A 72,089-nucleotide genomic window follows, 5' to 3' on the forward strand; every position below is an offset into this window, starting at 1 on the left:
TATTCAGGAAGTTTTTCCTGTATTTTAGTTGTAATACCAGTTTGTTCCTGGGAGCATGTCTGTGCAACATCCACTTATTCTGCTGCCATTTTCAATCCTCTACTTATCTCTTTATAAGGTCTCTGTATTGTATGTATCAAGTCCTCTGCGATTGCATCAGTCATTTCTGTTTAGAAATACCAGTAAACTCTGTTTTTTTTTTCCTTTGACCTTTCAATAATACTAGTGGTATCCTGTCACCATTAAGAAAATGGTAAGATATGTATATACTGACAGAAAGGCAAGTATGCAACCATATAGAATCTTAATTTATGATGCACATATAAATATATACTCATATGAATATAACTGAAGGGAAAAATCACTTGTTGAGCAAACATTAACATTGGTTGGCCCAGTGTATAGAATTTTACCTCTGTTTTTCTGTGTTTTTAGTGTGTGTGTGTGTGTGTGTGTGTGTGTGTGTGAGTGTGAGCACACTGTATCTATTTCCTTCCCACAATAATCCAGTTTGTGGGCAATTACTTACATTATTTTATTAGAAATGAAGTACATTTTTTAAAATGTTTGGTGAATCTCTTTATTTCATAGTTGTCATTCTACCAGCCTCCTATAAGCCAACAACATAGGAGACAAAGTCAGTTCAGCAGTCTATAGAAGGGATCCAGCTGAGGCCATTAAACTAGAAAAAGCTTCTTTAAAAATGCCATCACATCATTCAGTCTGGAATGTTGAAGTCTGATAACATATCATGTGGATAGTATTTTAGATTATCTACGTGATAATCAATCATCCTTCAACAACGTCCATTACTGAAGAGCCACAGGTGCTTTTCCCCTTCATTTTTAGTCCTGCTTCTTTTCTAACACACACACACACACACACACACACACACACACACACACACACACACACACACACACTTATGTGTATACATACATATATGCATTTCATTTCACAGTGAACAGCATCAATCTTCTGAGGCCTGAAGTCTTCCTGGCTTATTTACAGACTTATTTCTTGTTCATTCTACCTTCTATGTCTGTTTCCTTTTGCCTTTTCCTTTCATTTCCACTTTTGCTCTTGAAATGCCCATTGCATGCCCTTTCCTGCTCTTAGAGCCCCACATCTTTTTCCAGTATTTTTTCTCTCAGCAGATGTTCCCAGCTTAGTTCTTTCATTTCCCCTTTTGTTGATTGCAACATAACCTAACATTATATTATAACATATTACATGCTCTTAGTGAATATATAAAGACAATATTCTTCCCCAGCACAACTATATACAAATATTCATTTTCTTTTCTTTTATTTTATTTTATTTCTACTAACTATGGACATCAACTTTATCCTCCATCCCTGGATCACTTTTCCATATTTACTGAACACTGATTTCATGACTCCGTAGGTCTATCTTTGGCACATCTCTGAGGATCTCCATGCTGGTAATAATCTTTGTCTCTAAATAAAAAGCACTGGATTGGTAGAGAAGTTTGGCTTCCCCTTGCCTCGCTGTTCACACATACATCTTTCCACTCCAATCCCTTACCAGTCTGCCATTTTCATTTTAGCATCCGCTACTTTGGGGATGCTACTCTCTCATAGCACCTTGCTAAAATAAACTATAATGTATCCTAGAGCCAAAATGTCATGCCTGAGAAGAATGAACAGAGCTTTCAGCCATGACTGGTTAATGCAATCACCACCACGAAGAGGTTCCAGCCTTGCTTTCCATTTTCTCCTGAGGCACTCTTAATCGAAACCAAATTCAACTTCTCTGCTGCTCTGAAGCTCATGTCAACTCCTTGTTTCCAGAGACTCAAATTACAGTGAATATGTCCCTTAAGCTCCTCCCAAATGAATTAATAATTAGAGTTCTTGTGGCACTTACCATGCCTTGGGCTGGTTTCCATAATGGAATCAGAATCTCTTAAGTTACTAGTATCTATGATTGAACAAAGACTTCCATTTTTCTAGTAGAAATGCAGAGTCTCTTTCTTTCTTTCCTTCTTTCTTTCTTTCTTTCTTTCTTTCTTTCTTACTATCTTATTACTGTCTTTCATACTTTTCCTCCTTACACCATTAGCAAAGACAAAAATAGAAGAGACAACAGTATTTTTCTGCCTCTTGTTTTCTTAGTCAATTCATTCTGCTCAGCTCTTCCATTTGCTCTGCAGATCTCCACTTGGGTACTCTCATTGGTAGTTGACTCTCACCATCTTCTCTGCCACAACAGTAAGCTCCTAGGGCCTGCTCTCACCAATCTTGGAGCACTGATTACTCCACCAAGCTCTGCATGGCTCCACCAGGCTCTCCACAGGCATGGTCCTCTAGCCTCCAGACTTTGGACTTGCCTGTTACAATTGCATTTCCTAAAACCCCTCTCTTACTCCTCTCTCTTCCCCTACCCATCAATCATATCTATACTCACATTACATTCTACACTGGAGATAACTGTTCTATTAGTTGATCACATCCTCCCTGAACCCATATTACCTCCTAAGAGAAGTAGCCCACCTCTTTCTCTCTCTCTCTCCCTCTCTCTCTCTCTCTCTCTCTCTCTCTCTCTCTCTCTCTCCAGTCTGTCACTCAGCCCTGGAAGAAGGTTCTGATTGCTCAACCCTTCCCTTTCTCCTGAAGGCCAAAGTGAACTGGATCATGTCAATCCAGATTCTTTCTTTAGCAATTTATTGTTGGAAATAATACTAAGCTGTGAGCGGCCATGCTGAGTCATATCCACATAGAAAGAGAGAAAAGTCATAAGCAGAGAGATGGAAAGGAAAAGGAGAAAGAAAGGGAGGTAAAGAAGAAGAGAGGGAAAGAAAAGTATGTGGTTAAATAGAAAAAGACAGAGAACAGAAACCCCCTGATTTTTTAGTTTCTTTGTCCACTTCCTGTGAAGCACACACTCCTGTACCCTTCTAATAATGGCTTTGGTTTCTTCTATGCAAATGTCCCTTTATCAAGGTAAAAACAATGACAGTATTTTAAATGATAACGATGACAATGACCATAGCAATAATAGCTACCATATATTGTTCACTAACTATGTAGTAGTCACAATCCTAAGCACTTTACATGATCACATCCTCACAGCTATCTTGTGATGTAGGGGTGATTTGATAAGAACATTGACACAGGGCAGGTTTGGCAATGTGACTAGTTATGTAGCTGTTAATAACCCTAACTGAACATTGAACCCAGTTCTGTCTTCTCCAAAATCATGTGCTATGAGGTAATACATAAAAAGCATTCCAAATAGCGCATGACACAGGTAGGCCACAGTTCAAGATTCCTAAACTTTTAAGGCATTTTAGTCACTGGATTGGAACAGCTACATTAGTTTTAAGTTGACCTAGCAAAGCAATGTCAGGCAAGATCATATAAAATCTTGCTACTCAGAGAGTGTACTGATTGGATGAGGAGCTTGCACAGCAAATGGAACTTGTTAGACATGTAAATCTTGGGTTCCACCCCACATCTACAACTGCCTTTCAGTGAGATCTCCCAAATGATCTGTGTGCTGATTCAATTTTGAGACACTGTGTTAATAGACTCAAAGTAGTTGTTGCCAGAGAGTGAAGAGAGTATTTTACTTACTAGTTATAGTGACTACGATGCAGTCTCTAAGATAAATATTTAGCTAAAGTACCAGGTGTCTAGAACTAAAACTGAGAAATGAAGATCAGAATGGCAGATGCTAAAATTCTGCTGAACCCTATCATTGAAAACAGAAGAATTTATCAAGGATTAACCAATTACTTCCCCAATTTGAAGCATTATCTAGTCTCTATTTTGGTTCTTTGTCAACTACAAGTAACTGTTTCTATATTGGGTTCTTTTTATTTCATTTTGTTGTTTTCATAGACAAGAAATTGGAATACTTCCTCTTAGTAGGTTAACTGATTGAGTGCTTTCTTTGGTCACCCAGGTATCTTTCCAGAATGGTGTCCAAAGTTTGGCTCATTGTAAGAAGGCTCTCTGGGTTAGCCCATCCTGCCAGCCTTTCTACAAGAATCTAACCTAAAAAGATTATAAAATGGACACAATTTTTAAAGCTGGTTCACATTTTGAGTGCTACTGGTGAACACTTGTTATCAACATTTCAGAGAGCCAAATTTCAAAATCTGAAATATGAGTGACAACACAGCTATCAACTTTAATATTGAAAAACGCGAAACACTCAGGACACGATTGAAATCCCAGGAGTAAGCTAATGGAAGATGTGACTTAACATAAGAAAACAAGTATCTCTTAATTTTTACACATGATTTTCATTTGCCTATTTGGAATTTAGCTCATATATTCGAAATATGGATGTACCACAAATTAACAATTTATTTATGGTGGATATAATAATGGTGAAAAATAACGTAAATAGTTTTATATTCTTACTAGCGTTCCCGTTGCAGGAAAAATCCTGCAATAGGATTTCCTGCTGCACTCTACCCCACCTCCGTTCCTCCCTTGTCCCCCACCCCACCTTCTCCTCCAGCCCACCTGCGTTTCCCTTCGCCCCCGGCCCCGCCTCCGCTCCGCCCTTGTCGCCCGCCCCGCCTTCTTGGCCAGCCCGCCTGCATTTCCCTTCGCCCCCGGCCCTGACTTCGCTCCTCCCTTCGCCTCCCCCCCCTCCCGGCTTGCTTGCTTCTTCGAAGCTTTACTCCCTTCTGCAGCTCTTGGCTTCTTTCGATGCTGTCTTGATATGCAAATTAGCCACCATCTTTGTTGGGGTAATTTGAATACTCGTCCTGATTGGTTGATGGGCGTGGCTTAGGTGTAGCGAAGGTGCGGTCAATTTGCATATTTGTCTATTATTAGATTAGATCCTTTCTGCTACTATGGAAACCTTATATGTGTCCACGGTTATGGTGTAAGACCTCAGATATAGGTATCTTGCTCTAAAGATATTTGTGCACCCACAGGCTTTATGAACATTTATATCCCTGTCTTCTTAAAAAGCTAAGTGTATAAAGACACTGTAGAACTGGCATATAATATAGCATTTCTAATCTGGCACCAGTTAATGTTGGCAGACATGCCTTAGTGAACCCAGAGAGCTCAGAGACAAAGAGAGAAGGGGATATTTACTGATAAGGATGATGTGAGAAAGACTGAGGCTACAAAGCCAGGACTGGAGACTTTTATTCTGGATTTTAAAAAGTTCTTTTGAAAATATTAAAAAGTGCCTCACACTAGGGACTAAAGGCTTCACATGGATGGGGATAAGAGAAGTAAATATTAAAAGGGGAACACAGGGAAGCAACTTCCTGAGCACTCTGGGAGTGAGAAACTTTCTGAAGGATGGAAGGTCTAAATGGCCTTGGACTTTGCAGGTTCCTGCCAGTGACAGGGCGCAGATGGAAAACCTAGCCCAGTGTTATCTGCCAAGGAGCAAACACTCAATAGGGACATTACTCTGACCACAGGAACATGTAGCCTGTATCATCTCACCACCTCCCATATGCCTCCCCGGACACCCACCCAGATTTAAAGCTAAATCATGGAAAAGCAATGCTTAGTGAGCTTTCCGAAGATCTCTCTACCTGTTTATGAGCAGGTACCTGGCTTTCTCCTTCTTCCCCTCTTGCACTTTCCTCCTCGGCCTCCACCACCCACTTTCTGTCTCCCCTTCTCTCTCTTTCCCAGGGCCTTCCTGCTCTCTTGGTCTCCTCTCCTCCTTTCAACCTTGGAGTAACCCAGCTGTCTCCTATTCTGTGTCCTCCACCCTGCTGTGATTCTTAATGAAATAAATTTCAGGAAGTCTACTTATTGGATCCATGACAAGTGCATAATTTATAGGAGCAGCTGGGCCCTTCACAGCACAGGACAATCCTCTCATTCTTCCTCCGTATGCGCCTCGTCCACTTCCCTTCCACCTTGGCCTTCTCCTACTTCACTGGGGGACACGGGCTGTGATTCCTTAGACCCTTTCTTCCATATGTTTCTCCTATTTTCTTTCGGGGTAATAAAAGAGTCTCCCTTTCCTAAGGTATATCTCAGAAGTTATCACATCTTACTTATTACACTTGGAGGGACCTCTCAAAGGATGCTCTTAACTCCTAAGTCAGGGTCTCAAGTGCTTCTCATCTGCAAAATCATACTAGGTGTCCTGCCCAATGGCACTCTCTTCTTTCACACTGCCACCCAAACCAGGGTTAGCATTCGTAGTGGTATGTTTACTTAATCGCGTATTTCTTAGTCTCAACTTTAAAGTTAAGAGACTTTATATTTTAAGTTTATCAGAAGTTTTCTTTTTCTTCTTATGCTTGTGGCCTTGATTAGAATTTTTGCAATGATTCTCAATGACTGCTGGATTTTCTGTGACTTAAAGGAAGGAGAAAGGAGTGATTTCCTAACAATGGTTATGGGAATCTTTGTCAACACAAGAAGGGCAGCATTTTTGTTTATGAGTCTGAGGCTAGACAGATCTGACTTCCCCATGATTATGTGTCCTTCTCAGATCATATATAAATTGTTGGCTATTTTTAACAGCCTAAGTAGAGAGGTAGAACATTTGGGAAGCATCTGAAAGACTCTTTGACCGTCAGTACCTTTCAAGGCTTCCAGGAATAACCCTTTCTATGCTCAACTATAGTGGTCACTAAAAGTTAATTTTCCTATCAGTGCGCTGTACTTGTGTGTATTACATCATAGAATAGTGGTTAAATGTGTGGGCTTTGGGGGTAGATGGCTTAGGCTTAAATCCCAGTTTTACTGTGTGACTATGGATACATTACTTAACCTCTCTGCGCCTTAGTTTCACCACTTATAAAATAGGAATACAATTGTCAATTATCATCATAGGATTTTTTTTAAGGATTAAAGATGATAATCTTTGTATGATGTGCACAGTGCTAAGTATATAAGAAGTTATGTGTTATTATCATGGTTAGCTATATATGTTCTTCGCATTTCCAACTAAATTGGAGAACTGGAAGTCAAGCATTTACATCATTAATCAAATACAAAACAAATGCATACAAAGAGTTTGGGGAAAGTTGCTTAAATTTATACACCATGTTCTTTTCATACCTTTAAGGCATTTATAATTGGTATTCAAATATCAATAAATACCGACATGTTATTGGGTCTTAGATAGAGTTTATTTTTTTTTCATTAAATCTACAGTGTTTTACAAATAAAAAGTTATCAACAAATGATAAGTAAATGTAAATGTAAATTATTTCCATAAGGCACAATTTTGATTTAAAATATAACAAACATAAATATGTAGTTAAATATGCTGAATGTAAAACGGTGGTTACAAAATTTACTTTTTAAAAAATACATATGCTTATATTGAATTTAGAGAGAGAGGAAGGGAGAGGGAGAGAGATATAGAAACATACATCAGCTGCCTCTTGCAGGCCCCCTACTGGGGATGGAGCCCAAGTGCCTTGACCAGGACTCGAACCCGTGACCTCTTGGTGCATGGGACAGTGCTCAACCAACTGAGACACACCAAAATTTACCTCCTTAATATCATTAAAAAGAAGACCTTGGTACACTCAAGACAACTGTCTCCTCCAAATTCCTAATGAAGTGTCAAGTTTTCTGAATGTACTTAATGGTATTTGCACTAAGTGTACATTTCAAAACACTCACATTATGAGTTAATGCATTTGCAAAAGAGTTCTGAGTGAGGTTACATATTGCTTATGTTGCAAATGAAAAATGCAAAGCAGAGAGGAGTTCAAACCTACTGAGTACCAATGGAACTCTTCTTAATGGTTTCCCTTGCTTCCTCCTCTCTCTTAATGGAATATCATCCCAGTCAAACAATACGAAAATGTTAGGGATCAGAATTACAGAATCACTTCATTTGGAGACTGGAAGGAAAAATAAAAAGATAATCAAATCCAACTCTCTTATGTTATAGATGAGAAAATTGAGGCCAGTAGCACTGAACTCGATTAAGACTTGTTTTCAAAACAACAGCATGCATGCCCTTTACTTAAGTTATTCATTCTAGTTTTATCATTTATTTTCATGCTGTTCAACTGACCACAATTCAAAATACCGTTGCGCTCCCAACACCACGTGTGTGGATGCAGTCCTTTCTATATGGGTTCTTCTAAAGGACCATCGGGGTCTTGTCGGGAATTTTCCTCTGTGGTATCAAAGCCAGGGGCTTGTGGTTCTCCTTTGAGCATTTTTAAAGAGAATTTATCATGTAACATCTAGGGCCAGAAAGCAATCTTTATGGTCTATATTGTACAGATATTTTCTTTTCAGATTTTATTCTCATCTAAGAGAAAAGCCTTTGTAAATATTTCACATAAAATATTCCACTAATTAGTTCATGTCAGGAAGTGTTAGGTAATATTCCTGTTTGGGTCCCTTGAAATAGTTCCCTGAACAGCTAATAACTCATTTATTTTCCAATTAAACTTAAATACAATTTTGAAAGGTATTGGTTAAATGTTTGATGCATTCAAGCTATGAAAACAAGTTTTTCAATAAAGGTAGTATTTAAGAAAGTCCCAACCGATATACTTAAGGTACTTACTAGAGATGTTTGTGACTAATCATTGTAACCTAAAGACATAAGATTGGTAATAAAAACCCCAAACCATACCTTAATCACTTTGGAGTTTTAAGTGTCATTTACATCTCTCCTACATAAAGCTGTATTTAATATTCAACTTACTTCCAAAACAATATATTTTGAACTATTTGTAGTGCAGCCTCTGATCTTTAATGAAATGTGCTGGACTGGAGAATTTGGGGAGCTTGGGCTGTGGTAGGTGATAGGTATCAAGTTAAATTGTGCTGAAGCAACGTGAAGTATAAACCAATCATTTTACTAGTCCCTTTTAGAAATTCTCACGTTGATGTTACCAATGACGCCGCTTTATTAAAATTTGATTGATTAATTAATAAAATCAATATGGACATAAGGAAAAAGCAGACTGGAAGGGCAGAAAGAGACTCCCCCCCCCCCCGCCCCCCATCCCCTCCCAGCCCTCCCTCCTTTAAAAGCCTGGGCTCTCTTGGAGTAGCAGGTTCCTGCCTGTGCAAGGAATCTGGTCTCGGTGCAGAAGCACCGGGCAAAGCCAGGGCGTTCCCAGCGGGGACTGCTGGCTGCTTGGAACCTGCCAACACCTGGCTTGGTTCTTGGGGGCCCTAGAGGCAGACTTTTGCCTCGGACGGGTGGGCCCTAGGGCTGCAGGCAGGAGGCTCTGAGCGGTCAGAAGGGTTTCCTGTGTGTCAGCAACTTCACTTCGCCGAGATAGCTGGCGGAAGAGCGCAGGGAGCGCTCGCGGGCCAATCGCTCCCCAGCAGCCAACCCCGGCCGGGCGCGCCCTCGTCCTCGCGGCCGACTCGGGTGGCAGCGGCGGGGCAGCAGCGGAGCGCCCCGGCCACGGCGGACCCCGGCTCCTAGAAGACCCCTCGGACCGGAGGGCGAAAGCCCTGCAGATCGCGGGAGGGTAGCCGGGCGGGCTCCGTGGAGGCACGCCCCTCGCCTCCGGCGGAGCGCCCGGGAGCCTAAACTCCGCCCACCCTCGCGGGGAGCCGGCTCTCCCGCCAGCCCCCTGCACTCGGGACCTGGCAGGGCCTGGAGAAGGGTCCGGGAGCAGTACCGACCGACGGCGAACGGCCGCGATCCAAAAGCGCACGGGTCTGCAGCCACGCGGGAGCGGCGCGGGCCCCGGAGCCGAGCTGCCTGCTTGCAAGGTGGGGAGGAGGAAGATGCCCAAACGAAGTTGATCTTTCGGGGCAGGAGGCTGGGGAACGCCCTCCCCACGCCGGAGCGCGACACCGTGAGTTTGGCTGGGGCTCGCTGAGCCCCCCGGCGGGCGCAGACCGGCGGCCCCTCGGGAAAGCGCAGTCCGGAAAGTTGTCGGCGGCGGTGCCCCGCGCGCCCTGTTGTGTAACCTCGGCGCTGCCAGCCGGACGGGGAAGTTGTTGGCCCGCCCGCCAGCCCGGTTCGGTCCCAGCCTCTGGCGGATTTCATGGCCCGCGGCGGACGCGGGGCCGGAGCCGGCGTGGGCGAACCCCCGCGCGCCCCCTCCCGCGGGGATCCCCGGTGCCCGCTGCCTTCCGCCCGCCCGCTTTTCCGATGCGCGCTGCGCCCCTCGCCGCCGTCGCCGCCGCCGCCGCCGCCGCCGCCGCCCTCCTCTCGCCGCCTTTCGCCCCTCGGAGCCTCCGCCTAAGTCCGGGACCAGAGAATGGCCGAGGTGCTGTGTTCGGCGGTCCCCAACGGGACGGACGCCGCCTTTCTGGCCGGCCCGGGCTCCCCCTGGGGGGGGAACAGCACGATCGCCTCCACCGCCGCGGTCGCCGCCTCGTTCCGGTGTTCGCTGACCAAGACGGGCTTCCAGTTCTTCTACCTGCCGATCGTGTACATCGTGGTCTTCATCATCGGCTTCCTGGGCAACAGCGTGGCCATCTGGATGTTCGTCTTCCACATGAAGCCGTGGAGCGGCATCTCCGTGTACATGTTCAACTTGGCCTTGGCCGACTTCTTGTACGTGCTGACTCTGCCCGCGCTCATCTTCTACTACTTTAACAAGACCGACTGGATCTTCGGGGACGCCATGTGCAAGCTGCAGAGGTTCATCTTCCACGTGAACCTCTACGGCAGCATCCTGTTCCTCACCTGCATCAGCGCGCACCGCTACAGCGGCGTGGTGTACCCGCTCAAGTCGCTGGGCCGCCTCAAGAAGAAGAACGCCGTGTACATCAGCGTGCTGGTGTGGCTCATCGTGGTCCTGGGCATCTCCCCCATCCTCTTCTACTCGGGCACCGGCGTCCGCAAGAACAGAACCGTCACCTGCTACGACACCACCTCGGACGAGTACCTGCGAAGCTATTTCATCTACAGCATGTGCACCACCGTGGCCATGTTCTGTGTCCCCCTGGTGCTGATCCTGGGCTGTTACGGCTTAATTGTGAGAGCTCTGATTTACAAAGACCTGGACAACTCGCCCCTGAGGAGGAAGTCCATTTACCTGGTGATCATTGTACTGACGGTGTTTGGTGTGTCTTACATCCCTTTCCACGTCATGAAAACGATGAACCTGCGGGCCCGGCTGGATTTTCAGACCCCAGAAATGTGTGCTTTCAATGACAGGGTGTATGCCACTTACCAGGTGACAAGAGGTCTCGCCAGCCTCAACAGCTGTGTGGACCCCATTCTCTATTTCTTGGCAGGGGACACTTTCCGAAGGAGGCTCTCCCGGGCCACCAGGAAAGCTTCCCGAAGAAGCGAGGCGAATTTGCAGTCCAAGAGTGAAGACATGACCCTCAATATTTTATCCGAGTTCAAGCAGAATGGAGATACAAGCTTGTGAAGACGCGAGAATCCCCAAGCACCCGCTGTTGTAACATGGTAGGATGCTTGCTAGAGCCATGCGCTTTGTCCTCCCGCCTTTAAGTTTCTAAAAGTTTAGGGGAAAAATCAAACCCAGAAATTAGTGAGTTAAAAAAACAACAACTGGAAATGTCCACACTCACACTTAGCTTGTTTGGGTTTGCTTTCAAGGCCTCCCTTCTGTCTCACCAGAAGTATGCATAATAAAAAGTTACTACCCCAGTTAAGCATTTTCCTGCTCTTCTGCCTTCAGCATTTACAAGCTTTCCTGTTTAAAGTGCACTTGAGTACTGGAGCTATTTTGCTATTAATAATTTCTCCAGGAAAACTGATGACCTGAAACTTGAGTTGGTGATGCATCCAGTCTTTAATGTTTTTAATAATCCATGGTGGCAACAAGTTGAAGCTCCACATTCTTAAGGTTAGCCTGGTATATAGCAAAACACTAAATTCGGTTCATTCAATATCAAATGAACAGAGGTCTCAGCTGGGTGTCATTTCCGGGCCTATCAGCACAGGTGGTAGCTAAGTTTCTTAGGGACTTCAATGGAAAAGTAAAGCCAATGAATTTAAAAGCCTAAAAAGTCATTTCCCAATTTTTTTCCAGAAAACTGCTTACTATATGTTGGGTGCTAAGTGTTTGATGATGGAAGCCTGCATAAATATACAGGATGACCCAAAAACAATGCATACACACTTTAACACCTGAGAGCTATACATTCTATTACATTTTGAAATTGAAGTGTATTTTAATAAACACTGCCTTCAAAGTGTGTATACATTTTGGGGGAGGAGACTCTGTATTATCTTATGGGGGGAAATGCATCCAAAATAATCAAAGTGTTTGTACTTTCCTTGTAAACACCACGAACTCTGTTAGACTTCCTGTGATAAAGACATTGACTTGCATCACTGCTGTGCAATGCCTCAGGAGTTTGTTTATGTTCCAGTACAAATGCTCCCTCACATCTGTAAAAACAATTTTGAAAAAAATCACAGAAAGATTGCAGACCAAAGCTGAATAACTGTGAGCAAGTTGAGGGTTGTTGAGCAGGAGGATGGTATTATCAGAGGGACAGTGGTTGACAGTCGATCACAATGCATAGCCTACAAGTATGTTCTCAAATGTATGAGGCAGCAAGGGAATGGGGAGGAGACATTTTTAGATTAAGAATTTTAATTAAAAATCATGGTTTAAAGGTGGTTTTTTTTTTTTTGCTTCTTTGAAATGTTGGGAAACATTAAATGCAATATGAAAAGAAGGCGGAATTCATGTGGGTTGTGTTGATAGAATGAGAAGTTACAATCCTTTATTAGATCTTATATCCTCCTATTTAAAGGAAAAAAAACTTGAAATATATGAGAAAGGGAAGTTAGGAGAATAAAATGTAAGTACCTAAGGTACCACAGCAGTGAGAAGTAAGTTGTAGAAACGACTAATCATACTACTAATAGTTTGTAAGAGAATACCACTGTTTTACATTTTTTTCTCTGCCAAGCATTAATGAGAAATCTGTAAACTACTTCGATAATTTTAATAGCAATTTTCAATGAATATTGAATCGCTGCATTTCTAGCCCTTAAAAAGCCTTAACATTCTATATAATGTAGAATAATGGGGTGAGGTAACACAATTTATAGCTCCAAACAAATAAATCCAGAAGCAAAGGAATGTTTAATTGTGAAAACTAGTCCCAATAAAGCCAACAGCAGAAGCAGAGTCTGCAGCTCATGGTGGAATAACTTGTTTGAAATCACTGTGTAAGTAAATAATTGGGTTTGTGTCTTAAGGCAAGCACCTGTGAGACACAGTGACAGGTAAGTCGGGGATTGCTTTCAGTTTGTGCAATGCCTGGGTGGGTTGCAAATTTATGAGACCTTCAGTTTCTTCTTAGGAGTTACTTCAGTTTATCCAGTCTCAGGCCCCTAAGACCACTGAAGAAAAGCTGCATTTAGCTTCCTAAGAAGTGGTTCTTTTTTGCACGTTCAGTGTTAATGCACAGAATTATTGTAGAAGAAACCTTTTAGATATCTTACCTGCACCTCCTCATTTTGAGGAAGGAGAAGGTTAGCTGGGTTCTCACTTGGTTAGGGTCCTGCAGCGTTGTCTTGAGCCCTCCAAAAGGAAGCCTAACCTATGTTATTACTGTGCTGTCCCTTTCAAACATCATGTTCAGTGAGGCAAGATTAGTATCACGAAACTGAGCAAAATGGAAATTTCAAAGCCTGTACCATCTTTAAACTCAAAGGCTGCTGGCACACATTTCTGTAGTATTTCCTCTTCATTTACTTTAGTTTGTTTTGTTTTTTTTCCCCTTTTAGGTCTCAGGATGTCCAGCTGATTTACAGTACGCGTTACGTACATTGTTTCAGCTTCCGGAGAACTTTATTGCGGAGCGTGGGTCCATGGAGGAGGTGGACAGTGACTAGAAATGCCCTTTTACTTCGTGGCATGTTTCTTTTTTTCCAGAGTGTTTCTTCTTTAGCTTCGTACATCCCGCAGTAGACAATGGTGGCATGTGAATGCATGTCCCAATAGTAACAAGAATGATCTCCCTGACTCCTTCCAGGCAAAAAGAGGTCTCTGGGAAGAGTCTGTGTGTGCTAACGGTGAAATGAGGGTCAGGATGAAGCAGTGATCTTACAATCTGATTCTTGACCTATGATAATATTAATAAGTATTTTAATAAAGGCAGAAGTCTGTTGGCATTTTGATGAAAGAATTGCTAAAACTATGGGATTTATCAGTTAACTAGATTTCACAATACAAAACTATTTTATTGCCAAGTTCAAGGTGTCTTATGGCACACAGCTTACATCTTTGACTCTTAGAACATGAACAAGTTTGCACTGAAATGATAAAAAAACAAACCAAGAAGAGATACAGCATGAGTGTAGAATTCAGAGTTATAACCATGGCATTGCCACTCGGCCAGCTATGGAACTCTTGACCCTTTCAAGACCATTCTTTGGAATAAAAAGGTTGGATAACAGCTTTCTTTTGAGGCTTTGGGGGATGTGGAAACATTAAAACTACAGACAGACAGCGATGTATGAAATCTGCTACTGTACTTTACAGAATTCTTCAATTCCAGTCCTTGGCTAAAAATTCTTACAAAGTTCAATTGTGATGTGGACCTATGTCCTGTAAGTTTTCTCATCTACGCTGGCAGTACACTACACTGCCTTTGGATACAAAAGGTATCAGTACTTAGAGCTGCTGGAATTGCACCGGTGACAATAAAGATGTGTAACTAGTAAGAGATCTATTGAAGCTTTAATTTTGCAGGTCAAATTGTAGCTATCATAGTATTTATTAATGAAGCTTACAGTTCTTCAGTTGTACAGATTGAAAGACTTTCTTGAAAGATCCCACATACTGATGTAAATTATATTTATTATAATGTACAATATTAATGTTGCACTGGTATATTTGCATAATAAATGATACATACATAAAATTAATTATTGTATATTATGATGCTTTTTGGATATTAGTATCTTGAAATTTTTGTCTTCAGATTTTTTTAATTTAAAATAGGGAAATCTGTTTTGTGATAAAATTGATTTACTCCAGATACCCTTTTGCACATTTAACTTTTTATTTAGGGTTCTTTCTATACAGACACAATTTGGTGTCACACTATTGTTAGATCAATAGCAAATAGAAAACATCTGGGTCTGTATATAAAATTATAGAAAAGTTGATATTGTCTTTTCAGGACATTTAGAATTGTACCCTCAAATATGATCAGAGCTTCTATTTCCCAATGCAATGCTTGTCCTAACTTCAAAGTAAATTCACTTAGAAGTCTGGTGGGTTGGGCACTATTGAAGCAACATTAGAATTTAGAGAAAAACTTAAGGGAGATGGGGAGAGAAGAAGACAGCTGGTGTAATCTGTTACTGTGATTAGTTCTGCTTAAATTTCTGTGCTGTGTTTCTTTTTAAGGCGAAATAGTATAATCTTAATTTCTTTGAGACGGACTTTCTAAGTAACACACTACCAGCAAGTTTAACACTGCTATTACTTTTAATGTTTCATTTTTTCAGTTGATAACTTTAATTCCAAGTGTTAATAGTGGTAACTGTATTATATTTGGCTGCTGAATTCTGTTACATTTTTATTCTGTTGTACATAGTATTATACACGTCATTACAAATTAATATGAAGGGGGATATACATGACATATCGAAATTTGTGAATTTGAATTGTAGTCTGTGCTTTTGCAAAAATGTTTATTTTTATATTATCTGTGACTTAATATAGATAATTGAATTGGGTTTCCTTGTGATTAATAGTGACATTGAATGAGCGGTATGGAAACAGTGTTACTTGACTTTTTGAGCTTTCTCAGGTTTATCTAAATCAATGGTAGCTTAACAAATTCCAAACTAATTGTGCACAATTGTGTTTCTAATAAAAGGAATGTACATTTCCTATACGTTTGCATGCAGGAATGTACAATGTTGTGTGTGTGTTTGTGTGTACGTGTGTGTGTGTGTGTGTGTGTGTGTGTGTGTGTCTAAGGCATGGCAGACAACTTTGCATCTGCTATTGATAATAACAGCAGAGCCTTGATATCATTGTACCTACGATAGGCAATTAAAACTGAAAAGTCTCAATAAAACTATGAAATGTGGTCTGATGGCTTCTATGTTATTATAGTGTTAATACTCACAGGTTTCCCCACATTTTGACATGTACTATTATACCACCTGGCAAATCCTATAGGATGTATAGAATTAATGCAGGCATTTCTTAAGGTGTAGCCTGGACAGTAATATAGTAAAGTGTTAAAGAACGAATCCTGGCACAAGATAATTGGTAAGATTACCATTATTTGAGACTATTCATAGGAATGTGACCTAATCTTTGAGGAAAATACGAAATGCCACCTTAGTAAATATTTCCCATACTAGTGTTCTGTATTTCAAATATTAGCTGTAATCTTTTCTCTAGTTTGTAATCTTTGGGGTAATCATACTAAGAACCTTTTGTGGTTTCTGTTTATTAGTCTACATCGCCTGCTTCTCTCAAGCTTATTAAAAAATACACATCTGCTGTGCAATGAAAATGTGTTTAATGGGATGAAAGCACGCTTAAGGCATTGCTGTTTTTTCCCTCAGTGTTAGAAGGTAAGTGCGCAGTGGGTGACACTGGTTAAGGAAAATTATACAGGTTTCAGGAGCACAATTATACATCATCTGTACACTGTATCGTGTGTTCACCGCCCAAGCCAAGTCTCTGTCCACCACCATTTATCCATGGCAAATGGAGAGATTGTTTTGGTCTTTGTTGTCATTCAGACTTTATTTTTGAAAACTTCAGTTAGTTAGAATGTTTTCCCAGTAGTAAAAACAGCGATTTTATACCTTTCAACGAAGAACCAAAGTTTCAGGGTCTAACACAATTGTTAAGTGTCAATCCTGGCTGTCAGCTCACTTTGAGAGAGAACAACAAGAAGTTGATTGAGTTTTGAGCCTCACCTTTGAGAGGTGATAGTAAAACAATGCTTAGTTTAAAGACAGATACCCCATCTTGGGCCATCACTAACTGTACTTGGGTAAGCAATAGTTGAGCCTTTCAGCCTTCATCCCCTCATCTGTTAAGTGGTGATAACAATACAACTCCTTCATTCAACTTTTGTTTATTAAGCATGTGTTACATGCCACTTGGAAATCCTCACTTATTAGCATCAGCTTTAGGAGAGGTGTGTGTGTGTGTGTGTGTGTGTGTGTGTGCGTGTGCGTGCGTGTGCACACACATGTTTATTTAGTGCGCACATAGATAATTATCTTTCTGGGTTAAGAAGATTTACCATAAATCTTTGAGCACCTTTTTATTTTAAAAATCATTTTGGGACTGGAGTCAGAGAACCTTCTCGCTCCACAAGTGAATATAATGCCTTTAAATTCTCTCTTTTAATGGACTGGTAAGTTTATACTCTCTTTGCAGGAGGTTTCGAATTTTGCCCCCAGATATGATGAGTTTCCATTTCCCGGTGCAAAAAGCTTGTCCTAAATTCAAAGTAGATCTGTTATGATTTAGAAGTCTGATGGGAGGGGGCATTGGAGACAAAACAGATGCGACTAGAAATCCATATTAATGTCAATAGTCTGTTTACTTGCTTTAAGTCTCAAGGTTCTATTGCTTTAAGGTGGACCCTGGGGTCTGACATTCCCAGCCAGCATTGTTGCTGGGACCGATGGTCCTGGTCTGAATGACAGCTGTGGATGGACACAGGTCCCTGGGCTGAGAAGGCTGCAGCCCCTTGAAAATAGACGTGGATAAGAGGGCAGGGAGGTGGGAAGTAGTGGGGGCAGTCAGTACTGCCCAGAGGGGGAAAAATGTGCAGCCCTTCCCGATTACCTGATGAGAAACCACCTGCGTGAAGGCAGACATTCCCTGGTGCTAGATTCAAACCGAAAGGTGATCCAATCCCATCCCCTCAGTGTGCTGGTGAAAGCCAAGTTTTCACTTTCGCAGGTGGAGTTAGCAAAGGACGCAGGGTTTTCACGCCTATGAAAACATTCCTCCCACATGCCAGGGCTCTTCAAACTGTGGACCTTGACTCATGAGTGTGTCAGGAAATCAGGATAGTGAGTTATGATCAGCACTCTAACAAAATAAATAGAAGAGGATAGAACAGAGTCAACAACTCAGTGAGTCAGCTTGTGATTTTAATTTCAGAAATACACACACAACACAACACATATTTATGTACTTGTATCTTGGGTCCCACTCGACTTTTGATTTCTTATGGAGAACCTGGTCAAAAACTGCACCACACCTTTCTCAAAGACACTATGAAAGCAACAGATAGGCTACCTGCAAGGATGGCTATTTGTAGTTTTAAACAATATAATTGATACTCAGATTTATGTAAATTTTGAGAGCTTAATTCTTCATACTATTCCCTCTGGTGTGAACAGTTCACAGCAAAACTGCAAATGTCCATTACGCTTAAGAGTATTGCCTTTGGGACCTTAGATTTGAACCCACCTCTGACACTTACTCCTTGTGTACCATGGGCAAATGACTTAAAACCCCTTGGCTGTGTGCTCCTCCACTAAGGAGGAATAATTTGCAGCTCATAGAATGTTGGGAGAATTAAATGAAATAAAATATGCAGAGCATCTTCAAAAGAACACACTTAATCAATGGTAAACATACCATTGTTGAGGCTGTTAAGGATTTTGCCACTTCATGTGCTTCTTTGTTGTTTTTATTGTTTCTGTTTCTATTGCTATTACTATTTCTATTGTTTTTCATGCCATGGAAGGTTTGTGGGCATCCTGGAAATTCACATTGTGGGATTGAATGCATTTAACATTGTTCTTTGGAAACTCCATTGGCTATCTGACGTCAGATAATAAACAAGTATTGCCGAAACCGGTTTGGCTCAGTGGACAGAGCGTCGGCCTGCGGACTCAAGGGTCCCAGGTTCGATTCCGGTCAAGGGCATGTGCCTTGGTTGCGGGCACATCCCCAATGGGGGGTGTGCAAGAGGCAGCTGATCGATGTTTCTCTCTCATCGATGTTTCTAACTCTCTATCCCTCTCTCTTCCTCTCTGTAAAAAATCAATAAAATATATATATTTAAAAAAAAAAATAAATAAAAAATAAACAAGTATTGAACTCTTTCACGCTTTGCACAGTGATATGCATTGTGTGGGACAAAGATATGTAAGGCAAAGTGTACGGCTAAAAATAGATCAACGAGAGTCTGCTGACCTCCATAGCTGGGCCTCACCTCTCAGGCTCATGCTCTATTTTCAACCACTACAGTCCAGAGGCTGGTCTTTGGTTTTACAGATCCAGACACTTGATCTGTCAACAGTTCACCTAGAGTTCACCGACTCTGGAGCACTGACTCACATGAAGCGAACTGACAAGAGAATCATTTACCAACTAGAATGCTACTTTATGAGTATGTAACAGCTATATCCCAGTCACAATAACAGGCATCTGCCTTTTTGTTCAATCTAATTATGGATCACAAAGTTACCTCCAGAGCTTAAAGAACAAAGAGAGGTAATTTTCTTGAAAGGCATTTCTAGTAAGGTGGAAGAACTGAAAGAATTCCCTAGCCCTGAAAATACAGGTCATAATAATCAGCATCTATCCTGTTCTTGAAAAAAAATTCTGCCTGTCTGAGACAGCTCAGCAGCACAGAGATTGAAATGTTCACATTTGCTTATTTTCTTTTAAAATCAGTTCCACCATTATTAATTCATAGATAGATAGATAGATAGATAGATAGATAGATAGATAGATATAGATAGATAGATAAAAACATTAATGATGAAAGAGAATCATTGACCGGCTGCCTCCTGCATGTCCCAGACTGGGGATCAAGCCTGCAACCCCGGCATATGCCCTGACCGGGAATTGAACCATGACTTTCTGGTTCATAGGTCGACTACTGAACCATGCCAGCCAGGCATTAATTCTTCGCTTATAAATTGTATTTTAGCAATGTCTCCCAATGGTGGGTGTGGCAGGAGGGTGGTGGTAAAGAAGGCTGCATGCTTGCTAAGTTGAAGACACTAAAAGACATCCAGTTGAAAATGGTACAGGATGCATTGCAGAGTTCAGAAATGCCATTCCAAAGTTTAAGACAGAGGTAGAGGTATAGGAAGAGATAGAGGTTTGGGAATTGATAATGTGCAAGTGACAGCTGGGGAGAGGGGTTGAACCATTGGCAATATCCACATTGAGGCAGACAGAGAAAAGTACTGAGCAGGAAGAATTGAAGTCATAGAAGATTCCAGATGGCCTTCTGAAGAAATCAGTCTCAGAAGAGAGTTTTAGGAAAAACCTGGGTCACTGTTTGCAGAAAGGACCATAAAGAGTCTGTTAAATTTAGAAATGAGAAAATAATGGTGTTTAATTGAGATCACTTTTAAACCATAACAATAGTCATGATTACAGATCACTGAGGAAGTCTTGTGGTGTTGCTATTGAGGATAATAGGTTAGTAGCTTGAGGCAAAGACAGAGATTAGAGATAGCAAGTTTTAAAGAGAGAGATTTCTTGATAATGTCAGAGGAAACAAACAAAAAGAGAAGGAATAAATAGAAAACAAAAAATAAAATGACAAAACGTTATCATGTCAATTCCATCTCAAAAACATTAGCCTTCTTATGACTATTTTTCCACTGACAAAAACATCCTCATGCGATGTTAATTGTATATTAACAGCATAGTTAATAAATTAATATGACATGAAAAATATGAGAAATTTAAACATTATATATAAATACACCAAGTAAAACACAGTTTATCAGACTGGATTTAAAAACAAGACCAACTTTATTTTGTCAATAAGAAACTCACTTCAAATACAGAATAAGAAGAGTAAAAAGGAAAAGAAAAAATCAGAAGGAAGGAAATAATAGAGATAGAAACAGAAATTAATAAAATTTAAAACACAAAATTAACAAAACAAAAATATAGGTCTTTGAAAAAATTAATAAAAGTGACAAACATCTAGCAAGACTGACAGAAAAACAATTATCAATATGATGAATGAAATGGGATATAACTAAAGATCCTACATAAAAAAATAGTAATATTGGAATAGACAATTTTATACATAAACATTTGATATCTTACATAAAATTCTTCCAAAAATATGAATTGAATTTATCACAACCCCAATTCTAAATAATAAAAGCCTACTATGCTAAGTGTCTGGTCAGCCGTTCAACAAATCAAAGCATAATATGCTAGTGATATGCTAAGGCCGCTCAACTGCTCCCTATGACATGCACTGACCACCAGGGGGCAGACGCTCCAACCAGTAGGTTAGCTTGCTGCTGTGGTCTGGCCAATTGGGACTGAGTGAAACAGGCAGGACACACCCTGGAGCCCTCCCACAATCCCTCTCCTGCTGGCCAACCTCCTGCATCCCTCCCCTGCCCCGATCATGCACCAGTGGGATCCCTTGGCCTGGCCTGTACCCTCTCTCAATCCAGGACCCCTCAGGGGATGTCAGAGAGCTGGTTTCGGCCTGATGCCACAGGCCAGGCTGAGGGACCCCACTGGTGCATGAATTCGTGCACCAGGCTTCTAGTATGAAATAATTTTAATAGCCTTCTAACTTTTTTTTTCTTTATTGATTAAGGTATTACACATGTGTTCTTATTCCCCCATTACCCCCATCTCCCATATATGCCCCACCCCCCTGTTGTCTGTGTCCATTGATTAGGCTTATATGCATGCATATAAGTCCTTTGGTTGATCTCTCCCCTTACCCCTACCGTCCCCTACCTTCCCTGAGGTTTGACATTCTGATTGATGGTTTTGTTAATGAAAGTGAATGTGTAACTTAACCCCCTGCCCCAGCAAAAAAGGAATCTCCAGGCCTAGTAGGTTTCACTGGAGATTTAACAAATTGTTTAAAGAAAAATTCACACCAATTCTACACAATTTCTTTCAGAAAATAGAAGAGGGAACACTTGTCAGTTTGTTATATGAAACTGGTAAGACTCTGATATGAAAAACCAGACAGTAAATAGGTCAATATTCCTGATGAATATAGTCACAAAACTCATTAATGAAATATTAGCAAATAGACTACAAGAATACATGAAAAGAATTATCATGGCCAAATGTGACCTGGGATGCAAGGTCCACTTAATTTTTAAAAATATATCTAGCCCTAGCTGGTTTGGCTCACTGGATAGAGTGTCAGCCTGCAGACTGAAGGATCCCGAGTTCAATTCCTGTCAAGGGCACATGCTGGGGTTGCAGGCTCGATCCCCAGTATGGGGTGTGCAGGAGGCAGCCAATCAATGATTCTCTCTCATCGTTGATGTTTCTATCTTTCTCTCTCTCTCCCTTCTTATCTGAAATCAATAAAAATATATTTAATATATATTCATTATACTAGTATTAATAGACTATAAAAGAAAAATCACATGATGGTATCATTGATGAAGAAAAAGCATTTGACAAAATATAATATTTATTACCCATGATAAATTCTCAAAGAAATAAAAACAGAGAGGAATTTTCTCAACTTGGTAAAGCTCATATATTAAAGAAACAAACCCAATCAAACAAACAAACAAAAACTACAGATACCGTTGTACTTAATAGTAAAAGACTGAATATTATTCCCCTAAGACTTGGAATAAGGCAAAGAGTTTTGTTCTTCCTGCACTTATTCAACAAAGTGCTGGAAGTTCTTGTCAGAGTAATAAGGTGAGGAAAGCAAATAAAAGACATACAGATTGAAAAGAAAGTAGTAAAACTGTCTCCCTGTTTGTAGATGATAGGATTGTCCATGTATAAGAGCCCAAGAAATATAAAATAAAAGTCCTGGAATTATAAAGTGAGTTCAGCAAGATCACAGGGTGCAAGATATATATATACAAATAATTAATGTAGCCAATGACCTGGATGAATCTCCAGAGCATTATGCTGAATGGGAAAAATCTCAAAAGAATACTGCTGTATTATTCCATTTACATAATATTCTTGAGATGAGAATATGATAGAAACGGAGAACAGATTAGCCATTGCCAGGGATCAAGGAAGGAGTGTGAGAGGGTGGGAAGTAGATATTATTATATAATGACTAGAGGCCCGGTGCACAAAATTTGTGCACGGGGTGGGGGGGGCGGTCCCTCAGCCCAGCCTGCACCCTCTCCAATTTGGGATCCCTCTCACAATCCAGGACTGCTGGCTCCCAACTGCTCGCCTGCCTGCCTTCCTGATTGTCCCTAACCACTTCTGCCTGCCAGCCTGATCACCCCCTAACCACTCCCCTGCCAGCCTGATTGATGCCTAACTGCTCCTCTGCCAACCTGTTTGCCCCTAACTGCCCTCCCCTGCAGGCCTGGTCACCCCTAACTGCCCTCCCCTGTAAGCCTGGTCACCCCTAACTGCCCTCTGTCACCGGGGGCAACCCTAGCCTCCTGCTCTCTCTAGCTCCGTGGCTGCCACCATTTCTGTTGGGATTTATCTTCTATAATTGCAACTTTGTAGCCTGTAGTGGAGGCCTCGGCCAGCCAGAATGTGCGGAAAGCTTGGCTTCCTCTGTCGCCAGGGAAACCCAAGCCTCCCTTCTGTTCTCTGTGGCCGCAGCCATCTTGGCTGGGGTTAATTTACATAATTGCTCTTGATTTGATGGTGGGCGTGGCTGGTGGGTGTGGCTGGTGGGTGTAGTGGAATGATGGTTAATTTGCATATTACTCTTTTATTAGATAGGATAATATAAGGGACTCTTGTGGTAATGAAAATGTTATATACCTTGACTATAATAGTGACAATATCCTCACTGTAATACTCTATAATAGTGACAATATCCTCACTGTAATACTCTACTATAGTTCTTTTAATTTTATTTTTCAATTACAGTTTACAGTCAATATTATTTTGTATTAGTTTCAGGTGTACAGCATAGTGGTTAGACAACCATATACTATAAAGCATTCCCCTGATGTTTTCAATACCCACCCCACAACTTACATAGTTATTACAATACTATTGACTATATTCCCTATGCCCTACTAGGAGAAACTGAATAAAAGGTATATGGGATCTCTCTATATAAGTTCTTACTGTTGCATGTGAATATATAATGATCTCAAAATAAAAAGTTAAATGAAAAAATGAGAAGGAGGCGGGGGGGAGAGAGAAAGGGAAGTGGAGGGAAGAGAAGGGAAGAGAAAAAGAGGAGAGGAGAGGAGAGGAGAAGTGAGGAGAGGAGAGAATGGAAAGAGCCAAACCTAGAAATAACTCAAATATCCATCAACAGGTGAATGACAAACTATGTTAGATAATAACAGTAAAATGCTTTTAAGCAACAAAAAGGAACAATCTACTGATACACATATCATGGATGAGTTTCAAAAATACTACAGGACATGAAAGAAGCCAAACACAAGAATACATTCTAGATTACTTATATCAGAGTCAGAAACAGACAAAACTAGCCTATAGTGACAGAGAAGAGAGCAGTGAATGCCTAGGGCCAGGACTATGTGAGGATGAGGGCTTGACTGCAAAGCTGCAGAATGGAATTCTCAGGGGGATGGACTTGATTTATATCCGGACTGAGGTGGTTGTTATAGGTATCTACATTTGTCAGTACTCATCCTATTGTACACCTAAAAGGAGTGCATTTTATTGTATGTGTACTATTCCTCAATAAAGTTCATGTTAAAGAAAAAGAATGAATGCAATTGAGAAATCAGAGCTGATATTGTGATTTTATTTTATTTATTAATTAATTTATTTTTTGCTTAGAAGCTGTAGCAAGCAAGCAAGAAATATACCCATGGATCCCTTTTACACGGAATAAAGAGAATCACAGTAGGAAAAATATTTCAGAAGAGACACTCAATGCTGGAGAGATTTGGAAGTGATGAGAAAGTCATGAGAAAAGTATGAGAAGAAATGAGTCCCTAGGGAGATTTGTGCAAATGAGAAGATGGGAGTAAGACCTTAGAAAATACACAAATGTCAACAGTTGCTGAATAGAGGCCTGTATTCTTATAAAAACTTGGCCCTATTAACTTTAGAGTAGAGGGTAGCCTGAAGCTAAGGGCTGAAAGAGTTGCCCATGGATAAGGAAGATGTAGGGAGGACAGGGCAAGCAGAAGGCCCTGCGACATGAATGTTCACAAATGCAGGCAAAACACCTGTAGGGTGGATAGGTTTGAACTCATGGTTCCTGTGAGGACAGACAGCCAAAAGAGAAACTGGAATGGCAAAGTCAACCATACAATCAGAGTGACAGATCAAGAGGAAACCAGAGAGGGGGAGCTGGCCGGTAACGTGGTGAAGGCCCAAAGTAAGACCTCAAACTAGAGAAGAAATTTGGCTCATGAGAAACAAACTGACAAGATGAGGAAGAGAAGGGATTTTAACAATACCCATGGTGACATATTCTGTCACAAAGCTCAGGTGACATTGAGACTGAAACTGGTTGCTTTTAAGAGTCCAGCACCAACCTCTCCCCATGTTGACCCATTGAGTCTTGAGACAACATGTATTAGTTCATGACCTTGTAATGCCATTATAGGATAGGACTCTGCTCATCAAACACCTGGAATGTGAAAAAATAAAAATAAAAAAGGCTAGATGTCACATGTCCTTTTCTTTCCAAAATCCCCTGTTTTCTCTTGGCTAGTCAAAGAGGTATAGGAGTAATTGGGTTCCAGTGCAGAAACTTGGATATAGAGGAACCCAGTCACCAGATATACAGTACAAGTTAGAAAATGAAGTCTTATGAATGAAGTGAAAATTAAGAAAATCGCAGAATAAGGTCAGGGCAAGTCTTGTTATATGAATGCTTAACGAATTGGGGGGTCAATATTCCATAGTGTTTAAGAGTGAGACTCAATTGGATTCAAATCCTAGCACAGACAATTATCAATCATGAGAAATTGGGCACAAAATTATTAACCTTTCTGAGACTCAATTTTTTCATCCAAAATATAAGGTTCATAATAACTACTTCACTGGGTTCTTGTGAGGTATAAATTAGATCATTTATATGAAACTCTTTGTGCTGCTGCCTGTCACTTAGTAATTGCTCAATAAATTGTGAATGCTGGAGTTTGAGGTAAGAAACAGAGTTGGGCAGAGGCTTCCTGAGGATGTCAATGGATCACCTAGCTGTAGGGAGAGGGAAATTTCAGAGGCGTGGAGTTAAATTAAAAGGACTTGGCTGAGGAACTCAAGAAACAACATAGCCACAGTAGCAAGAAGGAAAAGAGGACATATGTGTCTAAGAAACCCAGAAGGAAGTAGTGATCAACAGGAGTAAATGAGGAAAGAGGAGACTGGAAAGAGACAAGAGCGATAAACATAGCAATAAGGAGGTGATTAGAGAGAAAGGGAAGGAAGCCAGAGGGCAGAGGGTCAAGAAGGAAGTATTAAGGAACACTGTGTTCTCAGAGGCAGATCAAGAGAACCAGTTGTTTTGAAAAGCTGAATATCAAATGTATTGATTCTGAAATGTGATGTTGTTGAGTGTCTTATTTATATGGTTGTTCAAGTCTCAAACTCTAAACAAGCTGACCCTGGTTGCCAGGATGTATTACTCCTGTTGCTTCCAAATCCAATTCTGGCAAGCGCAGCCATTCCCCATGGTATTTCTGTTAGTATTCATACAGTACTCATTAGGACTTGAAATCTTTTCAGCCTTGTCAAATTCCATTATATGGCACAACAAATCTTAACTTGTAGACTATAGTGTTTCTTTTCACAACAACTTGGTTTTTAAAGCAACTGCTGAAAGTAATATTAATCTTTTTGTGCTCTTATATTGATGTCTTTGTCCATAATAAGAAAATTATTGCTGTATTAGGTGTGTATCAATAAAAAAATAACCCTTGTTGTACATTTCAAAAAATATATAAATAAATAAATAACAATAATGGGTTTTTCAACTCATTTGCATGTAAATTTTAAAAAGTGTTTCAACTAGTCCACTATTTCCTATATATTTACTTCACATTAGAAATATCCAAATATCCCTTTTGATCTGCCAGAAGCTCAAGTAATGAAAATAATTAAAAACATAAATATCTAGAACTCTCAAGAATGATTTCTTCGATTAAAAAAATAAGTAATTTTGGAGTAAAATTAGTTGATCCTAATTAGATATAAGCAATAGTACTATGTATGAAACTGCCTTATTATACCACTTGAACAATGTGAATTTTCCACAATGCATTTATCTCCATATTGCTATTATTATGTCTTCCAATATCACTTAAAATTTAGTCTGCTTTGCCATGAAAAGTACCCTCAACATTTTTTCTCTTTTTAACTGTTTTTTTATGACTATTTAACAATTCTTTGGGGTTTTTTTTTTTAGCATGATTACCCTTTAAAATATCACAAAAAGTGAGATACTTAAACTACAATTTAAAGAAAAAAAATGTATAGCCAAAATAGAGAATATTCCAAATTCAACAGAATATATTGAGTGCATACTAGTTGAGACATAATGAAATCAGAACATGAGTTGGCGCCATTGCGAATGGACAGAAAGTATATTTAGGAAGCACAATCAATGAGTCTTTGAATATGGAAGAGATGAGAGAGACTGAGCTGTGTAGACCTCAGATGAGTTCCAAATTTCTAGCTTGAGCAATGAATGAGGCAACTGGGAGAGCCATTCAGCAGGCCTGGGAAAAAGGATGGAGAATTGATGGTTTCCATTTTTGATTAATTGGGTCTAAAAGTGGAGTTCTAATAAATACGGTTTTGTGTTTTCCAGCCTATTCATTTGCTTTTATTTAAAAGTGTACTTTTGTAAATAGAGCAAGATTTAAATATTCTGAAGAAATACTGGTTAGAGGGCAGTTGAAATTGTCATATGATTGCTAAATATAATTGCTAGAGTCATCTGGTTCAGAGTTTGGGCCAAGTATCCAATTTTGTCAAGCAAAGAAATTTTATGCACTCAACAGATACATGCTTGAGAGACGGCTGTGGATCAGGCACTGTTCTAAGAGTTGGGAATATGATATGGGGAAAAACAGGAACAATTCCTGTTCTCACTGTGTTTACAATCTCCCACAAAAATACAAATGATGAGTACACAACAATGAAGATAAATTCATCTCCGATAATTACAGGTGCTATGAAGAAAACAAAACATAGTCAGGAAAAGGGGACTAAGGTGAAAAAGAATATGAAATTATTCCTCTCTGAAGGGCTGGCATTTGAGCTGAGCTAGCTGTGTGGAGAAATTGGAGAGCTTTTAGACAATGGACCCCAGTTTTTCTATACAGGGGCAGCAATAGGTTGGAAGAAGTTTGAGGGACTTTTAAAAAATGATATTGCATAAAAAGCCCTTTCTGTTTATTTACAGTACATATTTATTTGAAATGAAAGGAGCTGATACAAAAAAGCAGGTGACTGAGTGCACCCCCTTCATATCTACCAGGCCGTTCTTTGAGCTTCAAGACATTCAAACAGAGAGCAAAAGTAAAGTCACAGCCCAACCAGTGTGGATCAGTGGTTGAACATTGACCAATGAACCAGGAGGTCATGGTTCAATTCCAGGTCAGTGCACATGCCCAGGTTGTAGGCTGGATCCCCAGTAGAAGATGAGCAGAAGGCAGCTGATCAATGATTTCCTCTCATCATTGATGTTTCGATCTCTCTTTCCCTTGCCATTCGTCTCTGAAATACATACATACATATATATATATATATATATATATATATATATATATATATATATATACACACACACATAGTAAAGGCACAAAGGCAGAAACTGGCTTGCCTGTCCTAGGGGCAGGTAGAGACCAATAGGGCTAGAACATGTGATAAAATAGAGGAGTGAGTGGTAAGAGATGAGCTCAGAGAGAGGGAGAGTAATCACATCATGCTGGCCTGGCAGACAACAGTATGAGTAGAGGGTCTTAAGCAGGAAAGCAATTGGGGGGCCATCATTTCTGAATTATATATTAAATCAATCATTATCTGGTACAATTACTATTTTAGTAGTAACTGATAGAAAAATAGTACATTTAGGGGGACAGGGACAAAATATGTGTTGTACTTTCAATGTTTTTATATAAAATACCTTCTTTGGATTGCATCTAAGTCAAAGATGCCATATTGCTGTTTATTATTAGCCCCTTCAAAATGTGTGTAAAGAGCTAGTCCTCAGGAGGAAAAATATAGCATTGTCTCCAATGGTATTTGCTGCCACTGAAGGGTGTACTTTAACTTGTGTTATGAAGAGATGTTCTGTTTGTCACATACACAATAACAGTATTCTTAAGATTTTGTTTAATTTATTAAGGATAACTGGTGTAGCAAAGGCAAGTTGGAATAACAGACCAACCCTAAGATTGATGAAGCTACATATTTGTCTCAAGAGATTTGTAATGCTCTTCCATTAATGGTACTCAATATCTGGTGATGTTCAAGTATTTTCTTTGGGCCAGGGTAGAAATACAGTATTAGATTTCAAATTGTTCCCTAACTTACAAATAAGAGGAAATATATCTTCTGCTCTGGCAATTTCTGATTAGTATGTGCAAATAAAGGGATGAACTGCCTCAGAATGTCATGACAACAGCTATTTCCTTATATGAACTTGGGAACATATATGAGAAAATTATCTTTTTAAATTACAGAATTCATAACAAGTGACAACCTTATCATTGAGAGCAATAGATATTTTTCCTCTCCTGAAAAATTTAAACCTGGTGGCTTTTAGGTTGGAAAATGTTTTTAAAGTCTGGTTAATACCAGATTTAGTTAATTGATTGATTGATTCTACCATTCATTCATTCATTCATTCATTCATTCATTTTACAATTATACACCTACAGCTATTTTGGATGATATCCCCCCCCCAAACACAATAAAATAATTATTAAATGTATTGTTTTTATAATCAAAATTTTAACAGTCTGGTTGATGAAACAAAGCAGAAGCCTATAAAATGTTTACAAGCAGGAGAATTAATATGAGAGAGCAGTATAAGAGCCAGCAAACAGCAGTACAGGGTTTTGAATGCCATAGAGCATTAGGAATGATTCCGGGAGGTAAGCGCCTTGAGGAAGCTGAGTTCACTGCGTTTGGCTCCCTCTTATCTGGACATTTTCTCAAAGTGTGCAGACAGGTTTCTTCAGCAGTTTACACCTCACTGAGGTCAGATTGGGGTTAAAGTTTATATTTGAACAGCAGAAAGTGTACAGGGCTCAAGTCAGTTTCATCATAACAGTTCTACAACCTTAAAAGGGAAAGTTTTTCCCCCTCATCAAAAGATCTTTCATTTCTTCCATGCTCTATTATTTTCTTTACTGAACAGACACTTTAAATTGCATACTTGTAAAGCTCCTGAACAAAGCTTTTCAGAAATCTATCATTAGTCTTCTCCCAATGACTGGATCCTCCCTCAGTGTTCTCTGCTGCAGATCAGGAGGCACCCACAGGCAAGCATTATGATTTACTTAAAGGGATTTTCAAAGCAATTTCTGACCAGTATGCTCAAATAGAGTATGAATTGACTGAGAGTAACTTGATAGTTTCCTTATATAAAATTGAGAAATTATAAGAGAAAAAAAATTTTAAGTTGCAGAATTTTAAAGCTATATACTTTATTGTAAAATTGTAATTTTTGTCTCTTTTACCCTCTCTTCCCTCTCCCCTCTCTCCCCTTCTTAAACAATTTAGTCTTAAAGCCATTAAATGGAACAGAGTGGGGTAGGCATCTGTGCCAGCTATGGGAGCAGCAGAGGCCCAGATCAGAGTGCCAGAGCCCCAGTGGGATGAGAGGGCCCATTGGTAGGAGGGCAGCTAGACATGAAGGAGAGCTAACCTACTGGTCTGAGCGTCTGCCCCCTGGTGGTCAGTGCACGTCATAGTGAGCAGTTGAGTGGCCTTAGCATATAATTAGCATATCATGCTTTGATTGGTTGAACGGACAACCGGACACTTAGCATATTAAGCTTTTATCATATAGGATAAAAAGGCTCTTGTACTATCACTTTCAACTTTCTATAAGTTTGTGTTAGTTTTTAAAAATTGTGCTTTTGAATATGGTTTTATAACCAACTGGTAATCCTTCAGTAGTGACCATACACATTGTTACTACAAGTATCGTTTTGTGTAATTAGGTAATCCAAGAGGCATTGTAAAGCATTTTATCTGATCACTTGATGAATAAAAACAGTACAAACTGTCACTGCGGTTTCATTAGGATTCATACAGTCATGTAGCTTTTTATTTTTTTCTATTTTAAAGAAGGGGACAATGTCTTGGTGTTAAATTTTTTAAAAATTGATTGATTTTTGTATTACAAATACATTTTCAGTATTGAAGTCCAAAGAATGTGGAGGTTTTTTGAGGTAATAGTAGAACAATAGATGTAGTCTCATGGTTTAAAAAAAAAGTCATTTTTAGTCATTAAAGATATCAGAGAAAGATATCTATATACTAGAGGCCCGTTGCAGGAAGATTCCTGCAAGAATAGGGCTTCCTGCAGCCTGAGAGAAGCAGAGAAGGGAGCCGCCACTTCCCGCTCCCTCCCACCTCCTGCTGCAGCTACCTCCCACCGCCGCCCCCACCCCACCCTGCTTTCTGCTTTTCCTCCCTCTTCCTTGTACACTGTCTTCAGTCTTCGCTCTGTGGCTACGTATGCAAATGAACTGCCATCTTTGTTGGGTTAATTTGCATACTCGCTCTGATTGGCTGGTGGGAGTAGCGGAGTGATGTTAATTTGCATGTTTCTCTTTTATTAGTGTAGATATAAAAGCCTAACATGCAAATTGTCCTTGCAGGAGTTTGACTGGGAAACCAATTGCTCACTATGATGTGCGCTGACCACCAGGGGGTGGCGCTAAATGAAGGAAAGCCTCGGCTGGCAGCTGGCAGCTGGGAAAGGGAAGCCCCAGCCAGCAGCTGGAAGGCCCCAATCGTCCCTGATTGCCAGCCAGTCCTAAGGACCTTACCCGTGCACAAATTTCGTGCACCAGGCCTCTAGTGATATATATATTGCAACCTTGGCTAATTTTCCTGCCCAATCAGTTTTATAATTACAAATAAGTAAACCAAAGTCTAAAAGGTTACATGAAGCCATACAAGTTGTTAATTGAAAGGCATAAGTTGCCCCATGGAAAGAATAACTCAACTGTCCTTGCTCATAAATCATTGTTAACCATTCTTCACAATGCCCAGAGCAATTACACCCCTACAATCACTGTACCCCACCACTCCCAAATATTAGTATTCCTAATAAGTCTGGTTAAAAAACCATATCTAAAGAAACTTAGAGTGGAAAAAAGATAATACAAGAACAATAAGCCTCTCATAGGTAAGAATATAAAATTTCTCATTTGAGGGGTGGTAGAAATTATGTTTGTTTGTTTTTTTTGTATTCATCTGAACCTTAAGTCTTTTTTATACTAGCACATAAACATATCACTTTTCCCAATTAAGATCCTGCAGGATTCACTAAACCAACTGAATAGAAAGGACACAAAATAATTCTTGCCTCCCCCACCCACCCCAATTACCATAGTCATCTGCATTTACATTGCCTAGGGAAGGAGGCAACAATTAAATGAAACACTGATTATCCTTGCAATTCCAAGTGTAATCTGCCTTACAAATTATATGAAATCAATTTAACATGAATTAAGCCAAAAATGCTAATAAAACTACCCATAATGGCCCATATTTAGAAATTCACATATCAGTAATCGCTGGTTTACTTTTTAAAATAAACTTTCTTGGGTTATTATTTCTAAATTGCTTTGAGAAAATTATTCTGGGGATAAAGTTCAGACTAATTTTATTTTACTGATCTAATCAGGGGGGGAAAGCATTTTCCTGTTATGGACTGAAAGTGTCCCCCACAAATTCATATGTTGAATTTCAAAGCACCATAAGGGTCAGGTGCTCATGGGATAGGATTGTTGGCCTGATAAGAAGAGGAAGAGAAAGAGGGATCCCTGTCTTACAGGAACACATTGAGGAAAGGCTATGGGAGTACACAGTGAGAAGGCAGCCATCTGCAAGCCAGAAGGCGAGCTCTCTTTAGAACCCAACAATGATGACACCCTGATCTTTATCTTCCATCTTCCAGAACAGCGAGAAAAGAAATTTCTGTTGTTTAAGCCACTTTGTCTATGGCAGTGGTCGGCAAACTCATTAGTCAACAGAGCCAAATATCAACAGGACAACGATTGAAATTTCTTTTGAGAGCCAGATTTTTTAAACTTAAACTTCTTCTAACACCATTTCTTCAAAATAGACTCGCCCAGGCCGTGGTATTTTGTGGAAGAGCCACACTCAAGGGGCCAAAGAGCCGCATGTGGCTCGCGAGCCGCAGTTTGCCGACCACAGGTCTATGGCATTTCATTATGGCACTCTGAGTTAACTAAGGCATTTCCCAATTTTTAAAAATCATATCTGAGCATTTATCCCAATACTGCCAGCAATATGGGAGAGCAGCAGGTCATCCAGGCATTTCCCAACTGACCTTTTAATTCCTAGACTCAAAAGCTCTGGAATCATTGCTTCGCTTACAAAATCTGCATATTCTTAATTCTGTTGCATAAGAAGAATCTTAGATTGCTTTCCCTTTGAAGAAGTGGCTAACAAATTGCTGTGAGTATCATGCATAATACAAAATACCTTCATAGTGCCACAGTTAAGGAGTAATGCAGTATTTCAGAAGGATGGTTTTAAAGCTTACAGAACAGGAGTTACAGCTGATCGGGTAAGTGAATCAACAAGAATATAATGAGGTTAGACAGGGGATGTGACTGGACCAGTCACAAATTAAAGGCTAAATTCCCTTTTAACACAAGCATCCTAGATTGTGATTCTCAGACGTTGTGTAGAGTTTGGGAAGTGGGTCATCTCTTTTAGATGAACTAAGTTAGTTTGCCAACTAAATAATTATTATGCAACTATAATAAAAATGACACAAAAACTCATGAGACTCCAAAATTAAGCAATTGGCAAGGTTGTGTGCTAACAGCATAGACTTAGTGTAGGGATAATAGTCAGAGGGAAATGCTGTGCAGACATGCCTGAGTTAGAATCGGCTTAGTTAGAAATCCAGTTCTTATTATTAACCTGAGGCAACCTCTCTGAGCTTTAGTCTACTTACCTGCAAAACGGGATGGTAATAATATCTGCTACTAGAAAATGAGTAAATCCATGAAAAGCTCTTGGAAAAGTCCCTTGCATGTAGCACTCGATAAGCGTTAGCTATGAAAACAGTAGGACCAACTCTGCATGTGAGTGCCTACATATGTAAGACATGCATAAAACAACTTTGTTTTTCAAACTGCACACAATTGACTTTTGTAAATGTATGTAAATGCAGAAAACCATGTCCCTACTTTTTATAGCTAAAGATCTCATTCCTGTTCTTTGAATAATTTTTGAAGATGAAATAGTAGGGTAAGATGCTGTGCTGGCTGGTCTCCATTTGCCCCTCCAGGTCCATTGTTCCCTCTTTCCTGTGTTACTATGCCCCAGGAAGTTGACCTCCAGTCTCTCTAACACCTGGTCTCCTGCCCTCTGGCTCCCAGTGAGTTTGGCCAATGAGAAGCATTGGTAAGAGATTGCAGGTGGGAAGGGGAGAAGGATCAGAGTGCCTTCCTCCCCATATTCTCCCTCCCAGGCCAAGGTTTCAGTTGTGAGTGTGCTCCTCCACAGAAAGAGCAGCCCCTGCACATGACCCACATCTGTAAACCTTCCCTCTTCTTGCCCCTTCCAATTCAGTGGTTGTGAGACCATCCCACTGAGACCCTTTGTAAGGTTGTTGTATGACTCATTGTTGCTTCCCTTGTCTTTTCTATTAAATATTATTCAATCATTTTTCCATCTAATATGGGTTCTAACTGATACAGATGCCTTTAGTTTACTGTTATGTTTATCTATTTGATAATTAATAGTCATGGGGTCACAGTTAATTGTCGTGTTTATATGCCCCATAGTTTACATCACAATATACCTATTTAGAATCATAAGATAAATTATCTAGAAATTATCATAAAGCCAGGTAAGTTAACCTGTGCTTCAATGCAGAATCTTTTTCTATGCATTGTAAGGATTTTTTTTTTTTAAATTATAGTCATGTAATTTATTAGTAGCACTCAAGAATAGGGCTGGTTACTGACTGACTGAAGGTGAATTCTACAACAGAATGCCAGAAACACAAACAAAGCCTTAAAACTAGAGCATAGCAAATGCTTTTGACTGTCATGAAGATTTTTTTAAAAACCTAACTGGTTCACCCAATTACTGTCACCATCATGGATACCATGTATCTGCAATCTCATTATAAGTAAATGATTACAGTCAATTCTTGAGTATTCTTTCACCTGAAGATGTACCTTGGATAAGGTGACCAGACGTTCCGCTTTTGGCGGGACAGTCCCGATTTTTAACAATTTGTCCCGCGTCCCGCGGCATTTTAAAAAAGTCCCGATTTTTTTTAAAATATATTTTATTGATTATTTTACAGAGAGGAAGAGAGAGGGATAGAGAGTTAGAAACATGGATGAGAGAGAAACATCGATCAGCTGCCTCTTGCACACCCCCTACTGGGGATGTGCCTGCAACCAAGGTACATGCCCTTGACCGGAATCGAACCTGGGACCCTGGAGTCCGAAGGCCGATGCTCTATCCACTGAGCCAAACCGGTTTCGGCAAAGTCCCGATTTTTGGAAAGAATGCAAGACAAGCTAGGGAACAGCGGGAGAACGGGAAGGGAATATATGGTTTTTGATGGCCATGCGGCTATTTAGCCAGGATATGAGTTTTATATTATTTTTGTTAATTTTATAATGTTAAACTTTAATAATAACAAATAATTGTTGAGAACTGATTATCGAGAACTGCTTATCAAAGTTCGCATTGTTGATCAGTTGTTAGAATTCGACCACCATTGTTTGGACTTAATGAACAATGGCATTTTTGGGATTGGCAACGACAAAAACATTTTGTAACTGTCTCTCAGATGATACACATCGTACTGTGTGCTAGTAAGCTAGTTAAACAAGTGATGTCATTACAAATCAGCTATTCAGATAATTTAGGTAAGTAATTTATTTATTTATTTCATAAATACATAAATTTTCTTGAATTTAGCAGACAGTACTCGTATTATTTATATTTTATAGTGGCGGCAAAAAGTCTAGTGCCGGCCTTGAAAGTGACACTTACAACTTACGTTACGGCAAATTCATGACCTTTTAAACAATGACAGCAATCTACTAAAAAAAAAATTCACTCAAATGAGAAATATGCCAAAGAATAAAATAATTCTATACATAATTTTTTATTTATTATATTTGTAAATTGTAGCTATGTTGAAATTTAAAAAAATATATTACAATACTATTTTTGCATTCTATGAAAATTTTTGTTGCTCCATATAGACCAAATTTTTAATCAAGAAACCTCCCCCCCCCACCCACCCCCACCCCCGTCAATGGTGTCCAGCTTTACCAATGTTAAAATCTGGTCACCTTAACCTTGGAATATGTCAGTAGCTAAATGATTTCTCATTTAAAGGACAGTAAACTGACAGATTAACCTTTTCCTTCTATCCTGAAGCCTAAAAGTTGAGTTATTATTAACCTAGAAAGGTGAGGCACACACTGAATTGATGAAAATAGTACAAAATCCAAGTATAGCCACCATATGAATGTGAGTTGCCAAAAGAGATGGTTTGACCCCTTCAATAGGATATTTAACAATATCTCAGAAGAGAGACCAAAACCACAGTATTATTATAAAAACAGCATTTGATTCTTGATATGATAACTTTCACCTTTGCCATTCTTAAAATGGATAGAAAACAAAATATCTCACAAAAAGTAAAAGGGCAAAAGAAACTTGATTCAGCTATACTAAGAATCACAAGTGTATTCACATTATATTAGAAAATTATCTGAGTAGGACTGCTCAGTTATGAACAATGTAAAAGGGAATGCCATGATAAATAAGTAAAAATATTATAGCAAATCAAAACAAAATGTACAAAGAAGAGAAAAAAATACAAGCAAGAAAGAAATGTAACATTCAAAGGAAAGGTAAAAGCCCAACGTTAAAGCAAACAGACTTCAAAGCACAATAAAATTCATCACAATGGTCTCACCTTAATGGGAATTCAAGAGCTCAAAGAAGATGATTAACAATACAAATTGAGGAAAAGGGGGAGGTTTTAGATTTGGGAAAACAAAAGGAGGCTATAAACATAATCACAGAAATAAGTAAATTAAGGAAGGTAAAATAAAAACAGATCTCACTAAAAACCAAAAATACTGACCTGAAAGAAAAGCTTGAGATAACTTGTTAAATGCATATGAAAGCCCTAGCCAGTTTTGTGGACTGAAGGGTCCGGGTTCCCTTAAGGTCAAGGGCACTGACCTCGGTAGCAGGCTCCTCCCAGGGCCTGGCCCTGGTCAGGGCAGGTGCAGGAGGCAGCCAATGTGTTTCTCTCCCATCATTGTTTCTCTCTGTCTTTCCCTCTGTCTTAGACTCTCTCTAAAAATCAAGGGAAAAATATCCTCAGGTGAGGATTTAAAAAAATAAATGTATATGAAAAAGGTAAAAATTTAAAGCAATCACAGAAAAGCGGATAGCTATGGAGGACAAAGGAAAATCAACATAAGAATACACAGCACTCCTGACATGAGGAATCTGACCAAATAAAAGCATATGTATCCAAAGATAGAAGGAATTATTCCTGAAATGAAGAATTCACTGAATCACTCTCTCTCTGTGTATCTCTCTCTCTCTCTCACACACACACACACACACACACACACACACACACACAATGGGAATGATGTTCATCTAAAAGTAACAATGTTTAGTTCCAAATGGTAAAATTTAGAGTGATTTTTAAATATTTAGGTCATTTTCACTTTTTTAACTTATTTAAATTGCTTATGGTAAGTATGTTTCGTATTTATAAAAAATAGGTTCATTTACCTAAAAACATTAGGTGCTATATTGACACAGACTCTGTCAGTGCTCCCACCATATCCCTCCAGTCCTTCTGTGTGCTCTGACTCCCTGCTGCCAGTAACCACATTTCTGTGCCCAAGTGTTAGCCCCCTCAACTGTGGAAGATGGCTAACAGTGATCCACAAGTACTGAGAGTTTAACATCCACCCCCAGTATTCCTAACCAGTCCGCTGGGACTTCAGATGAGGTCATTGAAACCTGTGCTTTGTACCATTTCCCAGAGTTTTTCCAAGGGATTGGTTCCAGTTACCCACTAGAGAACTGGATTAAATAATGTATTTTTTCTTAGTTGTTTTCCATGCCCTCATGGTACCACTACTCTGCTGGGGTTCCCTGCTCATCTCAAACTATTTGCACTCAGATCATTGTCTTAGAATCTTCTTTTGGAAAAACTCAAACTAATATACATATCATGTACAGATAAAATAATAAACACTGGAAAATTGAAAGTATACCAGAATGATTCTGGGTAGTAAGTATAATTGTTATTTTATACTTTTTATTTACTGTATGTTTTCAATCATAAAGAAAACAATTATAAATAAAAAGTGAAGCAAAAGGTACAGATAATAATGTAAATTTAATAATGTAAAACACTGAAGCAGACATTATCAGTGTAAAATAGAAATCAATGTCTATAACTAAGCAACACAATAAGTTGTCAGCACATCCTGCCCCTTTAAACTATTTCCTTTGTGCAAAATACATTTTACATGACAAGTCTGGTGAGTAAGGCTACCCTCCCCCCATTTTTCTAGGTCTATCTCTTCTAACCTATTTTCTTTTCTTCCCCTGAACTGTTTTGATCCTGTTAATCTCTTGGTATTGTAATGTTGCATTATTGTACTATCATATCTACCTCTGTGCTTATTAGTGTATTGTAGATATCAGCAGAATCTATTTACAAAAAGCAACCTATATAGAACCATGATGTATGAGAAGAGTAAAAACTCATGAATAATATTTATTCCAATTTAAAAATTGTATAAATTATATCCAGGAACGTAATGGGATTCATTCAAAGTTAAACAGCTACTTTAAACCAATAAGAGCTAGAATCAAACCACGTATCCTGAATTCTAGCCTAATTATTTACAAAATACCTCTTAATCCCAAATTTCCTTCTAAACCTATTTTCCTATGCAGATGTCTGGTAGACACTGATGTGAGGCAGACAAGCAAGGGGCAAGGAAATGGTGATCAGAGGCAAAAGCAAAAGATAGACCTGAGAAAGGTAAAGATCACAGCAACCTACACAAGATTCAACATGATTCACTGATTTCTGCTACACGGAAATAGGTGAGTCCGAAGGACAGAATGGGAATGCTTACGCAATGAGTAGCAAGTCTCAACAGAGCTAAACCAAGCACATCCATTCGTGTCTGGCCAGTTTCTCTTCTAGATTCAGGTTCAGTCCTTGCCATAACTTATCTTCCTCTTTTGTTCCAGAAGTTCAAGGCTCTGAAGAAAAATATTATTAAAGAGTTAAGATGTTTTGAAATAAGGTTCAAAGGACAAACACTTCTACAATCTTAAAGTCATTCTGAGATCAGACTCTTTAGAAGTAATTGCCTGAAATTTTAGAATGGGATAACAAAGTCACAGCTCTCATTCTTTCTGATTGACAAAGAAAGGCAAAAAGTTATTTCCCACTAATAAATTATGGTGTGGTTTGGATGGTGTACTTTTTTTTTCCATAAGAAAAAATAGAAACAAAAATAAATTTATTATTTATTAAATGACATATAAGGTCAAACAATCACAAAAGTTTCGATATGGGAGGGATCCTCAAGGCAATGGCGTATTATGGCTTTTTATATTTTGTTACCTGTCACAATCTGCTAAAGCTATACTTTGAAATAAAAATTCTCATGTCATGCATTTATAAATTATGCTCACAAATTGTTGAATTATGTATTATGTACATAGTACATTGCTAGTCAGTGAGGACAATTTAGAGATGAGTAAAATGCTACTCTAGCAGATAGGAGTTTATATTGTATTTGGTGAAGAACATAGTTAGCATAACAAAAAAAATAAATGCTGTTTGAAAGATAAGCTTTATTAATAAACCTTCAGGCCGGCGTGAGTCACATTGTCTGATTACACACAGTGCACTTTCTTTCTTTCTTGTTTCTCTTGAGTCTGTTTGAATTCTTCATTGTAAAGTTCCAGTCTTCATTCAACTGTGTTGACAGGGAAAGTAAAAGATTCACCTTCAGATAAAAACATGAAGTGTTTCAAATATAATAAAAAGTATGTACTATTACCTTTCTTTGACATAGGAGAAAATTGAGGTTTACTATGATTAAGTAACTTATGCAAAATGAATAGCTGTTATCTGGCATAGCCAATACTCATCTAAGGTCTGTGTCAGCCAAAAATTTATGTTTTCAGAAACCAACTTGAACCTATTCCAGAGATTGTTTCATTATAACACACATTGAAACCTCAAATAGCTTTATTTTCTGATTCTGGTCATTTCTATGTTCACTAATAAAAAGTATGTTAGAAAATTATAAAACAGAGAAGTAGCTATATCTTTGCTTTAATTTGAAGTTCCAACCAAAAATAAATTAAAAACTTGGAAATTCTAAATAAGCTTTTAGAGTTTTCTGTGGATATTAATTATCCAGGGTATATTTTTTCAATTACCACAGTTATTTAACAGTTTGGATATTATCCACCACTTTACTTACAGTGAGAATGTAAAAACATAAATAAATATTCTTCATGTGACTGGCTTTATCATATCATAGAAACTCCCAAGTAAGTCAGCTTAACTTAGTCTTGATAAATTTTAAATATAAGAACTAAAAAAAAAATAAAGATTTTAGTGTATAAGTAGTTAAGAGGAGGTGTTAGTGTTAATAAGTTATTTAATGATTCTTTTAAAAGAGGAGAACTTTATTGAAATCTTAAGATTTTAAAAAAAGATATATCCCCTAGGATTTTTATTTTATCACTATCAAAGTTTAACCTGTTGTAGTATTTTCTCTCGCATTTATTGCCCATGTATTGGCCTTTAGTTATGTAAGCTATAAGACAAACTATTCTATCTAATGAAAGAGTAATATGCAAATTGCCCGTACCTCTGCTACACTCACAAGCCACATCCACCAGCCAATCAGGAGCAAGTATGCAAATTAACCCAACCAAGATGGCTGCGGCCACGGAGAGAACAGGAGGCCTGAGTTGCCTAGGCGATGGAGGAAGCCAAGTTTCCCCAGCCCTGGCCTGCCTTGACCTCCGCTTAAGGCTACAAAGTTTCAATTATAGAAGATAAATAAATCCAATACCAGGGCCTCCGCTTGGGTCAATGGGAGGCGTGGCCGGCCTGCAAACCACCACAGGCCCCTCACCCAGGCTGCCCCATGCCCCAAGGGAACCCCCACCCTGATCCAGGACACCCTTCAGGGTAAACCAGCTGGCCCCCACCCATGCACCAGGCCTCTATCCTATCTAATCCTATCTAATAAAAGAATACTATGCAAATTGACCATCACTCCAACACACAAGATGGCTGCCCCATGCGGTCAAAGATGACTGCCCTATGTGGACACAAGATGGCCACCACAAGATGGCCAGCAGGGGAGGGCAGTTGGGAAGGACCAGGTCTGCAAGGGAGGGCAGTTGTGGGCTATCAGGCCAGCAGGGGAGGGCAATGGGGAGGAACCAGGCCTTCAAGGGAGGGCAGTTGGGAGCGATCAAACCTACAGGGGAGAGCACTTTGGGAGGACCAGGCCCTCAGGGGAGGGAAGTTAGGGGTGACCAGGCCTGCAGGGGAGGGCAGTTAGGGGTGACCAGGCCTGCAGGGGAGGGCAGTTAGAGGTGATCAGGCCTGCAGGGGAGGGTAGTTAAGGACAAACAGGCTTGCAGGGGAGCAGTTAGGCATCAATCAGGCTGGCAGGGAGTGGTTATGGGATGATCAAGCTGGCAGGCAGAAGTGGTTAGGGGCAATCAGGAAGGCAGGCAGGTGAGCAGTTGGGAGCCAGAAGTCCTGGATTGTGAGAGGGATGTCCGACTGCCCGTTTAGGCCCGATCCCAGTAGGATCGGGCCTAAACGGGCAGTCGGACATCCCTTGAAGGGTCCCAGCTTGGAGAGGGTGCAGGCTGGGCTGAGGGACACACACCCCGCCCCACCCCCACCCCCCATGCACGGATTTCGTGCACTGGGCCTCTAGTGATAACATAAGGTCAGGTTTTATAGCTCTTACTATGTGATAGTACTATTCCAAGGGCTTTAAGATATATTAACTAGCATCCTATGAATTACATGCTAAAACATGCCTATGAGCTAAGTATTTTTACTATACTCATTTTATAGATGGAGAAATAGAGGCATAACTAAGTAACTTGACCAAGATTCACTTTTAGTAATTAGAAGAGCAGTTTTCTTCCAGAGAAATCCTTCTTAACTACTACACAAAAGAGCCTTATAAAAAAAATCAAGACTATTAAAGTAGCAGGCATATAGGTAGTTAAATCTGATTTTACAACATACAAATTAGCCCATTCCTAATTAATTTTAATTTGGAAACACAGCTGAAATCATAAAATGGAGGAACTCAAAGTTGATTCATCTGATTACTTTTCAACAAATTAGACAAAATACTGTACAAGCATTTCAAGATGTGTCAGTTGATGCATAATTCATCCACTTATTTAAAGCTGGCAAAATACATTATAAAAATCTAAAAATTGTCTCTGAATTTTTCTAGAAAGAGCTCAGAACATATTCCTTATACTTTCCAACATAAGCATTGCACATGAGCACTCAGCCCTAAAGTAAATCTACCTTGTGAACTGTAATTGTTTACCTTTGCTTTTATGACATATTCATTGTTATCTATGATTAATATAATGAAGAGTTTACAGCCAAGAAAACAACCTTTCAATTACATGTCGTGCTAATGGAAAAATACAGATCAATTTTTACAGCAATTCTGTAAGTTCTAGTTTCCAGTCTTCAGTTAACTGTGTTGCTAGAATTAAGGAAAGAAGTGAAAAATCCATCTTCAGATCAAAACATTAAAGGTTTCTCTATCACTTAAATTAAAAATAACCCTTACAGGCACTTGTATATTTAACATTGGGTAGACCACATATTGGGATGAAAATAAAACATTCACTTTTCCTTTGGATGTTTGGGATTAGATAGATGCTGTCAACATTAGACTTGCAGTAGGTGTCTTTATCTTTAGCTGATTCGTGGCCTGCTTGTCCCACAATCATAATCACTAGAGATAATCATCTTTTACTGAGTAATAGTTGCTTGTGTAAAACATCTTACCTTTTTGTAAGTATTGACAATTGCAGTTAATTGCTATAGCTAATGACTAACTTCTCAATACCATCCAGGTATCTTCTTCCTATTCATTGTCTTCCATTTGCTGGGAAGTCAACCCTGCTTTTTTCTGAGTAATGTAAACTGCCACTGAGATTTGGAGGGTATGAATTTCAACCCTAACTTTACTGTAAGTTGTTAAGGTAACCTCTCATATTTCCCCTGTCCCTCCTCCCCCTGACCAATTCCTTCTCTTTGAACTCAAGATATCTCATAGGAGGATCTTGAATTGACTCATTAAAAATTCTCTAAGTGAAGGAGTTTCAAGGGCTTATTAGTAATTATGGACTTGGAAAGTGAGTAAATTACAAGGCGTTAACCTTTAAAAGCAACAAAATCACTGAACGAAATCTGCATTTATGAGTTCAATAACACAGGATGAGGTCTGGTAGAAAAACTGCCTTAGGTTCAGAAATGTGCTTTGTAAAACCTCAGAATTCTGAGTTAGTACCAATCTTTTTATCTTAGATTCTTATGTTCCCTGAAATCCTGGTTGTCAAAAATACGTTGTCTTAGCTTGTGACAAAGACTGAAATATCTCCTGTAAGAAAGATCTTTACCTCTTCCTGTCTCTACTCACTAAGCTACACAAATACACAGAACTCTAACTTACCATCTTGGTTCCTTTTTCTCTTTTAAATTGCATTGCTGGTTCTTTCCCACCAGGACCAATTACACTAAAGGAATCTATAAGGTGATCAGAAAAACTCCTGTGAAGAACATTCACTCCAGGGATCCTGGAATCTACTAATACCACGGTGAAGGGATCCCCATGTTTCTCTGTGATATTTGAAACAATAGGGTTGATAGTTTATAACCTTTGCTACATTCTATCTGCTTCAATAAAATATACCAATAGTTTGTATAATGTATGAAAGTCTATAGTAGAAATTAAGAGAATCCTACATGAATTTCTGATAACTCTTCATATACACAACCAAAGGTATTGCCCCACTATCATAAACTTGTAAAACATTAGCAAACATTCTGAAACTGATGCTGTTAGGGACTTTTCTAGTAGTAGCCTATTTGGAAAATGATGTTAAACCAACAAGTCTATAAAAAGTACACAATTTTCCAAAGCCATAGAGATAAATTAGACTGGTTTAGTCTTGGCCCCAACTCTTAACTTTAACTTTTATAATGTTTCTGCAACTCTTGACTTTGCTCTACTCCTACCAGTGATTACTTCTTTGACCTCACTATCTCTTATCTTCCATTTATTTTTCTGTGAAAATAAGAAAAGTATTTAGGAAACTTTCTTAGCATTTCATGGACATTTCTAGATACATGTCTCATAAGAATTTGAATTCAACATGTTCAACGTTGAACTGATTCTCTTTTCTTCCAAACAAACCCACTCCATCTCCTGACTTCTGTATTTCTGAACGTGACATCACCCAGTTACTCAAAATGACTTTCCCTTTCTCCTCATAATGTCAACTCATGGGGGTTCTACCTCAAATTTCTCACATCCTTTTCAGTTCTTCCATTCCACACTCAGTAGTCTCATAACCAGTTTCCCAACCATCAGCTCTCATTATTTCAATCAGTTCTGTGAGCTACTTCCCAAATAATTATTCTAAAGAACAAATGCAATGATTTCACTTCTTTGATGAGAAATCCTCAGTGTTTTTCATTGAGAAACAAATTCACCTAAATTCTTCTCTCTGGCATTGAAGATCATCCAAATATATCTGACACTTACTTATCATGTCCTATATACTGAGGTGGACCTTCTGTTCTCACCAAGCTCAACACCCCAATTTTCTCTGAAGCTTTGCTTCTTTGCTGCCTTTGCTATTTTCTCACTGAGAGTGATTATAGTCCCTTTGGCTAAGAATGGTACTCTCCAATAGAACTGTGAGAATGGAAATGTTCTACAATTATGTGCTGACCATTATGGTGGCCAGAAGCCACAAATGGTTATTAAACCCTTGACATGTGGCTAGTGCAACTGAGAAATTGAATTCTTAATTTTATCTGATGAATTTAATTTTAAATATAGTTGGTATACCTTATTATATTAGTTCTATTAGTTTCAGGTATATAATATGTGTTGGCAAGATGTGGAAAAATGGGAACCCTTGTGAACTGTTGTTGGAATTTCAAATTGATTCAGCCACTATGGAAAACAGTATGGAGATTTCTCAAAAAAATGAAATTAGATTAACCATCTAATCCAGCAATTTAACTTCTGGGTATTTATCCAAAGACAACAAAACCTACCAATTTGAAAAGATATGTGCCCTATTTGTTCACTGCAGCATTTTTTATCATGGCCAAAATATGCTATTAAATTAAATTGAAATTTCCACATTTGCTGGTAGCTATAAGAGAATGCAGGTCTGGATCCCACTCCCATCCCTAAGAATTATCTCCATCCTACAGTCCCCAGGCCAACCATCTATAATGCCTCTACTGATTTTCCTCATTGGAGTAATTCTTCCTTTGACCCTTATGACAATTCAGCTATATCTTTTCATAGCTTGTATCACTCAGCAATAATATGAAAAAAAAGTGATGAAAAGGTTGAATTCTGGATGCACATTACCATACATTAGCTGTGTAACTTTGGACAATTTACTTAACTTCTCTAACCTTCAGTTTCATCATTTGCTTGTTGCTACCTCAGAGAGTTATTGCAAAAATTAAATAGAAAAAAAAGTGGAAAACTTAGTTTTGTTTCAGTGTAAGTATCTGGGTGCAAATCACTGATTGGTTTCTTGGAATTCTGAATTCGGCATCTAGTGAGATTCACTCATAACTTAAATGCAAAGACTAATAAGATACAGTGCTGCCACTCTTCAACTCACAGACTGGTATGGGGATGTGTCATATCTTATCTTTTCTTTTGGATTTTGAGCCCTGAGGAGCAGAAATCATATTTCCTTATCTTTATGGTCTGCTAAAAGCCTTGCACAACATCTGGTACGTGGGAGACTATAAATAAATGCCATTTATTCAATGAATATTTCTTTCTCTATCTCTCCTCCTTTTAACCTAGGTAGAATTGTTTTGTACTCCGATAGCATTTGTTTTGCTGAATCTTGTATTATAGTTACTTCTCTAAATAATCAATATAACATTTGAGGACAGTTTCTTTCATTGCTTTTCTTCTCCTATACTTACTTTGGGATATATCTTTATGGAGTAGAATATCCCCTGAAGAATTGAGAGTAAACAAATAAAAATTTAGTTTTTTGTTTGTTTCTTTTAAAAAAAAAAAAAAAAGAAGAATGTTCTGAACATTGCCAACACATTTCAGATTCCTATGGATACCAATGCTCCCACATTGTAGCTACAACTTCATGTCCCTAAGATTTAAGAATTGAGCATATTTCATGTGCTCTTTATTTAGTTTTCTGTATAATAGTTAACAACTCTAGTGTGTACCCATTATACAAGGTACTTGTTGAATGAAAGATTTTTAGTGAAATGAAGTTATTTGCCTAGGCAATTTTTTTCCTTCCTAAATCTTATTTTACAACCATAATTTGAATGCATACATTTTTATTGCTCATATTAAAGCCATCATTTTACTCTTTAAAATACCAAGTGAGCCCGGCCAGTGTGGCTCAGTGGTTGTCTGCCAACCTATGAACGAGGAGGTCACAGGTTCGATTCTTGTCGGGGCACATGCCCAGGTTGTGGACTTGGGCTCTCTCCTCAATGCAGGGGCATGCAGGAGGCAGCCGATCAATAAGTCTCTCATCACTGATGTTTCTATCTCTCTCTCTCTTCCTTTCCCTTCCTCTCTCTGAAATCAATAAAAACATATTTTTAAAGATATAAATAAAATAAAATACCAAGTGATCCTGAATCATTAAACTCTGGTAAATGTTTTTTTTTTCTAATTTATGATTAGTTATTCCTGATTCTTCATTGCAAAACAGCAAATTAATTGTGAAATATAAAAACCACCATACAGTTTGTAACTGACAAAATTTCTTTAAATATAAAGGGGAAACTGGGTTAAGTAAAGGTTTTAAGAAGTAAAAAATAACACTTGAATGTCATGGTTTTTATGCATAAAGTCAGCAAAACAGAAGTATTGAAGACTATCAATTCAAGTGAAGTTATGGATAAAGTGTAACTGGATGAGTTCAATTTTCTTTCTAATACTTTCTGTTAATTGGAAGAATATGAAAAGCCAAATGCAAATTTTGAACACTTAAACGCCAAGTGCAAATTTTAGCTTGAGGTTTGGGCAATATCTAAGTTCTTAAAATTATTTGCCACTGACAAGTTTTTAACTGGGTAGAATGTAATAAACTTTTATGTAAATCATCAGTGCTCTTGTAAAATCCAATTATTGGTTCATAGACCTTTTCTTACTAAGGCTTTGCACTTTTCCTTGAATTTTTCACAGAAGATAATCACAGAGGGCAAACGCCCTATCAATTCATCATGTGGCCACTTGAAAGCAAACTGCTATGAAAATGCAAGGCACTTTTGGTATATTTGCTATGATACATATGATTAATGCTGTATCATAAATTATCTAGCTTATGTTTATAATACTCTTCACACAGACTGGGTGGTTTCAGTATTCTTAACCAGGTGACCTTCCAGAATCTGTTAGAATCTCTTGCACTTCTAAACCCTTAGTTGTGTAACAATACAAAATTGACCAAAATTTGTCACTGAGTGATTATTTGAATAAAACCCAACAGAAATGTCTATTTTCTCAGCTGCGTTTGCAATTCTTTTAAATTAAAATGTTTTAAAGGATATAGTTTCACTTAGGGACTAGAAAGATAAAATGTTTCTTTGATATGGGGAACTAGAAATATATAAAAGATATTTTTAAATATCACTTGACATTTAGCAGGGAAGTGAGCTAAAAGGAAATGGGTGGAATTTTACCAAATATATCTAACCAAAAATATTCTTAACCTGTTAAAAAATCAGTTTTTCCTTTAATATAAAATTTTATTTATTTATTGCATTGATTTGTTGTTGAATAATATTGAAGTTTCTTTTTTAGTAACTTGAATATGAAATGACTGTAAAATTCAGAGTTACCAAAGGTAACGGAAATTTGATTTCCTTTAAAACATTTAATTCATCTATTTCTGCATATTTTTCTAAGCTTATTTTACTAAATAGATTTAAAATGACCTCAAAGGCTCATTATGTTTTAATTCTGAAAGAGCTTATCAACTACTGTCCCTTTCTTTTACAGATGATTAAATAGAGGACAGTACAAATTAAATGACCTGGTAGAAATATAGACTTTATGTGTGTTACCTTTCATTTCCCATTTTTGGAGGGTTTTGTTACAAGCTTTTAAGCCTCTCAACTGTTGAGTAATCTCTTTGTTTCTTCCATTTTCCTTCTCTCATGAGCTTACCCTCTGAATACATTTAGCTATTACTCTTGCTTGTTTTTTCCCAGAGTAACATTCAACCATTTCTTACATTCAACTTTGACCAATACTAAAATTTTTTATAATATTGTTTAATATACTGCCTTGTCCCCAAGTCTGTATCAGTAAGGCACTGTTGTTATATGCTGCATAAGAAATAACCCCAAAACTCAATTGCATACAGTACCAAGCATTTATTTTTGTTCACACATCTGCAAATCGATACAGTTTGATTGATCTAGACAGGGTTGGTGTGTTTGGTGTCAAAACTGTCTGGCTACCTAAGCATGTTATTTTCATGGCAAAGGCAAAAGACTGACTACATCTAAACTCACAAGTATATTTCAAACCTCTGCTAGTTTTATTTCACCAACACCCAATTGGCCAAAACAAGTCACACAGCCAAACCCATCATCAATAGGATACAGATAATAGTCCTTCTGAAGAGATGGTGGCATTGAACAATGACTGAACATTTCCTAAACAATAATTTACCATACCAGTTCTGGAGCTACTCAAAACTTTGTTGATACAAACCCTCTCTTCAAATAATTTTGAATAAACACTTACTAGACACCAACTGTGTGTCAATATTATTCAATCCTTTATTTCTTGAACTCTCCCCTTTATGAAGATTTTGTGATAAGAACTCAGTAATGATCTTTTTGGATTTCCTTCTGGATGGATTGGATTTATACAATTGGGAGGAAAATAATGAACACTGGTACAAGTTAAATGCATTGCTAGGGAAAATTTTACAATCAGTGTTTAAATTAACTATTAGGAAAAGCAGGAATGATTGTTTGCACACTCCTTCCCAGAGCACAGATTTTAAGAGTGTGAAATTAACATGGCCTTTCTCCAGGGAAGTTGGTCCGTGCAGCCTGGCTCAACAGTTTTGCAAACCCATAAATAACATACTGTCAGAATCTTTTGTGATCAGATGCCTGCATATCTCACAACAATCTCTGCCTTACAGCTTTTTCTTCACTTATTTCAATGCATGTGTAATTGGGTAGCCACTCTACAATTGTTGGTTACGTAAGTTCAAATTTTTTCTACAATAATTAATGATGTGAGGATCATACTTGTATATATATTAGAGGCCCAGTGCATGGATTCGTACACCAGTGGGTTCCATCAGCCTGGCCTGAGCCCTCTCGCAATCCAGGACCCCTCAGGGGATGTAGTAGTGTTCAAAGCAGCAGGTGGCCTGGGGAGGAGTCTGAGCCCCAGCTGGGCACCACCCCACTCCCGCTCATCCCAGCCCTGCTGTGCCTGCAGCCACCACTCTGTAGCACTGCCGCGGAGGCGGGAGAGGCTCGCATCATCACAGCGGCTGGTGCCCAGAGGCTGGCGCCCGCTCCAGGAGACCTCCAGCCACACGGCCCCCACTCTAGGCATCAAGAACACACCCCACAGGGGAAGGAATTTCCGGCACTACCCACTGAGGCAGGATGGACAGTGGCTGAGGGTTAGAAGGAAAAAGGAGGAAGAGGAGGGTGACAATTCCCACTTGCCTGCTGCTGTCCCTGCTGTGTGGGTGGAGGCTGGGGCCACCAGGACCTGGGGTCAATCCATAGTAAGCGGCTGTCAGCTGAGCAGCGCTCCCGCCGTGAGAGTGCACTGACCACCAAGGGGCAGCTCCTGCATTGAAAGTCTGCCCCCCAGGTGGTCAGTGCACATCATAGCTACCAGCTGGTCATCCAGTCGTCCAGTTGTCCGCTCGCTTAGGCTTTTATATATATATATATATATAGACTAGAGGTGTGGTGCATCAAATTCGTGCATGGGGGGGGGGAGCTCAGCCTGGCCTGCACCCTCTCCAATCTGGGACCCCTCGGGGGATGTTTGACTCAGTCAGACATCCCTCTTGCAATCTGGGACTGCTGGCTCCTAACCGTTCACCTGCCTGCCTGCCTAATTGCCCCTAACCCCTCTGCCTGCCTGCCTGCCTGATCGCCCCTATCTGCCCTCCCCTGCTAGCCTGATCGCCCCTAACTGCCTTCCCCTGTCGGCCTGATCATCCCTAACTGCCCTCCCCTAGTGGCCTGATTGCCTCTAACTGCTCCCCACTTCTGGCCTGATCACCCCTAATCGACTCTGCCTGGGCCCCCGCCACCATGGCATTGTCCAGAAGGGAGGCAGGACGACCAGAAGATGTCCAATTGACCTGGTCTAATTAGCATATTATCCTTTTATTACTATAAATTGTCTATGTCTTAGATTGTTTTTTAGGTTTGCCAAGAAAAAGGTTTTTTGGATGATAGAATATTATGTCTTATAAGTCATTTGACACATCACAGGGGAGCTCTTTACATATTTATTTGGTTCTGCTTGCTTTGTTGCACTATAGAAATGAAATGTAGTCTGTGTAAATTATCTTTTCCTGTGTGGCTTAATTGTTGACCTACTTCTATATTTAACTAATATTGATGTTTATCACCAATCTTTTATTCAATCACTTTCTCATTCTTAAAGTCTTAAATTTTTAGTCATCTTCAGTTGACTACACATATCTTCAAGTAATTTACATTTTTTTAAGTGGTGCAAGTAAGTGAAATGTTTTTGGAATCTTTATGTGTTTGAAAATCTCTTCTGGTACCCTACATAAACAAGAACTTTGCTAGGTACAACCTCTTCCTTCATAATGATTTAGATGTTGCTTCATTTCTTGCTGGTGTTAATTTTTCAAAAAAGAAAACTGAGACCAAGCTAGCTTCCTTTCTTTCATAGATAACTTACATTTTCTGTCTGTATGCTTCTAAGACTGTTTCCCTTGTTTTTCAAAAATTTCCCAGATGTTTTATTAATCACTGAGTAGTCACCTTGGTCTATTCTAGAAAATGGCATTCAGTGTTTTGTTTTTTTATTATTATTGATACTACTGTGTCATTTGTTTAGACTTCTTTCTCAGGAATAGCTGAGACCATTTAAAGCTCTTCCCAACTCATGACCTACTCACAGTCAACGCACTGCTGTCTAGTGAAGGGCTTATAGGTACAACCCAGAGGCCCTCTCCTCTCCTCCAGACTGCAACCTCTTACGTGGGTCACTCTTCCCACACACTGGTACCTGAGTTCTGCCTCTCCACTTAAGCTTTCGTGTCCTATGTTTCCATGAAGCAGGCTGCCACACATTCTGCTTGGGGTCTGCCTTGTTTGCCATCTAACTCTTGGTTCCAGTGCACAACATTGGCTAAAGCAAGGCCTCAGGAGGCAAAGCCAAGTCTACTGCCCCGATCTTTCTTATCCAGCACAAGAATTCAGACACTCCAAAGAGCCAAATTTCCTGAGTATATATATATATAGTTTTTTTTTTTCCTTTGTGAAGTAAATAGAATCAGTAGATTTTAGTTGACGGGTGTGCATGATCTTTCCACCAAAATTCCCACACTCGTTAGAAACATAATCCCAGAGAAACAATTGGTTGTTTTTCAAAAGCATTACTTCATATTTGAAACAACCAATTTTACCCACTTAAAAAACAGTTGCTAACTTTCTCTCTCAAACAATGCATTTAAATGTTTAATTTTCAAATTGCTTTCAAAGGAGAGTCATTAGTGAAAGGACTCTAGCAATTTTTTCTAAATCAATAGTATATATTTTCACTAATTATTCAAACAAACCATGTCCCTTTAATGATCACCAAGCCAATAATAAAATATTGGTTTGGTTTAGTGAGGGCAGAGTAAAGCCACTCACCAATGGTACATCAGGCTTGGGTAGAGGACTGAAATTTACAGTTTCTTCCTCAAACTCTTTCTACTTAATATCAGCTCTCATACAATTATCTAACTCTGGAGTTGGAGAGTGAGATCAGTCCCCTAGTAATGACTGATATTGGGTTTCTCACTCCTAGACAAGAGCTCAGAGTCAGATTTAGCATGATTTTTAAAAATAATAATAACACAAGGAAACTTTTCTTATACCCAGTAAGGTAAAGCAAATTCATACCAGGCCACATATATTGCATACAAACATGTGAAGAGGGTTGTCAGATGCTACCCAGAGCAGGGGCTCCAAACTCATCCTTAGGAGTTTGGGGAATCCTGGAGGAATGCTAAGTAGGCGGTATCTCTCAGTTCTGCTGTAGCTATCCAGTAGAATTCTCTTGAGATCTTTTATACTTCTAATGTCCAGCCATACCCCAGACCAATTAAATAAGAATCTTTGGGCATGGAACTCAAACATCAGTTTTGTTTTGTTTTGTTTTGTTTTAAAGCTCTCCACTGCCCAGATGAGAACTACTGATTTAGGGGAATATTCTGAGTCATGTGGCAGTTAATAATGAGGCCATGGGGCAAAGGTGTGGGAGTGGGGGGCAGTGAGAGTGTGGACGTTTTAGGGAGATGAAACTTGATGTGCAAAGGCATGAAGTATGAAACTGAGGAAGATGCACTGCACTCTACATTTCTGAGAGGTAGAGGAAGTGTTGAGAGATATAGCTAGACAGGCCCAGTAGAATTTTGGTACTTTCTCATTGCCAAGTTAAGAAGCTTGGATTTTATCCAGGAGTATCCCCTGATGATTGTAATCAGGTTGCCGGGGAGTTTATCAAATTGGATTAGCATGTGAAAGGGAGCATTTTGGCAGTAGCTTGGAGAATGACCTACAGAGAAAGGCAGACAAGACTGGTGGCAGAAAGAACAGCATTATGAGGCCATGCTCAGAAGAATGGGCCAAAAAGAAGTATGATAGCTATTTAGGAGGTGAAATTGATGGGGGTTTCGAAATGCATCTCTCAGATCACCGGCAGTATGCAATATAATTTACTGATGGCCTCAGCTTTTATCCCACCAGCTTTTATCCCAACACTTCATTTATGACAAGGGCAGGTTTCCCATGGGCTACTCTCAGCCAATGAATAAGCTCACTTAGCTGCTTCCTTTCTTTCACCCTTCACAGTTCCCCTCTCTCCCAATAGTATCTTGTACATCCCATCCCATCTTGGTGTCTGCTTTTCGGAAGATTCAAAGTACTAATTAAGTGTGGGGAAATGGAAAAAGGAAAGTTCTAAAAGGATTCTCAGGTTGATGCCTGGGGAAAAATGAATAAATTCTGGTAACAATTACAAGGAATATGAGAGGTTAGGAAAGGCAAGATCCATTTTGTACATGTCTTTAGAATTCTAGGACATTCAAGTAATACTTCCCATAGGGAACTGCATATTATGAATCAAGAAGTCAGAAGAGTATGTAACCTAGTAATGTAATAAATTGCAATTGATTTAATTATTTTAAAAAGTCAGAAGAGAGTTTAGAGCCACAGGTATAGATTTGAGAATCATTAGACATCAGTGGTAATTTGTCCTGGGACCATGAGTGAGAATACCAAGGACACTGATTAGTGTGAGGAGTGAGTCAAGTATAAAACCGGGAAAAATTATGGAGGATACACTGAAGAAAGTCTGAGAAAAGGCTGAAAATGTGGGGAATACACATGCACGTACATGAAATTCTTTACCTAAAACGATGGAGGGAAAAGTGTGAGTAAAGTTCCATCAAATACTCCTGAGGGCAAAGTATGTTAAGAAATGAAATGATTTTCTTGGCATCGAGTATGTTAAGTAACCTAAGAAAGGGTTGTTAATTAGATTGTGGAAAATGCCCAAGTGCAAAGTGTTTAGGAAGGAATGGGAAGTGAGGATGCTAGACAAGAGCATTTGAAGAGCCACAGTGTGAAGGAATGAGAAGACGTAAGATGCTAGCTGGAGGATCTAGAGAGGTATTTCTATTTCTTTTTGAGATGGAAGAGGCTTGAATGGATTAGCAGGCAAGCAGCAAAGAGCCAGGACTTAGAATGAGAGATGCAAATAAATGATTTGGAATTTTCCTGGAGTGTTAGAAGATAATTAAATTAAAAACAGAAGTGGTAGAGTTAACTTGATCAAGAGACAACATGACTCACTTTCCTCTAAGCCTGATAATAATAAAGAAAAATACCTAAGTTTCAAGGTGTAAAAGAGGGCCATTTCTATATGGTAGTTCCTATCTCCTCTGTGAAGGATAATGCCAAGAGAGGGGCTGGTACTAAAAAAGAAAAGTGATGAAAAAATAAACAGATTCTAGAAGGTACAAAGGAAAGAGTGACAAGATCAGTGGTGAAAGGACAGAATAACAAGCAGAGCATTGTGGTGATTAAATTATTAGTTGTGTTGAGAGTTTAGCCATGAATAGAGACTCTGAATTCCGTTTTCTCACATACATCTCTGGGGACTTCCCAAGGAGGATATATACAGATAACAAGGGCCAAGAACATTACTAAAATGATACAGTAGAACCTTTAGGGTTAGTGAAATACATAGAAAGAGGAGCCATAATGGTACATCTTTGCCTCTGGTTTAAGATCCAGACTGAAAGAAAACCAAGATCATCAACTTGACTCTTTCCCCCTAGGTCCACACTCTCAATCCTTAGAAAGAGATTTTTTTAAAAAAGTGGAAAGCCCATGAGCAAAATCTATTTTAATACACAGACTATTTCTTAATTTGAATTAATTCTAATATGAAAATAATCAGATTTTACATAGTAAAGAAAGGAAGGATGGAAAACGGAAGTTCAAATGTAGAACTTTTGTATAGAGTAGAAACTAGGGTGGTCACCTCATGCCCAGGGTTTTTCCAGAGTTAGCACTGAGAATCTCACATCCTGAAAACCTCAGTTACAGGTAAACCAGTAGCCACTCTTTTAAGACTGTGCTCTGGGGTTCACCAGAGTTTCTATCAGACCAGCATCAATTATTTGGCTGGTTCCATAGGTCTCCGAGTTTTCTAGAGATTTCTAGACTTGAGCCTATCAAAGGCTTATAAACAACTGATTTAATCCTCCCACTCATATGCATTACCTCCCAATAGAGAAGAAACTGACCTACTTAAAGAATCTTAGGCGGGAACAGAAAGAAAGCAATTCATGTAGGTGAATGCTTTATAAAGAATGAAATTCCACAGTTCACACCATAAGATTTGTCAGCTGCTAATCCATATATTCGTTAGTCACTAAGGTCCATGCTCAATAATGGCTTACCTTTATACCTTCACTTCTTGTGGGTGGGCCTAGGTAAGAAGTAAAACCTGGGTTCCTTATTGTGGTTGGAATCTACCGCTACATAACTGGACTGGTTGAGTTTTGGGGGACAGTGAGAAAAATTGGAATGAGGGATAGTTAATTGGGCCAAGTTTTCCTTTGGAACCATGAGACAAGATGCAGTTAACTGGACCAGGTTTTCCTTTGGAACTATGAGCCTAAAGAATCAGCTTGTGCCCTGACTGGTTTGGCTCAAGGGTCCCAAGTTCGATTCCAGTCAAGGGCATGTACCTTGGTTGCGGGCACATCCCCAGTAAGGGGTATGCAGGAGGCAGCTGATCGATGTTTCTCTCATCGATGTTTCTAACTCTCTATCCCTCGCCCTTTCTCTCTGTAAAAAATCAATAAAATATATATTTTTAAAAAAGAATCAGCTTGTTAACAGAGGACATTGGCAATCAAGGGCCACCTTGAGGTGCTGGGGCTCTCATAGTCCGGAGTTTAGTGTGTTGTTGCTGTTGGTGAAGGTCTGATTACACAGTACTCCAAGATCAGCCAAGATAGATGCCAGACTTTGCTCATGAGCCAAAGAAGAACAAAAAGAAATACCATGTAAGAGTTCCAGAAACATCTAGCCCCAGGTAGTCCAAGTGATTTGTGGAAGCCACACAAGATCTGTGTCTGGACAGATCAGTGACTTTCCCCTATTCAGTTCCACTTTTTGAAATATAAATATTGTATAATAATCTATTACATAGCAAATATAGCATACCGGGTATTATTTAGATGTAAAATCTGGGCTGTTATTAGGTGCATTAAATGTGACTGTATTTCAATTGAATGGAGTTCTCCCAATGTTAAGAACTTTCTCTTAAGTACAAGTATGGGTACTGCCTCTGAAAAAATAAAATCTTATCAATTTTATAAATAATACTTCAGAGTAAACAATAGTTACTCCAGGTAAAGTTAAATAAGTCAAGGGGTGTGGTAGTGAAATAATAGTGTATAAATGCTGGTGTGGCTTGGTAATTGCTATGATTCACCCTGATCTTCCCTACTTCCTGGGTCTAAAGAGGGCATGTTTGGCTGTGTTTACTACCCATAGCCCTTCCAGCTGGCAGGGAGGGTCCCTGGCTAGTTCCAGGATATCTGCCACTTTGCCACCAATGCTGTTGCACTAGACACCAATTTTCTACTGAGATGTCATGGTCTATATGAGGTCGACCAAAGCTAAATGGGCTGGTTATTCTATCAAGAGAGAAAAATGAAGGAGTTATTCAGAAAATCAGAATAGTCAAACTCATTCTATAATAAAAAAAGCTATTTTTCTTAAAGCAGATTAACACTTAGCAAGTTAATCTATCAGTATTTGGTGAATTAATATTTACATAATAAATTATTTGCCCTTTGGTCAAGTTTTAATTTTCTGGAATAAAGTTGGCTTTAATAATTAAACTAATTTGAAAGGCGAACAAGCTAAAGTTGGTGGAGCTCTGTTATTGGAACAATTATTTTTCTGCTTTTTGGCATAACAACAAACCTAGTCACTTAAATTTATTATTCATATAATAATGTAAAGCAAATGCTCTTCTTTTTAATATGAATCTCTCAGTTTAATATCTAGTAATAGTTGTGCTCTTTTTAATTTTTTTTCATTTCTTATAATGCCAAAATTGTTAATGGGCAATTAAAACTATGTAAAACAGCATCAAAATGACACTAATTAACTAAGAATTAATACAAAATGGAGATTAGATTTTATAGAAATCATCTTTTTTAAACAGTTTTATTGAGTTTTAATTTATGTACAAAGAGCTATATACATTTAATGCATACAATTTGATGAATTTGAACATGTGCAAACACCCATCACCAGAATCAAGATAATAGACATATTCAATACTTCCCAAAGTGTCTTGTGTTTCTGTGTGTGTGTGTGTGTGTGTGTGTGTGTGTGTGTGTGTGCAAACATTTAAAATGAGGTCTAGCTTCTTAAGAAATCTTGAAGTGCATAATACTGTACTTACAAAGAAGAATAGCACTAAGAAAATAAATCTGGAATGATCAACTAGGAAAAATAACTAAGTCAGTGATTTTTAAAGATATGTTCACATTCAATGACCCATACCTTCTGGCAGTTACAATTTTTTTCATTCACACTGATGGCACCAGCAGGCACCCAGTGGCTGAAGGCAGCCCAAGTCCAACATCTCGGGATCCACCATACAATACAGAGAGCCACCCAGATGAAGCAACTCTCAACCTTCCACTCAGCAGCAGACGATCCAGGCAGGCATTTCTTCTCACCCTCCACTCACTGGCAGGAAGCAATCAAGTCCAGAGTCTCCTTGAATTCCACCTAGCAGCAGCAGGGGTTCTAGGACAGGCCCTCCACCCAATAGCAGAAGGCAACACATAACCCACAATTTCAGGCAGCTCATGCCCCTTCACCAAGTGGCAGTGGTATCTCAGGTAGGTACTTCTCTCTTCCAGTGACACTACTGAGACAGAATAGAAAGCACACTAGTACAGAGTGGCCGGAGGATAGACCAGGAGAAATACTCTCTGACTCTGAGGCTAGTACTAAAAGGAATCAAATATTACTGCTATCTGAAAAATATTTTAAAATGGCCACCATAAAATATCTTCAACAAGAAATTACAGACTCTCTGGATACAAATGACAAAACAAAAGATTTAAGCAAATAAATAAAATTTATTTTAAGAAATAATAAATGGAAATTATATAATTAAAAATTATAATAACAAAAAAAAAACTCACTGGATAGGCTCAAAGTAAAAGGAATCAGTGAACTTCAAGACAGATAAAACCAGTAGAATTTACTCAATATGAAAAGCAGAGAAATATATATATATATATATAAAACTTTAGAAAAGGACAATAACAAAATAACTAATATTGGTATTATCATAGTCCCAGAGGGAGAAGAGAAAGAATGTAGGGCTGAAAAGGTAACTAAAAAAATAATGACTGAAAACTTTTTAAATTTGACAAAAGACATGAATAGACAAATTCAAGAAACTGAGCAAACTCTAAATAGGATAAAACCAAAGAATTCCATGCTAATACATATCATAATTTTTCATGACTGTTATATCATAACATTTACTACATACTAAGCACCATGCTAAAAACATTATTTATATCATTTCATTCTCACAATAACCCTTTAGAGTAGGTACTACTATTATTCTTTTATTAGGCAGAAAACAAAAACACTAATAATGCTCAGAGAGTTTGCATAACACTCACAGTTTCACATTGTTAATATTCAACCAAATTCATTCTGTTGGGCAAAAATCCTATAGACCTTAAGCTGTTTTCTTTCTCTATTAGAGCTAATACTTTTGATATGTAAAATAATCTACAATTGTATTGAGTGTTCCATCAGTCCTTTACTATATTATTATGAACTAGAGGCCCAGTGCATGAATTTGTGCACCAGTGGGGTCCCTTGGCCTGGCCTGTGGGATCGGGCTGAAACCAGCTCTCTGACATCCCCTGAGGTGTCCCAGATTGCAAGAGGGAACAGGCCAGGCCAAGGGACACCACTGGTGCACGATTAGGGCCAAGGAGGGACTCGGGAGGTTGGCCAGCCTGGGAGGGACTGAAGGAGGGCTCCAGGGCATGTCTGGACTGTCTTGCTCAGTCCCAATGGGCTGGACCCCAGCAGCAAGCTAACCTACCAGTTGGAGCGTCTGCCCCCTGGTGATCAGTGCATGTCATAGTGAACAGTTGAGCTGCCTTAGCATATCATTACCATATTACACTTTGATTGGTTGAACAGCCGACCGGACTACCAGACACTTAGCATATTAGGATTTTATTATATAGGATATTTATAATGGAAAAAAATTAAAGGGTTATAACAGGCATTTTGCAGGATGGATCAAAGAGAGTTGTTTCTAATTTGGAGAAGAGAAAGGTAGTGTTAAGTAATAGCACTGGAAACCAACAAAGTGTTATTGGTATAAAAAAGCAGAGTTAATCTGCAGTCTGTGGTTTATTTTAATTGTGAGAAAAGAAAGTCTTAGTTATCAACATTTTTCTCACACTAGTCTTGGAAGTATATAGTGACTGAAGTATATACCTCGGTAGCTGGCACCCAACTCTCCTGACCTATGGCCTGTGCTATCAACATTTTATCATGCCACCATTTAGGGTTGGTCGTACTACATGTTTTCTCAAGATCCCCATATTATGCTCAAATTTTACAATCTGATTTGCAATAAACTCACAGAGATACAGTCTCTATCAGCTTTAATAAGAGAGAAGGACATAATAGTCTCTCTCTCTTGCTCTCTCTCTCTCTCTCTCTCTCTCTCTCTCTCACACACACACACACACACACACACACACACACACACACACACACAGCTGTTCAGAGTGTGGCACCAGGCTGCTCTTCTATCCCTGTTATCTAGAAATAGCAGAGAGACCTTGGGTGCCCCGGGCAATTCTCAAAGAGGCATGCCCAGTAGAGTTGAACTTGACTGCCAACACAGTGATTCAGCAATTTATCTGTAGAGAATGTGAGAGGGAGAAGAAGAAGGATTTTTCATCCTGAATTTGGGTGAAGAACATTTCTCATCATGAACAAATAAAGAGATTTAGAGAGTTGTTAATTTTGTTCTTTATTCTAAAGCTCCTAATGCATGTAACTGGCTGATTTCAAAGCAAAAATCCTATTTGCCATAATTAAGCATTCAGAATGTGGAAACTGATTTTATAAGCTCATACAAGAAAGAAAATAAAATTTAAATTAAGTTGAATTAAATGGTGATTACAGAAATGTATCTATATTACATGGCTAAAAACACAGAAGAATTTTTTTTTTCTTTTTGGTTATAAGCCGTGTGTTCCATTTAAATCTAATAGACATCTGGGAACCAGATTGATGATTTTGTTAATCCTATTTTACAGAAGAGGAAGAAGAGGCAGCAGCACATTAAATGAATGTTCCTCAAGCCATGTGGCAGGATGCAACATATGAATGTCATTGCTCTCTGAAATCAGACTGTGCCTCTCCAGGACAAAACCCATTTTATTAAAATGAAATCAACTCTTTCTTAAATTGGCAGGTTAAAAAAAGCAAACCTTAATGTGAACTCTATCAATCTTTCTATCAAATGATTCAATGTGGGTATGAAATAGTTCCATTTAAAAAATGACACCAAATAACCTTTCAAAACAACTTTTTCCAAAAAAAATGTTGGTCTTTTAGAAGATGACTCTTTTTGACTGCTTGGGTATGTGACTGGATTAGAGCGGGGGGAACAAAAGTACAACTCTCTAAGAGGCAAATGAAAATCAGGAGTGGAGGGAGAAGAATAAAGACTTTCAAAGCCTAATTCTAAATTCCTTCCTGAGATTCACATGAGCACTTTAGCGCTAGAACAATGTTTCCAGAAACACAACCTATCAATAATGACATTTATAGGTCAATTACTATTACCCAGGGAATTTGTTCTACTCTTATTTTACAGTATACCTGCCAAAAGAAAATCATATATGGCATGTTGTGACTTGGCTCTAAGTTTTCTAAAAGCTTTTCTTTCTATTCCAGCTGAAACTCTGAAACTTACCTGCTACCCTTTTGGCCCGGAGCCAAGTCACAACTAAATCTACACTGCTGTGTTTCTCTGTATTCCAGACAGCCTTCTATTTCAGACCTTGGCACAAATAACATAGTAAAGACACAGAATGTTAAGATGAGGTCATGGGGATAGGGGCAGGGGGAGGAAAGCATGGAACTTCTTGGCTAAAGCATGGAAAAGGCCAAATTAGCAGCAAAAAATTCTTCTTCTCAGTCACTGAAGAACCAACAGGCAGATTCCTTATAGCCACTGTGATGATAGGCTACTCCCTTGATAGTTGCTAAGACAACTTCTTTGACAACAGAGTTAGAAGACTCCTGGTCTGCCTCCTGGGAAATAAGCCATTGAACACTCTGCTTCATTATTCTTTTACTAGAGGCTCAGTGCACGAAATCTGTGCATGGGGTGGGGGGTCCCTCAGCCTGGCCTGCACCCTCTCAAAATATGGGACCCCTTGGTGGATGTCTGACTGCTGGTTTAGGCCCACTCCTGCCTGTGGATCAGGCCTAAACCGACAGTCTGACATCCCTATCGCAATATGGACCACTGGTACTGCTCGCCTGCCTGCCTGATCACCCCTACCCACTCTGCCTGCCTGCCTGATTGCCCCTAACTACTCACCTGCCTGCCTGATCACCCCTAAGCACTCTGCTTGCCTGCCTGATTGCCCCTAACCACTCACTGGGGGTGGCTGGCCGGGTGAGGGGCCGTGGTCATTCTGGTCTCTGGTCATTCTGGTCATTCCACCGTTTTGGTCACTGGGCTTTTATTATATAGGATTATTTCTTTATCCATTCATTTCCTCATTAAATAATCCAGCCATTTAACAACAATTTTATTTTGAATAGTATACAATAATGCTTCTAAAAATTTGCCTGGCCGGCATGGCTCAGTGGTTGAGCATTACCCTATGAACCAAGAGGTCATGGTTTGATTCCCAGTCAGGGCACATGCCCAGGTTTCAGGCTCAATCTCTAGTGGAAGGTGTGCAGGAGGCAGCTAATCAATGATCCTCTTTCATCATTGTTGTTTCTATCTCTCTATCCCTCTCCCTCCTCTCTCTGAAATCAATAAAACATATTTTTAAAAAATTAATAAACATTCAAAATACATGGAAATCTTATTAAAACACAATCTCTCTTTCAGAATTTAGGGTAGGCTCATAATTTTGCATTTCTCCTAATGTCCAAGGGGATTCCTATGCTGCTTCTCCAAGGGTAGGAGAGATAGTCATCCATTTTATTTCCCTTTCCCTCTACACCAGTGGTCTTCAAACATGTTAGAAAAATATAAATTCCTGGGCGCATCCCATACCTACTGAATCTTGGGGTTGGATTCAGCAATCCTTGTCTTACTAAGCCTTCCAGTGACTCTGGTGTCTGCTCAAGTTTCAGAACCAGAGTCTAGGGACATAGTTCTCAAAAGATGGGTAAGTATTAGAATCACTTGGGGAGTTTGCATTATGTCCCACAAAAAGAAATGTTGATCCTAACCTGAGATACCTGTGAATGGGACCTTATTTGGAAACTAGTGGCCCAGTGCACGAAATTCATGTCCCTCAGCCCGGCCTGCACCCTCTCCAATCTGGGGCCCCTCAGGAGATGTCCAACTGCCGGCAGTCAGACATCCCTCTCACAATCTGGGACTGCTGGTTCCTAACCGCTCACCTACCTGCCTGTCTGATCGTCCCCAACTGCCCCCCCCCCCCGCGTGCTGGCCTGCTCACCCCCAACTGCCCCCCACCCCACCAGCCTGCTCACCCCAACTGCCTCCCCTGCTGGCCTGCTCACCCTCAACTGCCCTCCCCTGCCAGCCTGATCACCCCTAACCGCCTCTGCCTTGGCCCCACCACTATGGCTTTGTTTGGAAGGACATCCAGAAGGTCTCCCAGAAGGTCTCCCAGTCTAATTAGCATATTACCCTTTTATTACTACAGATAGTCTTTGAAGATATGATCAAGTTCAAATGAGGCCATACCTGATAAGGGTGGGCCCTAAATCCCATGACTGGTATTCTTATAAAAAGAATGAGGTTTGAAGACACAATTCACCTGTGGGTGTGAATTGTCATATGGTATCAAATGTTTGTTAGTCCTCATACGATTTTTTTATACGTGCTCAGAAAAATATAGGCAATCCAATTTCCTGTGGAATGAAGAAATGAACTAATGATTGTCTAATTGTGCCTACAACCAACTTTCAGTTATAAAGGATCTGATTATCCTGGCTAGTGCTTTTCTAGTGTTTTGCTTCTCTTTCCTTTCCATTTTGCCATTTACATTCTTTGGTTTGTCAATGTTACTTGCCAGAGGATCAACAGAGACAAGGAAACTTGTGTTGCAAAGGATCTAAACTGGTGAAGAAAAAAGACACCTTTCTTTGCCTAATATTTTTGTTTGGGTTTGTTTGGTCAATTTTAAATGTCTGTTTCTCTCCAAACTCATTGTCTTTTTCCTAGTGACAGGAGAATTGTGAGTGACATGCTGTTGATCACTATTATTAGGGTTTGTGTGGCATTTCAATACTGGCTTGAGAAATGGAAGGATACATAGCTGTGAGCCCTGGCAGGCTATAACTTTTGCTCTGGCTTCCTTAGCTCATCATACTGACGCCCCTTCTTAATCCATGACCCTCCCTTACTCCATGCTCTGGAAATCAAAACCTACCCCTGAGTTTCTCTAAAGCTCCAGATGTCCCTCTTATTCAATTTCTACCTCTTTCAATTCTGTGATACCCAAGCTTATTCTCTAAGTGCTGCTTTCCTTTTGTGCTTTCTGTTTCTTATATTTTCTTTCTTAATTTTTAGCCACCAGTCTACCAACTCCTCTCTTCTTGAGCCCTCTCCCCAGCTTTTATGAATGAACAGACATTTTTACTTTCTAGTCATGCTCTGGCCAGTTTAGAAGATTCCAAGAGTAAGGTTAGATGGAAATGTTTCTGAAGCAGCAGTGTAATGAATTAGATTGCCAAAGTTTCTATTTTTAAAGATATTTGCTTTTAAACTGGGACATAGCTCTAAAGGTCTTAATAGATTTATTCATTTATAAATAATTATTGAATATCTAAACACAGTCCCTGCTTGCCAAGTGCTCAAAATCTGTTAGAAGACAAATGCAGATAAATAACTTAAGTACAGTATTGTTCTTAAAAATGGGAATAATGCCATAGCCAGTGTGGCTCAGTTGGTTGAGCATCGTCCTGTACACCAAAACATCACCAGTTTGATTCCCAGTCAGAGCACATATCCAGGTTGGGGGGTTGATTCCAAGTTGGGGTACATAGGGGAGGCATCCAATCAATGTTTCTCACATCGATGTTTCTCTCTCTTCCTCTCCCTTTCTCTCTTTCTAAAATCAATAAAAGAATATTTTAAAAAATAGAAATAATGATTTGGGTATAAAGTCATTTACAAAGGACAGGAAATACTTTATTGAAAGGGTAATTTTTGACCAGGGTCTTAAAAGTTAAATTTTCTCCAGGTAAGTGGGTGTGAGTGTTAAGGAAAACATATACAGCCTTCAAGGCATGAAAAAGTGTAATAGATTTGGGGAAATACCATAGCCATGGAACAAAGGGTATGAGATGTTACATTGATTACTGACTATTCAGGTAGGGAATAGATTGTGTAATGTCTTGCTCATGGTATTGAGTAAATTCTGACTATATCTCATTTGTGGTGATAAGTTGTGTAAAAGTTTTAATAGGGATTAAAATATTAATATGGATAATTTATTGGTGTGGACAAAACAAGAGTCAGGGAGATAAGTTAAATGGTATTGCAACAATCCAGGCAAGAGATGATGAGGTCTTAAATTGAGAACAGAGCAATGTGATAGGGAGAGAAAGCTTTGAGGTCAGTTAGAAGCTGAGAAAATTTTCTAATTTAAAAGTACAATGAGGTTTTTAGTAATTTTTTAAGAGCCGGCCCAGGTGTGGCCGGCCAGGAAGGGAACATGGGAGGTTGGCTCCAGGGTGTGTCCGGCCATCTCACCTAGTCCCGCCCCAACGGCCACCTCCTAATTAATTTCCTTTCAATGTGCACGAATCTGTGCACAGGGCCTCTAGTTCTTTAATAAAATCGCGGCACTGACAACATAGAGCTGGCGAATGGGTTGGAGTAGAATGAGCATGGACTTGAAAATCAGAAAAGCCTATGGTTGAGATCCAAATCCATCACTTCCAAGATGGGAGACTCCTGGTCAGATACTTAGCCTGTCTGAATTTAGTGAACTGAAGGTGCTTTCTTCCTTGAAACATTTATGGGGGGCTTTAATTAAAATATGACGAATACCTGGTACATGTGGATATACAAGTAACATTAGCTTTCTTTCTGCCCTCTTTTCCAACTCTAAAATCCATGACAATGAATTCTTTAACATAAAAAAGAAAATGTCTCCTTTTGAATTGGCAGTGTGAGAGCCTAAAATATTTTTTTAAAATAAGCAATTTATTTCTTTCCTGGTAGGATCAGGCCTAGTGTACCACTTTGTAATGAAATATCCAAGTGACAGTTTTGTTAAATGTAACAAAATTGGAATGTGCCTGGAGCTGACATATTTCATTCAATATATTTGTCGTACAAAACATCAGATTCAATAAAGCATACCAATGCCACTTCCATTGCCAATTGGTTTACAAATTATTTCTGATAATACCTGAAAAGCCCCAGAGTGGAACAGTTATTTCAAGCCAAATGTGCAGAAAAGTTGTTCTCTGTCTTCTGAGGAGCTTTCAGAGATAGCTTTGAATTAAATCTGTCCCTCTGTGTAGATAAGCAATTATCAAATACACCAATAGGAAAAGGCTGTCAAAAAGAGAGATTTAGTATCAATGATGGCTAGAATCACTAATAAAATCCATTGGATGAACAATTTCTGCACTAAACCAACCTGCCAAGAAACTTTTTAAATTAGAAGGTGGATAGGAAGATTTTGTTTTCATAATGTTTGTCTGACTTTACTATTGTGAAATATAAAGTAGAGGCTTATCTTGGGAGCTTAAGCATAATTCTATAGTTAAATCTGCAAAAACAAGATGAACTAAGACTAAAACAACAAAGGGAAGCCTATAAGAATCTTATTTTATTATAGTTTTTACAAAATGCACTTACAAAATAATAAAAATGAGAAACTTTACCCTTCAGAGAGACCACTGATATTGAGTCAGAAATTGTTGAACTATATGTAAAATTTTACGAAAGACTATGACTTATTAGGGACTTTTGGGGACACAAAACTAACATTTTTTATTAACCACTGTGCCTCGCACTACAATGATTACTTCAAATGTTGATCACTTATAATACTCACAGAAATGTGTTGGAGGTATTTTGCAAAAGGGAACACTGAGCCTTAGAGTGTTTAAATAACTTGCCTAGCCCAGATGGCATGGCTCAGTGGCTGAGCACCAATCTATGAACCAGGAGGTCACTGCTTGATTCCCAATCAGGGCACATGCTCCGGTTGCAGGCTTGACCTCCATTGTGGGGCATGCAGGAGTCATCCAGTCAATAATTCTCTCTCATCATTGATGTTTCTATCTCCCTCTCCCTTCCTCTCTGGAATCAACAAACATATATTTAAAAACAAATAAATAACTTACCCAAACTCAGACAGCTACAGACAAGTTTATATGACTCACACAGCTAGAAAGGAGTTTGATTTGGTCAAATTTGAACAGGATTTGAACCCACGGCTAGCTAATCTACCTTGAAATTCCTACTGTTTTTATTATCCTGGGTACAGTCTTTTACCTGTAAAATAGAAATGATGCCTATTGTATTAGTCAGGATTCCAACAGAAAATAAATGAACACCCAATCAAGGTAAGTGAAGATGCTACTAAAGGGACTATTTATGAGAGTGCAAATAGATATATGGAAAAGGAGACAGTCCCTTGGCCTAGCAAAGAGGGAGAGCCCTTACCAACTCTTCTCATGTACTAGGCAAGTGATGCAACCTCTGTTTTCTTCAGTTCCAGGCTTTAAATTCATTCTTTGTCTGTTATTTAGTCCCTCACCCACTAGACAGACAGTTCTTGAGCCACCAGGCCTTCAACCAGGTACAGTGTATATGATGATGAGAAAAACTAGCGAGCTTGCTGCCCTTCCTCAGCTTACAAGTGGGGAGAGCACACAGACAAATATAAAAGTTCACAGTGAACATTGTTACAAAGGAGAGTTTTATTGCCCTCAGAGAGCATATAATAGTGATATTTGAACCATTAAAGGCAGGATTCCCAGGGGAGGTGAAGAATAAGATGTGATCTAAAGAAGGAGTAGGAGGAAGCCCACAAGAGCTGGTTGTCACCGAAGCCAGGGAAACAGTGGGTCATGAAGAGTGGCGTGGCCAGCAGGCTTGAATGATGCTAAGAGGACAAGAAAGGTGAGGACTGAAAACATTCAATGGATTTGGTAGCATGGTGACCTTAACAAGAGAGAGTCTGGTAGGGGATTGAAACAGAAGCTAGATCAGATAGTCCAAGGAGTGAGGGGAGAAAAGGAACTGGAGACGGGGTGTGTATACAATTCTTTTTCAAGAACTTTGACTGTAAAAGGGGGGAAAGAAAGAGTAAGGTAGAGTAACTTGTGAGACTGGGAGTGGTTGTTTTGTTTTTTATTCTTGTTCATGGAAGAGGCTTGAACCTGTTTAAAAATCTGGGGAAAGCTTCAGATGGAGTTTCTGAATATACAATGGAGAGAAGGCATTGAGGGTGTACAATTCATGAGACGCTGGAGAGAGGAGAAGAGGGGAGAGCTGCAGAAGATAGGATCATATGCTTAGTGTCAGGGATTTGAGAAATTCCTATTGGGTAGTTTATATTTTCTATGATTGGGGTCACCAGCTGAAAGAGGGAATGGTTGGAGTTAGTGATGAGGGTTAGAGTTTTAATATAGTGAAGATTTAAAATGATGACAGGGATGGATGAGAGTGAGTTGATAAAAGAAATGTAGTGGGATTGAGGACTTACATGAAATTGGTACTCATGGATTTTTAATGGGACACATCTTTATGTTGCAAAATAAAATGTGATTTTTACTCTCCCACCAGTAAAAATGTGTGAGTTATACTGTGCAGCATCTGGTTCAAGGTTCTCACTTCAGACACAAGTTTTTATGAGTTTCATTCTGAGGTTCTTCTTTTCTCACTTCAGACTACATTTTTCTTAGAAATTTCATTCAGGTTTACAATTTGCATTATTATCTATGACACAGGTGTCCATCAAGTTGATGTGGCTTTTGGCTCAAAAAGCATTTGTTGTTTAATCTTAAACTAGTTAAAGATTGGGAGAGTTCGTATTAAAATCCAAGTTTCTGATTTCTCTTGAAAATAAGAAAGAAACTGGAGGCATTGGGTCCACGGACCCCCATCAGTAATGGGTTGGACCTGAGCAGCAGCTGTCCCGCTTAGATGGGACAATGCTCTGTCCAGTTTATGACAGTCCCCACCATTCCTCATTACCTACTTCACTCATCTACTTTCTCTACCCAGCAACTGTACCATGTAGACATTTGAGTTCATAATTCTCAATATACCAAACCATGACTCCCAAATATTTAATTTCAGCTCAGATATCTCTCTTATACTCCAGCTACCAATGACTAACAGTGATTGGACAGTCTTTAGGTGACTGTAACTCAATATCGGAGAGGTAAGTGATCTCTCAAACGTATTGTGCCTCTTATAACATACTAGAGGCCCGGTGCACAAAAATTCGTGCACTGGGGGGAGGGTGTCCCTCAGCCTGGCCTGCCCCCTCTCACAGTCTGGGAGCCCTCAGGGAATGTCCTACTGACAGCTTAGGCCTGCTCCTCTGTGGGAGCAGGCCTAAGCCGCAGTCTGGCCTCCCTCGGCCCTCGCAGCTGCTGTGGCTTTGTCTGGAAGGATGTCTGGAAGGACATCCAGAAGACGTCTGGTCTATCCAGTCTAATTAGCATATTATCCTTTTATTAGCATAGATTCTGGTTTTAGTAACACAATCAGTTTACCAAACAAAAAAACCTGAGAATCTGAGTACTTCTCTTTTCTATTTACCTTCTCTATCCCTATTGCTATGACTTCAACTGACACTCACCATTTTTCACCTGGATTATTGAAATAACACTCAATCAATAAGCTCCAGTTTCTTCTATCTTCTAATGCTTCCTCTGTACAGCCAAAAGATTGCTCTTTCCAAGCACAATATCTTTTCTGGCACATTTATTTGAATTATAGCATACGTCTCATAATTTTTTTTTAATATGCTGGCATACTTCACGTGTGCATCTTGCCAATTGATCCTTCTTGACCTAGAATGCCTCCTGCCTCTGTCTTTTTGGTGAATCCCTATTCATCCTCTGGGACGCAGCTCAAATCACCCCTTCTCTGGGAACCATCACTGCTAGGAAGGTAACTTAGACAGAGCCACCTCTCCCCTCAACTAGACCATGAGCTTGAGGGTAGACACTATAGATGTGTAATTCAGTTATCCTTGGCACTTAATTCCTGGTGGCAATTGGCTCACAATAAGAATTTTAATAAATAAACTCCTAAATTCAGGAGAAGAATGACATTATATTAGGAAAAGTTTTCCTAACTTTAAAATAAAGATTATTGATATATTACAATTTTGACCTGAAATACTACAAGAATTAATTCTAAGACCAAGAGAATGTAACATGCTCTAAAATCTTTTGTTTGTGTTTGTGTGTTCTTAATATATGGAAAACATGCAATCCTTATATCATGCTATGTATTAAAATAAAATTCAAATGAATTTTCATGCTAAATGTTAAAAAAATAAGCCCATCCTATCTAATAAAAGAGTAATATGCAAATTAACCACCACTCCGCTACACCCACGAGCCACGCCCACCAGCCAATCGGGAGCGAGTATGCAAATTAACTCAACCAAGATGGCTGTGGCCACAGAACGAGCAGGAGGCTTGGGTTTCCCCAGGCAATGGAGGAAGCCAAGCTTTCCGCACACCCTGGCAGGCCAAGGCCTCCACTCAAGGCAACAAAGTTTCAGTTATAGAAGATAAATAAATCCCCCAAAAAATGGCTGCAGCCATGGAACAAGCAGGAGGCTTGGCTCCGCTCAAGGCTACAAAGTTTCAATTATAGAAGATAAATAAATCCCAGATTCCAGGACCTCTGCTTGGGTCGCCGAGGGGCGTGGCTGGCCTGCAAACCACCACAGGCCCCTCGCCCAGGCCACCCCATGCCCCAAGGGAACCCCTACCCTGATCCGGGACACCCTTCAGGGCAAACCAGCTGGCCCCCATCCATGCACCAGGCCTCTATCTTATCTAACAAAAGAGTAATATGCAAATTGACCATCACTCCAACACACAAGATGGCTTCCCCCATGTGGTCAAAGATGGCTACCCCCATGTGGACACAAGATGGCCTCCACAAGATGGCCAGCAAGGGAGGGCAGTTGGGAGGGACCAGGCCTGCAAGGGAGGGCAGTTGGGGGTTATCAAACCTGCAGGGGATAGCAGTTAGGAGTGTCCAGGCCGGCAGAGGAGGGAAGTTGGGGGCGACTGGGCCTTCAGGGAAGGGCAGTTGGGGGGGACCCAGGCCTGCAGGGGAGAGCAGTTTGGGGGGACCAGGCCTGCAGGGGAGGACAGTTATGGGTGACCAGGCCTGCAGGGGAGGGCAGTTATGGGCAAACAGGCTGGCAGGGGAGCAGTTATGGGCAATCAGGCTGGTAGGGGAGTGGTTAGGGGGTGATCAGGCTGGCAGGCAGAAGTGGTTAGGGGCAATCAGGAAGGCAGACAGGCGAGCAGTTGGGAGCCAGCAGTCCTGGATTGTGAGAGGGATCCAAGATTGGAGAGGGTGCAGGCTGGGCTGAGGGACAACCCCCCCCCCATGCATGAATTTCATGCACCAGGCCTCTAGTAAAGGAAATAAAAGAGTAGTTACATGATATTGGTGAGAGATTAGCTATTCTGCACATCACATCCAAAGCAATAAATAAAGAAAAAAACTCTTTAAAAAAATAGTTTGACAATAAAAAAATATATAAAACTTATGAAATTTAAAAATAACATTCAAACAAATTAACAAATAGGAAAAATATTTGAAAAGGTTTTATTTATTATAGGAAAATGTTCTATTTACATTCATAATACATAAAATAGTCAATAACAATAAATGGAACTGAGGTCTCTCCTAATTAAAATGCATTAGTTGAAGTAAAACAGACCCCTCAGAAGGATTTTTAAGTATTACATGTTTCTCTGCTATCTTCTCTGAAAAATGGTGAGTGTCCGTCTGAAGCAGATATCTGACTTTATAGACACCTGAAGTATTTAGGTACTGGTATATCTTTGCTTTAGGTCTTTATTTCTCTGTTTTAAGCAGTTTTATCTAAGGCAAAACTACTACTGCATACCTTTGGAAAACACATACAATTAAAGATGTATAATAATTTTCTCCTTTGGGTACCATGTACACCATTGGTTGGAGTGTCGTCCCTTACACCAAAAGGTCATCAGTTTGATTCTAGTCAGGTACTACCCGGGTTGTAGGTTTGATCCTCATTTGGGGCGCATGCCAGAGGCAACTGATGGATGTTTCTCTCTCTCCCTCTCCCTTCCTCTCTCTCTCTCCACCCAAAAAATCAATAAAAGCATGTCCGTGGGTGAGGATTAAACAAACAAAAAAAGAAAAGAAATGACACTTTTTGCTTCAGTTTCCACCTGCTCATTATTCAATCCATACAAATTTGGGGTGATGAATGATACACTTTAAAGTACCTTTATGAATATGCTTTCTTCCTAAAGGAATCTTTTCAGATCTTCTGTTCTCTTTGGAGAAAGGATTGCATATATGAAAGAAGTACATATTTAGAATATTTGATTATGCCATAAAGTTGAATAAGCATGAAAAGGATAAATGGGGTAATAATCATGCAGTAGAAGAGAAGGATG

The 72,089-nt window shown here is 39.3% G+C and overlaps 1 protein-coding gene across 3 annotated transcripts; it reads left to right on the plus strand.

Moving 5' to 3' along the window:
* The first annotated feature begins 10,158 nt into the window (after window positions 1-10,158).
* Window positions 10,159-39,106, plus strand: P2RY1 (purinergic receptor P2Y1). Of its 3 annotated transcripts, none has more exons than XR_008555509.1 (2): window positions 10,159-11,737; window positions 13,639-15,600. XR_008555509.1 is itself a non-coding variant. In XM_054713656.1 (2 exons), exon 1 carries the CDS (start codon window positions 10,172-10,174, stop codon window positions 11,294-11,296), a length of 1,125 nt encoding a protein of 374 aa, XP_054569631.1. In that variant the 5' UTR covers window positions 10,159-10,171; the 3' UTR covers window positions 11,297-11,334; window positions 38,960-39,106. The 3 variants fall into 3 exon arrangements, 2 of the variants coding, with proteins under 2 accessions (XP_054569631.1, XP_008140430.1); XM_054713656.1 differs by lacking the exon at window positions 13,639-15,600 and adding an exon at window positions 38,960-39,106 and having other exon boundaries at window positions 10,159-11,334; XM_008142208.3 differs by having other exon boundaries at window positions 10,159-11,334.
* The last annotated feature ends 32,983 nt before the right edge of the window (window positions 39,107-72,089 follow it).

This window comes from Eptesicus fuscus, chromosome 3, assembly GCF_027574615.1.
Source record: "Eptesicus fuscus isolate TK198812 chromosome 3, DD_ASM_mEF_20220401, whole genome shotgun sequence".
NCBI lineage: Eukaryota > Metazoa > Chordata > Mammalia > Chiroptera > Vespertilionidae > Eptesicus > Eptesicus fuscus.

What these genes read in the sequence shown, in the direction of transcription:
- P2RY1 (XM_054713656.1), top strand. Translation starts at nt 10,172, where the DNA reads ATGGCCGAGGTGCTGTGTTCGGCGGTCCCCAACGGGACGGACGCCGCC.